General features: G+C 31.1%; 6 protein-coding genes across 8 annotated transcripts; 4 read left to right on the top strand and 2 right to left on the bottom strand.

Annotated features, from left to right (window-relative positions):
• Nucleotides 1-15406: 15406 nt before the first annotated feature.
• On the top strand, nt 15407-19309 carry LOC129311842 (LRR receptor-like serine/threonine-protein kinase HSL2). The gene is made up of 2 exons (XM_054954314.1): nt 15407-18461; nt 18553-19309. The coding sequence occupies exons 1-2, from the start codon at nt 15866-15868 to the stop codon at nt 18921-18923; spliced, it is 2967 nt and encodes a 988-aa protein (XP_054810289.1). The 5' UTR covers nt 15407-15865; the 3' UTR covers nt 18924-19309.
• Nucleotides 19310-30988: 11679 nt separating this feature from the next.
• LOC129311976 (tubulin alpha-1 chain-like) lies at nt 30989-33588 on the top strand. Its single transcript, XM_054954506.1, has 4 exons — nt 30989-31190; nt 31946-32180; nt 32266-32636; nt 32715-33588. Exons 1-4 carry the CDS (start codon nt 31098-31100, stop codon nt 33369-33371), a joined length of 1356 nt encoding a protein of 451 aa, XP_054810481.1. The 5' UTR covers nt 30989-31097; the 3' UTR covers nt 33372-33588.
• A 5936-nt stretch (nt 33589-39524) lies between these two features.
• On the top strand, nt 39525-44330 carry LOC129310332 (cytochrome c oxidase subunit 6a, mitochondrial-like). Its single transcript, XM_054952149.1, has 4 exons — nt 39525-39741; nt 41506-41612; nt 41916-41958; nt 44049-44330. Exons 1-4 carry the CDS (start codon nt 39627-39629, stop codon nt 44081-44083), a joined length of 300 nt encoding a protein of 99 aa, XP_054808124.1. The 5' UTR covers nt 39525-39626; the 3' UTR covers nt 44084-44330.
• A 1168-nt stretch (nt 44331-45498) lies between these two features.
• LOC129311081 (uncharacterized) lies at nt 45499-48725 on the bottom strand. The gene is made up of 2 exons (XM_054953056.1): nt 48462-48725; nt 45499-47934 (listed from the first exon to the last, which is right to left on the bottom strand). The coding sequence occupies exon 2, from the start codon at nt 47889-47891 to the stop codon at nt 45861-45863; it is 2031 nt and encodes a 676-aa protein (XP_054809031.1). The 5' UTR covers nt 47892-47934; nt 48462-48725; the 3' UTR covers nt 45499-45860.
• Nucleotides 48726-48901: 176 nt separating this feature from the next.
• LOC129311082 (cysteine desulfurase, mitochondrial-like) lies at nt 48902-50832 on the top strand. 2 transcript variants are annotated; one of them, XM_054953057.1, is made up of 2 exons: nt 48902-49037; nt 49131-50832. In XM_054953057.1, the coding sequence occupies exon 2, from the start codon at nt 49183-49185 to the stop codon at nt 50545-50547; it is 1365 nt and encodes a 454-aa protein (XP_054809032.1). In that variant the 5' UTR covers nt 48902-49037; nt 49131-49182; the 3' UTR covers nt 50548-50832. The 2 variants fall into 2 exon arrangements, with proteins under 2 accessions (XP_054809032.1, XP_054809033.1); XM_054953058.1 differs by having other exon boundaries at nt 48924-49029.
• A 6355-nt stretch (nt 50833-57187) lies between these two features.
• On the bottom strand, nt 57188-58669 carry LOC129310285 (EPIDERMAL PATTERNING FACTOR-like protein 2). Of its 2 annotated transcripts, none has more exons than XM_054952097.1 (3): nt 58329-58669; nt 57746-57916; nt 57188-57648 (listed from the first exon to the last, which is right to left on the bottom strand). In XM_054952097.1, exons 1-3 carry the CDS (start codon nt 58360-58362, stop codon nt 57365-57367), a joined length of 489 nt encoding a protein of 162 aa, XP_054808072.1. In that variant the 5' UTR covers nt 58363-58669; the 3' UTR covers nt 57188-57364. The 2 variants fall into 2 exon arrangements, with proteins under 2 accessions (XP_054808072.1, XP_054808073.1); XM_054952098.1 differs by lacking the exon at nt 58329-58669 and adding an exon at nt 58175-58217.
• Between the last annotated feature and the right edge of the window lie 13420 nt (nt 58670-72089).

The raw sequence follows: 72089 nt of genomic DNA, 5'->3' as shown, positions 1-72089 counted from the left end.
CATTTGATGCCTTTTCACTCATTAAAGGTGACTGGATCATTTGAGCAAGAAAAATAATTGCATTTGAAGCTTTTAATCCTGCACAGGAGTGTCATAATCCAATTAGCCTGCAGACAAAATTATGTTCCTTGTGTGGCCCTTACATGGGATTCTTCTTGTTTGATATATGCTAATTAAAATGGATTAACAATGAGTTTTCCCCCGAACCATTTTTACTAAAAGCAAAACACTCCTTCCTTTAATCATTTATTAATTTTGTCATTTTCTACTTATGTGGCACATATAAAAGGCCCATATATAATGAGAAATAGAACTTTGACTATATTTTTTTATGCTAATTTACTCTTAAATTTTTTTTTAAAAGCACTGAGTATTCTAAAATTTTTTTCTAAGAGTGTTGGATTCCTTAAAATTTTTTAAATTAAAATTTAATAAATATTATTAAAATATTAAATATTTTAATATATTTAATAATTTAAATATTATTATTTATAAATATTTATAAATTATTTTTTAAAAATTAATAGCTCAAACTAGTTTTTCAGAGATTTATGAATGACTTATAAATTTTTTCGTATGTGGATTATATTTTTTATATTGATTAAGTTCCTTAACTTTTTTAAATCCTTCTATATAATTTTTAGTTCTTTAAAAGAAGTTAAATATTTTTTAGAATACTCAAACTTTTGGCTCACAAACTTGTCTCACTTATCCATTTAATCCTTCAATTTTATTTTTATTAATTTGATCATCTATGTTTTTTTAATTATCATATGAGTTTTTTAAATTTTAAAATGCAAATTGACTTTTAAAATAATTTAATGTATAACATGTATATGTAATTAATTAATTTTAAAATTAATTTAATTTTTATTAATATAATCTCTTATATTATGTTTTGTCGTTTTGTTTTTTAAAGTTTAAAAATTTATTTTTTTCTTTTCTAAATAATTATATTTTTTTTTATTAATCTGTATGACTGTCATCAATATTTTATTATCAATATCAACATATTTAAACAATATGATTTTACTTTTAAATAATAAAAATTAAATTGATAATTGAAATAGAGCCATGGAAACAGGAAGAAGGTGATTAGTTGGTTTAATTAATTAAGAAGATAATATTAATGCTAATTTTAATTAGGAGACACCCTCGGGAACAACATTGTTTAGCAGACAGCTTGCTGTCTCATGTCCACGGTCCACCACCTGATTCTTCACGTTGACGCTGAGACACAGCTAACACCTGCTTCATCCCCTCAATGAACCCTCCTTTTATTAATAATAACAATAATATATAAAGCATTTATTTTCTCCTTTCCTGGTTTGCCCTAATGTACAATTAAATATCATGAGTAATTAATATAATCTTTATTTAATATATAATCTTTTACCATCCTATTCAAGTAAGGCGGAAAAAGTATCATAACTTTTTAACATCTTTGAGTCAACTTCCACGAGTATTTCCTCATTTTCTATGAAGATAGATAATTTGGACCTAAATTATTTAAGTATTATAAACTTACTATCCTAATCCTGATATAAGACAAAATTAATAAACTTAAAAAATATTAGTTATAACCTTTAACTTGTAAAAAAAATTGTAACCTTTTAATTTTACCTTTCTTTGTAATTAATGATCATAATAAATTATTACTTAGGAAATCAAATGACAAACAATAAATAAGATGTAAAATAAAAAAATATTGATTACTCTAATTTCATCTTATATTTAAGACCCAAAAAACTTTTAAACTTTATCTTATACACACACACTTCCTTCATACTATAATATAAGTTGTTGTTAATTAATTGGTGCTTTCAAAAAAAAAAAAGTCTGTTTAAATATTTTGATCCTTAACTTCCTCCATCACTATCATTTCCAGCATTAACGCCTGCTTCCTGCTTCAAATAATTCCACCATATCACTAGAAGATCTTGAGAAGCACCCCAAGATTAATTATGAAGCAAATAAATTATATTATTATCTCAACAAAGAAATTTCAGTCAAAAGATACGTGCTTGGAGGTGAAGTTAATTAAACAAACAAGGAGGAGTTCGCACACGTGCGATTACATTGTAAGATACAAGAGACGTGATAACATTTATAGCACATACAATTTGGTTTTCGGCAACGCCCAATAATTTACATTTGACTGATGTAATATCTATTAAATATTACAATTGGTTGTTATATCTTTAAGATTAAATGGAAAATTAGTCTTCTAAACTATACATCATGAACCATATAGGATCTTAAACTCTCTTTTGTGCAATATTTTTTGACTTTTAAAAATAATATAATATTATTTTTATTATGAATAAATATTAACTTTTATTATTAGTTGACCTATAAAATATGAAAAAGACTAAAAAAAATCACGACTAGTGAAAACAATTCTTATGGTTTTGATATCCCGTGGGAATAAAAAGAATCAAAGTTCAGGATACAGTGGGGTAGTCAGCATTTTTACTTTAGGGAACGTTATTACAAAGCATGTACATTAATTGAAGAAAAATTACACACACACAACATAAACATTTTAATATATTCACAATTAATTTTACAAAAATATAATAAAAATAAACATGTATTTTTATTTTTTAAGTTTTACCCATTGATTTATGACATAAAATTTACTCCTTCCGTTAAAAAATGTAAGGTATTTTTAACCGAATCTTACCTCTAAATAAAATAGTTATCTACTTTTAAACTAACCTTATCTTTTCATATTTATCTCTATTAAACACCCTACAATAAATATAAAGTCATTATTAATAAGGGCACTTTTGAAAAAAGGCAATAATTACACTTCAAAAGATTGAAAATGCCTTATATTTTTTTAATATCCAACTCTTTAAAAAATACCTTATATTTTTTAATGGAAGGAGTGTCAATTATCATGTTGTGTAGTAAATCTTTCAATAATTTTTTTTTCAATATAAATTATTGTTAAATTAGTGAAAATCTATCTTCTATGTCTTGTTTTTATAATTTTTGAAAGAGTTAATACAAGCCTTAGAAACTATCAATCGAAAGGTAAAAATTAGACTTTTCAACCTCTACACACTTTTGATACAATTTACCTATAATTGTTAGGTTATAAAAATTTGAATCTTTGAACACATCAAGCTCTTAATATTGTAATTCATATTCCAATCAAATCTTTCTTGATTAGATAAATTTGAAGAGTAACATTTCTCAACAAGGTTCTAGATGGTCTTAGCATTAAATCATTTAAATTCATCTTTAGAATTTCAAAACTGCGCACAATTTAAAAAGCTCTATTACTTATTCACTTAATTTATTATTTAATTCTTTCAATTGATAAATCATAACAAATTACATATACCAACACAATAACGATACTCAATTGTCACATAATCTTTGTGTCAACAAGACCAAATTATATCAAAGTAAAAAAACAATTTATATTTAGGAATCTTCATAACTTGGTTGTTATAAAAGGAAGTAACTTTTTCTACAAGACTATTCCAAATATATATATATATATATATAACACTTTTTCTATAATCTCTTAACTCTGAAATAAGTGATTATTACAATTTAATTAAAGTTAAATTTGAATAGTATCATATATTTGGAGGCTAAATATATATAACTTTGATATTTTATTAAAAAAATAAAAAAGTTAAGGGGACTGTGGCACCCCCCGGTCCCTCATTGTTTTAATCACCATTAGGTTGGATGGTGAGCTTTTTTTGTAATTTTTTTTGGAGTCATTGTTTGGAATTTGATGTTTCCTTTTTATAATTTTTTGATCATTTTATGTAATTTTTGACATTTTTTCTTGTAATTTTTTAGTCAACAAATAGTTAAAGTTAACTTTTGTAATAGTAAAAATAATATTGTATCATTTTTAAAAGTTAAAGGAAAATATTACACTAAAAATGAGTTTAAGGTCTCACACGTGTAATATCTTGATTTTTAATCTTGAAATTTAAATTGAAGAATTATTTTCTTATTGAGGTTTATTGAAGATAATTAATTGTTTAGGCTTGTAATCATGACAATGATTAGGCCTAGGGATGTTAATTTGAGTTGATAGGGGTCTAAAATGGAATATTGGGCACAGATCTTGGCCTAAACTATAGGTTAAATGACAAATTAACTTTCTAAACTATAGGTTCAAGAGTATGTGAGACCATAAACTCATTTTTAGTATAATATTTTCTTTTAAATTTTAAAAATAATACAATATTGCCTTTATTGTTAATAAATGTTAACTTTAATCGTTATTGTCTTTAATTTTTTTTATCATTATCTATAATTTTTGAGTCCTTTTTTATCATTTTTTTATAATTTTTAGGCTCTTTTCTATAATTTTCTAGTCAGCTAACATTCAAAATTAATTTTTGTCAACGATAGAGACGACATTGCATTGTTTTTAAAAGTAGAAGAGGGATATTTTATCAAAAATAAGTTTAAAATTTCGCATTTTTGAACCTATAGTTTAAGGGTGAAACTGTTATTTAACCCTTCCTTTTATTATATGTTAAGGTACTAGATGTGAATCGACTTCACTTGTGTTAAAAAAAAACAAAGAAAAAAAACCTCATGCAAATAAGATGTATATAAGTAAAAACGTTAAAGGGTATTTTTACCCAGCTAACTTAACTCCTAACTTGTTGGATGCCTTTGCTTTTATCTATAAAGTCATCAATTTGACTTAGCAATGAGGATTGTAACAAAAAAAGGAGGCATTTTTGCCTCTTAACTATCTACTCAGAAACACCTTATGTTATAAACTTTGATGTGATATAATTTTTTTCTTCAACTTTTAAATATGGAGTATTAAGCACCCTATCATTAAAAAAGTAAATTTTGACTATTATTTGATTGAAAAATTACCAAAAAAGACATTAAAAATTATAAAAAAGAACCTATAAAATTATAAATAATTACCCTATAAGAAAATTAATATTGATTAAATCTCTTAAAAAACAGTTAGTCAAAAATCATGTTTTGGCCTTTTTATGTAATGATTTCCGTCATTAATTCCAACTAAATTCAACTAATCATATAACCCTTATTTATTAAGGATCAATTATGGCCAAACGATATAAAGTTATAAAAACCAAACTTGAAGTTAGGATCACAAAAATCATTAGAAAATTTAAAATCACAAAGTCTCATTGACAACTTTTAAGAGTTAGAGTAAAAAGAGCGCGCAAAACATGGTAAATAGAAATTGCATTGAGAATAGAAAGAAAGAGGATAAAATAGTTGTACAGCACTTCTATGCACCTCCCCCACAGCTGACAATCCATTTGCCATGACTAATGCCACATGACTCTATCCATTGTGGCTAAATCTCAATTTATCATGACATGTGGTATAAAGACCACCTCGCCTTAGTCAAAAGCCCTATTCGCCATGGGTAACCTTAAAAGTTACATCCACCAAGGCCCATTATCACTTTTGCTATAAACACACAAGTGAAAATAGAATAGTTATAAGACGTAAACATTAAACTTCTAATGCATATAATTAACTGCCTAGACCTCTGATTAAGGTGACTCAAGAATCTACACAAAAGATAAATCAATAATCTTTATAATGCCATCGCTACAACTCATAACAACACTAAATGAAGATCTTAGGACACTTAATGCCAATAAGCCTTAATCCTAAGGCAACCACCAACTACCTTCCCTCGAGCTATTAACTCTACCCTTTAGTAAACATAACTTCTCAAACATAAACATACTATGGTAATAATCTATATGCAAAGTATAAACATTCATCATATCACACATTTGCAAGATCGGCCTTCTTCCTAAAACATAAAGGCCCACAACAAAAATGCTCGTGTCAACAATAAAGGCTCATGCAAATGATAAATAATCCATACACAAAATTGTAATCTTAATGTTGTCAAAACATAGTATTCATTACAATGCAAAAGCTACTAGAGGTATTACAACTCGGATCTCTAGTGCTTAGCCTTCTAAGCTTCCCCTTTATCCTTCACCTTAGCATCTCCTAGAAAGATGTAGTCAATGGGGTAAGATTAAACAATTTCAGTAATCAAGAAATCTAATCAAAACAAATTAAAGTGTGACAGTTGCAAACAAATAGGCAATTTATATTACATAGGTCAACTACATATTAACCATAATATATTACAAGATAGTATGTTGTATAATTAATGCAACTGTCTTATATCCCTCCTTACATCTTATGATTAAACCCATGATCTAATAACTTGTATAGGTCTAGTCAATGTGATAGATTAGCTACACTCTTCAATCGTGCGGGGTCACTCAGCCAAACACTTCTACACTTACTCTCGAACCATGGATTCTCCCTTACTCAAATTTTAGGGTGTCATATGTGCCCAACCCACACCGTCTAATCCAGGATTGGCGATATTGAGTATTGTGCCTGACCCATGCCACACTCATAGGTTGTTAGCAATACTAAGTATATTAGTAATAAAAATTATGATAATTATTATGCACAAACTCAATAAAAGCCATGCCATGTGGATTTACTATTTTAACTTTCTACTACTTTAGGTGAATTCCTTGTTAAATATGGCAACACACACAAAAAGGGGTGAAGTGGGTGTTTAAGAAATTTTCAATTCTTTAAAAACCTTTTCAGCAAAATTGTGTTCAAAGAAAAGTTTAAAGAAATTTAAGTTCTAAACTTTAAGCGTAGGAATGTTAAAATAATCTTCACAAGTTTAATATGTGTAAGAGTATTTAGAAACAATCTTTAAATGCAAGTTTGAATAAATGCATGTAAATATATCAAATTATATTTTGAATATTAAAACATAGCATAAGTTAAGGTTGTGGGAAATATAGAGTTAAGGAAAGAGAGAGTGAAAACTATAATTTATTCTAGTTTGGCTCTACCACTTGAGCCTACACCCAGTTTTCAAGCAACTACTTGAGATTTCTTCAATATAACACAAATTTAAGTGGGTGCTTAATACCATAATACAACCAGAAGTTTAGTTCAAACACTTGTGAGCCTTTATAGCAACTCACTTCACTAATGAGCTTCTTTTCCCAAAAGAACAACTTCTCTTGATTACAAGAAAAATCTCTTCCTTACATTTATAATGATTTAGAATATGTAAATCACTTAGTTAAAACTTTCTCTAAAAGTAATAATAAGTACAATAAAGCTCTAATACTTAAATGATATTGGCTCAAGAACAAGAGTAATAAGAGTATTAAATTTCATATAATAAGAGTAATATAAATATGAATTTCATATCTTGATGAATTCTAAGGTTAATCACTTGATAAGATAAGTTTGGAGTATTAAATTTATAGCTCATGAAGTGAAATAAGTATTAGAAATATCATATGACCGTTTATAGTCGTTGAATAGTGATTATAGCTGTTGGTGACAAATCTTGTGTGGAACCAAGGCTTATTCACACGTGTTTTGGAGTTTTCACAAGCAAAGGTGACATATCTCACTTGGAACCTAACAAATCAAGCAAGGAACATCATGTGGTATTGTCAAGATGACAAATCACACAAGGGACCAAGATGTAACCACACGTGTTTTGGACCACATAAGTTATATAATGAGAAACAAGGCTTTGGAGAATGTTTCATGTGTGTGTACAAGGTGTTTTACATGTGTTTTAGACCCTAAGAGCTGTTTAGTAAAAAATAAGGCTTCTAGGTGACATATCACGCGTTTTTGGAAATGAATCACGTGTGATTTGGACATTAATGCTTTTTAAGGAGGAATCACGCATGTGACCAGGGTGTAACCTCGCGTGCTTTGAAGGGATTACTGTACATAACTTCATAATGTTCTAACTGGCTCAATACAATTCTAAATTTGATAAATTATTTATCATTAGAAAGCTATTGAAGTCTAGTTTTTAATGAAAAAAACATTTAAATTTAACTTAAATTTTGAGATATGATCAAAAGAATAAATGAAGGTCAAGTTTGAATACTGTGCAGAATTAATATCTCAACACTCAACTTCTAAAATTCATATATTTCTCAATAGAACTCCATTTTGAATAGACAAACTATCATTAAAAAGCTGTTAGAGTTTATTTTCAAATGAGACATGTTTCATATTGAAATGATCTATATAGTGAGAGATATAACACGAAACATGACCAAAGCTCAAATCTAATTTTCTGCACAATTGCCATTTCAAAAATCTTAGACTTCAGGTGTTCATAACTTTTTTTTAACTTAACTCCATTTTGAAAAAATAGAACAACTTTGAAAACTTTATAGAGTTAGTAATCAAAACATTTATAACTTTGTGAGACATATGTGATCAAAGATAAAAAATATGATTATAGAAAAATATATCTCATTCTTTTTATTAAGAGTTAAAATGCATGTTTTGATTTAAGATATCTTGAGCCAATACTTCATATCTAAATCAATGAGTTAAACATAAAGACTTCTAGCCTAGTGATATTATACCTATCAAGTCTAAGGCTTTTAAGATGTATTCAAGCTTGTATGAATGTTTTCATTCTTCTTAAATTCTTCTTGAATCATCATTCTCTTTATGTTCTCCCATCTTGAGTGTGACATGCATGCTAATGATGACTTCAATTTCTTCTTCTTCATGCTTACTCTCATCTTTACTCTGGACAACCTTAAATGATATATTATGAATAAAATAGTCAGTCCAAATATCAATATGCATATATTCAAATTATGAAAGATAATACTATGAACACTCTTAGATATAGAATCAATTTAAAATAAGAAAAATATGATAGTATAAAATAACTTTGATACACACAAATCATTTTTTCAAATCTCATGTAATATGGAACAACATAAGTAAAAAAAAACTTTAAAGCACTTGTTCTATAATCATAATTAACTACTTTATATATATGAAATCAATTAGGGATAAACATAGTTAACTCATCTATATATATCATCATCAAAACTTAAAACTAAACATAATATCACAAGTCATTATGTCTAAAACACTTACCTTTTATAATCATGCATATTCGTTCCTCATATGTAAATCTAAACTCATGCGTATCATAACAATTAATCATCATTATAATATCTAGAACTTACATACTCATCACAAGTCATAGGATGACATAATTGTTGCAATTTCTCATATCAATATAATCAACTTATAATCAATCCAGGCCTACAAATCATGTTCAATATTACATGACACCTATATAACCATAATCATCAAGTATTTCATCACAACTAGGCATACTTAACATTTATATAATTCGTAATCCACATATTCATTAGTAAATCTATTTTACTCATTTCAAGCTATTGATAACATAGTATAAATTATGGTTGCAGACACTATGATATACAATATTAAATTCTTGATTATCTCAACTCTTGGATTTACAACCCCAAGAGTGTAACTTTGAATTTTCAAGGGAAGTTCTCGTCGACATGAGCTTCAAAACACCATGGTCTACACAAAAGTAACATAAAATGGCACTAATAATTAATTATTATTAATTAATTTTTAATCATGATTAAGGCCTAATACTCCTTATTAAGCATGACTAACTATAACTAGTCCTAAAACTCATTTTTATTGGTTTATTTAACTTCCATTAAAGCTAATAATCACTATTAACTACTCTTATTGGCTTAATCTAGTTTACTTAGCATTAGGGTTAACTTTAAAACCCTCATTAATGGTATTTAGAGATACCAACAAGCAACACCTAATGCTAGAAATAATAAATAACATACATAAACTCTATTTAAGTCATAGGAATGATTGTAACTTAAGCATAAATTTCGATAGTCCTTCTTCAAGCCAAAAATTAGCATAAAACACATCAAGAGGAAGGAGGAGACTTACCCAAGGTGACACAGGCCCTAAGAAGCCTCATTAGACCTCAAGGAGTAAGACCTAGAGCCAGCGGCGGTGAGTTTTTTTTTAGAAGAATGGTTATGCATATAATCATGTGAAGTTATATATATATATATATATTGAAATTAGATAAAAAGTTACATTATTTGTATAACTATTTAAATTATTTGAATAAATTATATACTTTATTTTTTATTTTTGATGCAGAATTTTATAAATTAATGCTGTAAAAAATTCATTTAGGTAATAATGATTACTTATTTAATGTTGAGCAAATCTTATGCATTTGCTTGAAGTTTAAAATAAGTATGTAACTTATATTTTTTTATTGATTTTGATATTAATTTTATTTCATCAATTTATTAAATCAAAATTTAAAAACATTGATCATAAGTCATGTTTAATTAATTATAAATATATAATATGACAACGTTAGGCGTATTTTTTTTTTACCTAAAATAGAACGTCATGCATTTAAAGCCATATCTTAAAAAACATATCTGCACACACATAAGAGCAATATATTGGTTTCTTTCCCTCAAAATCCTTTTAACATATAAAATAAAAATATAAAACAATATATTTGTTTTTTTATTTTTATTTTGTTTTTAGGGCCAGTTATGTTTGATTGAAATCATTATTCTAGCCCAATCTCAACATGCCACATTGCCACTCACACACTTAGGTCCTCTCTATCTTTTCCTTGGACCAAAATTCACACTTGTAGGGCACATCAAAATATGAGTGGGGTCATAGTGTAAATTAGATTGAAATATTCATGCAGTTTTCAAATCTTAAGGGTGCATCTACCCACTCTTAGATCAATGTAGCTTCACTAATGTCAAAGATGAACCTTAGCTCAGTCCTCATCATTCTCTCTCAATTGGACATCTAAAATCTCTTCTAAAATGAAAAACCAATCGTGTTTCTATGATATTTAAAATTTGATAATGAGTAACATCATTAAGGTACATTAACTTGGGCTCAAAATGGCCCAACACCAAGGTACTGAAAATCAAACCAGTCATTGAATCGGTCAAGCCAATGGATTACGAGTTAATGGTTCAATTTAGGTTGAATCGAGGGTTAACTCGGAGAGCAAATTAATTATAATTAAAATAATATAATTTAAATAAAAAGACATTAATTATGAAAAATATTCAACCAAATCCAAAATTAATCTCTAATATAATATATAAATACAACAATAATTATAAAATTACAATTACCCAAATGTCTAACAATAATAAAATACAATTTTCTAAATATTTATTCTTATAATTACAATTTACAATCCTTCAATCATTAAAAAGTCCAAAACTAATAATCAGTAACACTAAAATCATCAATAATGATAGTCATAATTCATAAATGCTAAGCAACAATCAGACGAATAAACAATAGCAAATAATAAAAGGTTAAAACAATTAAGGCATAATTAATTTAGAAGAATACTGAATCTGTTAAGTTCAAACTTACAATTAAGACCCTCTATTTAAAGTTTAAACTACAGACAGTGAAATCTAATTTAATTTCCTTACCCTCCATTTCCTCGCTTTTTTAATTTTCAAGTTGAATTTTTTTACTTTTTATTTAGTTTTTACAATTTCAAAAAAATAAAAACAAAAAAAAGGTGACCTGGCTAACCCAACAACTCGACTAGTAGGTTATCCTAGGTTGACCCCAAGTTAGCCGGGTCACACCGGGTTAGTAGCTGGTCGGTTTAGGTAGAAACTTAAATCGAAAAAGAGATTGGGTCACCAGTTCACAAGCTGAACTGACCAGTCCAGTCCAGGTTTTTATACAATGCCTAACACCATCTCTAACCCTTTTCTAAGCTTTCTAAAGGGTCCAATAAGCCTAAATGTCTACTCCAACCCTATAATTAATTCCTAATCACTCAGGTTAACTAATTAAATATCTTAATTAATTAATTAATTAATTAATCTGACCCTTGAATTAAAATTTAGGATGTTACATTTTACGTGGATAATAAATAACATTTGCATCATGTTATTTATATATAACTTAGGGACTTAATTCATATTAATTTCTTTTATAAGTACTTCTTTGTAATTTTATGAGTCTTTTTCTATAACTTTTGATGTCCTTTCTACTGATTTTCAATACCCTTTAGCCCTAAGTAAAATAACTTATACTATTTTAATAATTGTTGTGAGTCTCATGTCAAAGAGCCTTATAAGTGAAATGTGGTTTACAAGTTTAAAAGGTCTTTCACCCAATAAGCTAATTTTTAAGGATGAGTATTCCCTTTGATTGGACCTACGCTCATAATTAGCATTAGGTCTTTTATTGTGAGACTATAGCCTATTGACCAACAAGAGATTAAGTGAAGTGCTATGACATGAAGCGGTCATAAATGTCAGCTTTCAAATGGGGTGGTGGCATTTTTATGGATCTTATATCAAGGAGATTTACAAGTGAAGTGTTTGGCGCCATGTTTTATAAGTTCAAAAGAATTCTCTTGAAACTGTGGAGAAATTTGAAATAGTACAATATATTTTAATATTATGATTTTCTACATATTTTTTAATATTATAAATAGTCTAGAATTTTTAAAATAAAATGTGGGCAATTTAGTCAAAATATTTTTCTTTCTCCTCCCCTCTCCAAAAAACCACAATTTTTGAGGGAAGGATCTTTCCTCTAACTAGTAAACCAAACAAGAGCTCCCTTCCCCTCCCCTTCCTTCCATTTGTTTAAAAAAATTTATATACCTAGTTTTATATACTTATAGTATTTATTTTCAATTAAATTAAGACACATTTATCATTTATAAATTATTTATTTTATAATAAATTTTTGTTATTAATGTTATGCAATTTACCCTGTAAAAAATTTAAGAACTTTTTTGCAATTTAGCCTATAATTTAATGGACTGCTTCAACAAAAAAAAAAAAGAAAAGAAAAAAGAAAAAATCTACGACTCTCTTGCACGTGGTATACCGTGAGGGCCATGGTTTTTAATTCCTTTCATACATGATTAGTTATTAGAAGCCTCTTCCATTATAGAGTACAAGACATTTTTAATTAGTTTTAACTGTTAATCAAAATATTTAACATTATTAAACACTAGCTATTTTTTCATTCTTATCCTTATCTAATAGAATAACTTATTCACAAATTAATATAAAAATATCATTGATTTTAAATATTGATGAAGGATATTTTTAAGAAATTATTGATTACTCATAAAAAAATTAAAATGCCTCATATTTTTTAATATAATTTCTTTCTAAAAATGAGTAAACTTTTGATTATGGAGGGAGCGTTAATGTTGAAAAAAAAGAACAGAACAAAGGAAAGAAATAAAATTAGAGAGATTCTTGGATGGATTTAGTACACCATATTATTTATAGTCCATCTAATAAAAGTATAATATTCATATGATATTAAATATAAAGTAATTCTGACATTAATTATAAGAGAAAGAAAAGATAAAAAATTAAATAAGAATTATATTATAAAAATAAAATTATTTTAAATAATAACACATAATATTTTATTTAATTAAATGGGTACAATTTCGTTGAAAAAATTATAAATGATGTAGTGCATGGGTTTCTCACAAAGCTAAAGTAAAACGAGTACAAAAGAACGGATGATAATGTATTTATTACAAAATATTAAGGCATTAAGGATGAAGCTGTATTTAATGCCTTAAATTTTATATTAATTTTCATAAATTACTATAAAATATTTAAAATAAATATTTTTCAATTTTTTATATTTTCTTTATCCACAATTTTAAGGGTGATTCTATGTGTTAAAATATAAAATACTTTAATAAAAATAAATTTTTATCAAATAATTTTTTTAATATTATCCTTCACTCTTTATTATTTTCTCTCTCAAATCCTTCAAGGTTACATTAACTGAATTTTTTTTAAAATTGATATTTTATAATTTTAAAAAAATAAAATTATAAAATGCATTTAATAAACCCTACCGATATATATAATTTTATCTAAATGTACTGTGGAAGTAAGATAATATAGATTTAATGGGTAAAATATTACAAATCTAATAATCTTCTCTACATACCGCACTATTAGAGTGCTTTTGATAAAGAATTGGAAATAGGGGTGTTTAATTTGAACTCGTTCCGATTGCCCGGTATCATTTCGATCATATCGGGACGGGTCTTGTCTCGATCCGAAAATAATCGGGACGGAACTTTACGGAACGGGACAGGAAAGGGGTTCGGGACGGGACAAGACACGGGATTACCATCGGGACGTCCCGTCCCGTCCCGTCCCGAATATTATATATATTATTTTTTATTTTAAATATATTAATTATATTAATATAATTTATACTTATATTAATTATATCAATTATAATTTTAATACTTACAATTCTTATTTAAAATTAAAGTGTTTTTATATTGATAATTTTAATGACATGGAGTAAACATGGCGATATCTTTTTTATAATATATTAATTATATTAATATAATTTATTCTTATATCTATCTATTTAATAACTTTTATTTATAACATATTTCTTGCTTATTTTTAGAAAAGTAATTAGCTTAGTATATTTTCACTAAAGTAGAAGAATAATTATTTGATATTGTATTTAACTTGTCTGTTGTTGCTAATCTTATAGCATAAAGATCACTTATATTTTTTATTATAATATGTAGTTGTGATTAATATAATTTAATAATTGATTTTAAATTATTGCTATTTATGTACTTGTATTTTTTTAATTTTAAACTTAATAAATTATATAATTTAAAATTTTAATGAACATTATTATCCAGATTTTTTTTCGATATTATTTCATTTAAAAATCTTGTCCCGGTCCTGTCCCGACTCTTAACAGGACGGGATAACTTTCGGGACTGGACGGGACACGGGACGGGGGTGTCCCGGTCCCATCCCGTCCCGTGAACACTCCTAATTGAAAATTGAGATGGGAGAATTTTAATATAACGCTCTTACAACACTTATTTCAATTTAAAGCCTTTTGATTTTTGAAATTACATTATAATTTAGGAGTATTGATTTAATATTAAATTTTTTTAAAAAATAATAAAATTATATTTCATTTAAATTAATATCAAAATTATCATACTTCACTTATTAATTGCACTATTTACTTGTTCATTTTCTTAAAATAAAATTAATAAAAATATGACAATAAATAAGTGAAATAGGACAATAAATAATAATTCGTTTGTAAATGAACAATATATAATATAAAAATCATATCTGACTTAAAATGATTTAAATATATAAAATAAAAATAAATTAAATAAGGTAATGAGTAATATTTCTTAAATAAATTAATAAATGAAGTATAAAAATTTTGATATTAATTTTTATAAATTTAATATTAAATCATCTATAATAATGTAATTTTAAAAATTGAAAGATTTTTAAATTTAAACAACCGAGGTCAACAGTGCTTTATTAAAATTCTCTCAATTAAAATTGACCCATGCTGCTATTTTGCACAACGTGGATCCATTAATCTTCAGGATACGACAAACAACCCAATGAATGAAAGTAGCAGAAAGTGATCCATTCCCAACAATCTCTCCTGTTATGGAAACATAGCTTCGTCCTCAACGCTGATTGCTGCGCCCAGCGCTCTTGCCTCCCACTTTCTGCGAAACATTTTGAATTCTTAGACGGCCGACACGCTTCGTTAACCCATTTCACCTCTTCCACACCCACTCACGTTCCCCTCCCTGCAATTATATCACCCCTCATTGATTTCCCCACCCCTAACGTTTCTTTCCCTCCCTCGGTCCCTCTCTTCCTTACGCAGATCCCTGCAAAACCACTTCCCCTCTCCTTCTCTCTCTCTCTCTCCACCCCAAAAATGATGAACATTTGACTTGATATCTCTCACAAGTCACACCCTGAGCCTCGAACTCTTCGCCAACCCCATGCATGATCAACGCCTCTCTCTGGGCTTTCCTCTTTTCACTCACACCATTACCACCTGATCTCACTTTTCTCACCTACAACTGCCAGAGATGGAACTTCTTGTTGTCAGTCGTTTATCATTTTTACTAGTAGTACTATTTTCTTCTCTACTGTGCTTGTGTCATTTCTCATGGCAGGCTTCTTTAGTGGGTGATTCTGAGATTCTTCTGCGGGTTAAGACTACTCAGATCGTTGATGAGAATGGCAGCCTCAAAAATTGGGACCGAGGCCTCCATTCCTGCAACTGGACTGGCATTACCTGTGATGACCTCAATCGCTACATTGTCGCCATTGACATCTCTAGCACTGGCATTTATGGTGGATTCCCGTTTGGCTTTTGTCGTATTCGGACCCTGCGACGGCTTTCTGTTGCGCAGAATTATCTTGGTGGCGTTGTCTCTCCTCAATCTCTCCTTCTCTGTTCTCACCTTCTTGTCTTGAACCTCTCTGATAACTTATTTGTCGGCGAGTTGCCGGAATTCTTGTCGGAGTTCTCTGAACTGATACGGCTTGATTTCTCGCGTAACAACTTTACAGGCGATATTCCGGCTAGTTTTGGTCGGCTACCACGTCTCAGGGTGCTCAGTTTGTCCTCGAACCTGCTCAACGGAACCGTTCCCCCGTTCTTGGGCAATCTCAGTGAGTTAACCCGATTGGAACTCGCTTATAATCCGTTCAGGCCAGGACCTTTACCCTCCCAACTTGGAAATTTATCGAACCTCGAAGTTATGTTCCTTGCGGGTTCAAATGTCGAAGGGAGTATACCGGACTCGATAGGGAAGCTGGTCTCACTCAAGAACTTGGACTTGTCACAGAATTTCTTGTCAGGTAAGATTCCAGATAGCATTTCGGGTTTGACAAGTGCGGAACAAATTGTCCTATTTCAAAACCAATTGTCAGGGGAAATTCCTAGAGGTTTCGGAAACCTTACCAGTTTGATTAGTTTAGACCTCTCTCAAAACAATCTCTCAGGGAAATTGCCGGATTCACTCTCTGCCTTGCATCTCCATTTTCTATCCTTGAACGACAATTTCCTCGAAGGAGAAATCCCAGTGAATGTAGCTAAAAATCCAAATTTGCTGACACTAAAACTCTTCAATAACAGCTTTACTGGGAAATTACCGGAAGATCTCGGTCGAAACTCTGATTTACAGGAGCTTGATGTTTCTACCAATGACTTTGTAGGCGAGTTGCCTAAGTACCTCTGCGAAAGGAACAAGTTGCGGCGCCTTGTCACATTCCGGAATCGCTTTTCCGAATCTCTCCCTGAGCAGTATGGTGACTGTCATTCACTCGACTATGTTAGAATCCAGCACAACCAGCTCTCTGGTGAGGTGCCTCCACAATTCTGGAAACTTCCTGGCCTTGAATTTCTACAAATGAATAACAACTTGTTCGAAGGTTCAGTCTCCATCTCTGGCGCTCAGAGACTCTCCGTACTGCGTGTATCCGATAACAGGTTTTCTGGACATTTCTCGGCGGAAATTTGTGAACTCCACGATATTAACGAAATTGACGTCGGCCGAAACCGGTTTACCGGTGATGTTCCGTCATGTGTAACTGGATTAAACAAGTTACAGAAGCTCAGCGTGCAGGAGAACATGTTCACCGGCCCGATTCCTCGTAACGTGAATTCCTGGACTGACTTGACCCTATTGAACTTGTCGTATAACCAATTCTCAGGTACGATCCCACCAGAGCTTGGTAATTTGCCAGATTTGATTTCTCTTGATCTCGCCATGAATTTCCTGACTGGGGGAATTCCGCCTGAGTTAGCAAAACTCAAGCTCAGCCAGTTCAACGTGTCAGGAAACAAATTGTCCGGAAATGTGCCTTCAGGGTTCAACAATGAATTCTATTTGCCGGGTCTTGTCGGTAATCCGAACCTCTGCAGCGAAGTCACGAAATTCCTTCATCCTTGTTCAAAATCTAGACACTTATCTTCGATAGCTATTATTGTGTTATCTACCTTCGTTGTACTCCTCCTTGGGTTTCTCCTCTTGTTCCTTAAGCGCAAGAAGTCACTATTTTCAACTGGCAAATCCAAGCGCTCTTTTAAGACAACGACATTCCATATGGTGGGCTTTAAGGAAGAAGATGTTGTTCCATTGTTAACCAGCGAGAATCTCATTGGCACAGGGAGTTCGGGCCAGGTCTATAGGGTGAAGCTCAAGACCGGAGAGATAGTTGCTGTGAAGAAGCTGTGGGAAGGACGAGTAGGAAAACTGAATACAGATTCTGTTTTCAAATCGGAGATTGAGACACTCGGCCGAATTCGGCATGTTAATATAGTAAAATTACTATATAGTTGCAGTGCTGACGATTTCCAGATTCTAGTGTATGAGTATTTGGAGAACGGCAGCTTGAGTGACGTTTTGCACGGTGAGAAATGCAGGGAGTTGATGGATTGGTCCAGGCGGTTCAACATAGCAGTAGGTGCTGCTCAGGGACTGGCTTATTTACATGACGACTGTGTGCCGCCTATAGTTCACAGGGACGTCAAGAGTAGTAACATATTGCTGGATCATGATTTCAAAGCTCGCGTTGCGGACTTTGGGTTGGCTAAGATCTTGCGGTCAAAGGCAAACAAAGATGGTGGTGTGACTACATCCAGAGTGGCTGGTTCCTATGGTTACATTGCTCCAGGTCTGTTTGCGTATTTGTCTATTCTTCGAACCTTTCGGGTTTTATACTTTGATCGTATGATAATTTTGATGGGGTATTATATATCATGCAGAATATGCTTACACACTTAAAGTGACTGAGAAAAGCGATGTGTATAGCTATGGTGTGGTGCTGATGGAATTGATCACAGGCAAGAGGCCAAATGACCCATCCTTTGGTGAGAACAAGGATATAGTGAAGTGGCTCACCGAGACGGCTTTGTCAACTAATTCTCCAAGAGGGAGTGGCAATAAAGAATGTCGCCGCGGTTACCTGGTCCAGATCGTTGACCCTAGATTGAATCCCTCCACGTGTGATTATGAAGAGATTGAGAAGGTTTTGAATGTGGCTCTGCTTTGCACCTCAACGTTCCCCATTAGTAGACCCTCAATGAGAAGGGTGGTCGACTTGCTCAAGGAATATAAGACTCGTCCCAAGCCATGATGATGATCATTGATGGCTTTGAGCATCCCGTGACTTGCCATTACTTGACCCAATCTCCAATCCACAAGGATAATCAGTAGTGGCTTCAACCTTCAAGCAATTCTTATAAAACAAGTCCCTGACTTTTATCTTTTTGTTGATCTGTTTTTGGTAAAATGTGGAAACAGAGGGAAAGGTCCCTAGGCTAGGAAGCATGCTTAGTTTAATTTTTGTATGAACGAATCACTTGCTGGATAGTTGGTTCTGTCAATTATATTAATGAGGTACAAAATTATCTACTGATGTATAGGACCAGGTTTAAAATTGTCATTCGCAATCGGCCAAAACTTGTAAATTCTTGCTTATTCAGGACAGCTACTAAAAGATTGGGAGGGCAGTTTCCTAAATGAGGCTGTTTAGAAATTTAAATTTTCTATGATTCTGTGATCACAAAAGATTGTAAATAATATATTTGGAGAGCTGGCCAAAAGAGTAATCATATATTTGGGTTAGTGTATAAACAATTCAATTTTGTTGGCCAAGGGACCAGAACGAGATGAGAAAATTTTTGATTCATTGTTGGACTATCACTACGAGTACGTACCCACAAAATAAAATTGGATTTGCTCTTGTTCAAGCAGAAAACGAATTCACTTTTCTTTCTACTGTTGAGGAATGCTTGACTTAGAAGCAATGTTAACACTATCAGTTGCATAGCTGTGGAGCTTATGATGATCGCTGTGAAGTTGGAGGTGGCATTTTCACTTTATCATGTTAAAAAGCCACCCTATTTCTTACCTTAAACAATGAAGTGTCATCGTATTATGGAAGAAGTTTATTTGAGGTACTCACGAAATTTCAAAAGCCACAGAAGAACTCATGAAATTACTACCAGCAGTTGGCCTTTAGCTTCATTGTCATGTTAGATTTAGAAGTACCACCCACCAGGCCCTCATCATTAGAGCCGGTAATTCAGGTCAAGCTCGACGGGCTAACTCGAATTGGCCCGAAAAATTTTAGGACCGAGCTTAAAAAAAAGTGTTTTTTTATGTTCGGGCCTATTCGGGCCAAGCCCGATCCGGTTCGGGTTTGGCCCGAATACCTGAATAAAAAAATTATATTTTTAAAAAATATATATAATATAATAAATATTAATTAATTCTTTAAGTTTTAGATCATTTTATATTAAAATACCATATATTTGAGTCCTAGACATTATTTAAGTATTAAAAAAATATATTTTATATTTTTTATAAAATAAAATAATTAATTTTAAAGTAAAAAAATAATTAAAAATAATTTTAAAAATTAAATTCGAGTATTCGGGCCGCCCAAAGCCCGAAGGAATTCGAACCGGGCTTGATTATTCGGGCTTTTTGAAGAGTCGGACCTGTTCGGGTCGAGCCCGAATAAGCTCAGCCCGCCCGAATTTCCGGCTCTACTCATCATTTGGAAATGACAAGGGGGCATAGGTTTCGCCTATTATTATTTTATAGATTTTATATTTTATAAAAATAGTAAAATAAGGAAAAGCTCAAAAGCATATAAAAAATTTCGCAAAAATTTGTGGATATAATTTTAGAGAATTTGTTTCCGAATTATATATCTATACCATCTATAATAAAATTTCAAAATTTTAAATTTTAGAGAAGTTAATGGTTACGGCATTTCAAATTAAATTAAATAACCCAAAGATGAATGAACGGTTAATAAAGAATCAAGGAATAAGGTTTGGTTATTTTTTAAAATTACAATTGAAGTTTGAAACTCTACTGCAACTCTCTAACTAGATTTTATGCCCTGTACAATGTACAGGTATATTAATCCTCATTTTTTATTTAAAGTAAATAAAAAGGAAAGATAATATTTTTAATGAGTTCCTTTTTAAAAAAATAGATAAATATGTTATAAAATTTTATTTGAGAGATATAAAAGAAAAAAAATCAATTAAAAACTTATAATCACAATTCTCCATTTTTTTAAATTGAGATCACCAAAATTTAAAATCCCACCTCCCAATCTTTTTCTTTGATCCAAACAAATCATAAAAATTAATAGAAGTTAGATTATGAATAAATATTAATTTGATAATTTTATAAAAATAATAGTTTATAGAAAGTGTAAAATAAAATTGTATATGTGGTTATAGATAAATAATTATAATAGTAAAAATTAACTATATTTTTTTCATTTCCCTGGTACATTTGATTAAAAAATATAAATAAAAAATAAGGGTCTGTTTAGCAACTTGTTTTAGGAGTAATTTTTTTTTTCAGAATAAAAAAATAAAAAATTTATTTGATAACATGTTTTCAAAAACTATTTTGAAAAAAAAATATTTTTCTGAAAAATAGAAAAATAGAAACATCTTTTAGGTGCTCTTTGTAACATCCCAATTCAAATTTTAATAGTTAATTTGGGTTAATAAAAATTTTGAAAAAATATTTAGAGGTAATTAAATTAGTAGAAAATGATTATTAAATCTAATTTAGGATATAATTCTAAATTAAAATAAAAAAATTTAAAAAAATAATTAATTAAAAAAATAAATAAATAAAATATTATTAAATTATTATTATTATTAAAAAGAAAGAAAGAGAAAAGGTATGAGAAAGAGAAAGGAAAGAAGGAAGAAAATGTGAACGCTTTCGGTGCAATTATTGTATATTATAATAATATAAAAAAAAGGGAGAGAGAGAAAAGAAGAAATAATAATAAAAAAATGTGTGGAACCCACTGAATTTTTATAAAAACTCACTTGTTCCTTCATTTCTTCATTCCTTCTTTCATGCGTGAGCTGAGGCAGAGAGAGCATCGTGAGCCAAGTTCATCGGTGCTGGATTTTAATGTAAGAGTTTTTAATAGGATATTTAGGGTGTGATTTTAAGTTTTTCAAGACTAAGTAAGTGTTCTAAAATTTTTTCTTAGTCATCCTTCTTCTTTGGTTTCTGAGTTTGTAGTGGTAGAAAATTTAAGATCTGAAAGATGGATGAATTTATGTTGAATAAATATAATTTTTGAGGTTGTCAGTAGTATAATAAATGTTCTAGAGTATAAATTTATTGATGATCTTTGAATCTGTGGCTTATGGATCAAATTCTAAACTAGATCTAAAAATATATGTTGATTTATTGAGGTTTAGATGATTATTTGGGATGAGAAATGAATTATTATGGTTATAGGATTATGATTCTAAGCTAGAGACTCATTTTTTAATTTTTGGGTATTTTAGGTACGAATTTATGAAATAAAAAGAAAATTTTGATAATAGAAATTAGTTTAGAAGTTGATTTTTAGATTATTAATGTTTATTGATAATTAAAAGAGGAGTTAAAAATTTTACTTAATAGTATTAATTATAGATTTGTATTAAGATTGAGATTAGGAATTATGTTATATTTTTAATTCTATTATTAGAATTATTTTATCAGTTTCAAAAATTGAAACTAATATTTATAAATAATATGTTATTTGTAGATTGTATTACTGGTAAAGATTGTGGTGAGAGCGAAATTTTAAAGAATAATTTATTGAAAAAAAGCCACAAGGTAACCATGCTTTTAATTTGTGATTAGTGTTACTTCATGTTAATTGGATGATTATTGAGAAAATTATGAATTTTGTAATATTGTATAATTGTGCAATATTATTATGAATTTGTTTAATTATTGTGGAGGTGTTGGGAGACTTGTTATTATTATTGTATTTATGTGCCACGTGATACGCCCCTATTAGAGCTTAATAGGTGGCTTGTAAGGACTCGGGTTAATCTACCTTTGGCCGGGTAATTTAGCACTGAGTGAGGGTTACGGCTCGAGGTTAATGGAGGGATATAAGGATGGTTGTTTGTGTTTATTGTAATATTTCTTATATTTGTTGGAATTATATTATTTTTAATTCTCACTTAGTAAGCATACACTTAACTGTTTGTATACACTATCATAAATTGGCTTTGGTTACTGGGACTTTTGAGTCTCATTATATGGTTAACAATTTTCAGGAGAAGAGCCACGAGTGACACGTGGAGGAATCCCAAAGGCTTAGTGGTATAGATCCACTGTCTCTTTTGGGTATTTAATTTATGATTTATAATGTGTTATATTGCCAATATTAGGGCTTTTTGTTTATTGTCAATTATAAGAATATATAAATGTAATCATGTCTTTCAAACTATTTCTATTTTTGGTACAATTTGGATGACTGTAATTTTAATATTAGGTTTATTTTGAATTGATTAAAATGGCATGATTATAAGGTCAAATAACTGGCTTATGTTGAAAATTAATTAAATTGTTCATTTTACTTGTTGGGAGTATAAGGATGGACAAATGTGATTTAGCCTAATGGCATGTGGGAGGTAAAAATTTATCTGAAATGTTATAGTGTGTGAGTTGGAGCCAATTATAAAATATTTTATATTAAAATTATTGATATAAAAATGTGTTGGGTGGCTGTAACCCAACTATGGTTGAGTTAAATTATTTAAAAAAAAAATTTGGTGTGTTACACTCTTAGATTATTGTTTTAGAGAATAAGAGAGAATAAAAAAATACTTATTTTTATTTTTATTCTCAAAATATGTTTTACAAAACATCAATTTAAAAAAAATAAAACAAAAATAATTACAAACAGGCCCTAACGTGTTTTTTCATAAAATTTGTTATCCCATATATAATCAAATATAAACAATAATTTTAATCTATGAATTTTTATATCCATATAAATTAAAATTCTAAAACATATAATAATAATAAAAATTAAAACATATACGTTGTTTTAGAATATTTTTCTTTTCAATTGCATGAACATCTTATTTTATTTTAGTATTGGCTATATTTTCTCCATTAAAAAATATAAGGCATTTTTAATTGATTCTTGCCCCCTAATAAAATAGTTTCTTACTTTTAAACTAATCTTATCATTTCATATTTATCCTTATTAAACACTCTATAATAAATATAAAGTCATTATCAATAGTAGTACTTTTGAAAAAAAAGTTAATGATTACACATTGAAAGGCTATAAATGCCTTATATTTTTTAACATCTAATTACTCAAAAAATATCTTATATTTTTTAATGAAGGGAGTATACAACTAAAGAAGAATAAAAATTATTTTCTGTTGAAAAGGTATCCACGCTTAATGCTCGATTGTACCTCCAATAGAATTGCTTCTAATAGTAAAATACTTATTAGCAATAAAAAATACATAATAATTTGTTTTATTCTTACAAAAATTATTTTAAAATATGATATCATGTGCATATAAAAAACATTTTTTATATGTGATCTCCACATAAATTAAAATTTAAAAAATATATTCTAGTTAAAAAGTTATTACTTGTAAATATAAATAACCACTTATTTTATTTAAGAATTTCTTATACTTGTGCATGTAAAAAATAAAAATAACACACTTTTTTTATATGATTATTTAACTAAATCAAATTTGAGTATCATTCAGCACAATTTAAAATAGCTCTTTTAAAAATAATTTTTACATTCACAAAACTTTTTATTATATAATTGTTTAGCTTTTCATCAACTTATTTTTATATATTAAAAACATAAACAACGTTTTATAAACAAAATTTATTAACCTTACACTTTGTTATTAAAATTCAAAAATTAAAAATTAAAAATTAAATTATAATGTAAGCAAACAAACAATATGTTAAAAATAATATCATTTAATATAGATTATAACTCATTCTATTTTATAATTTATTATCTAATGCATATTTAAAAGATGATGATAAAATTTGCTTCAATAACAATTTAGTATTTTAAATCTGCCTTAGTGATAATTTAGTCTTTCAAGTTTATTGTTTGAAGAAGAGATAACATACCATTAAAATTTGCTAATATAGATAAAAAAAATATTGAATTAATAGCACCTAAATTAATGATAAAATAAAAATGACCTAAAAGCAAACTTGTTCTCATTTAACCATATATAATATGTCACGTTATCAGCATACTATACATGTCAAATTAAGTTAATGATCAATTTTTATTTCAAAACCTAAAATATTAAAGTAATAATTTAAGAAGACGTAAGGAATTAAGTTAATTAAATTTAAACTTGAGAAGATAAATTAATAATTAAGCAAATTTGAGGGATTTAAAATTTTTATTTTTCTTTTAAAATTAAATGATGTACTTTATTCTAAAATTCATTACCCATGGATATTAAATATATGAACCATTCTAGTTTAAAATTGATTGTACATGATAACAAATTAAAAATACATCTTATGCATAAAAATAAGCAATTTATTTTATAAAAAATTGTTTTGTTCTATAGTTTATTTCCCTATGCATGTAGACTTAAATTTCAATGTATGTAGACTTGAATTTTTATAATTTGTAAAAAATTAAATTTATGATTTTATTATAATTTTTCAATTTACATTTTTGTTATTATTTTTTGCAAGAAAAAAATAATTTTTAAAAAGTATTTATGAAATCTTTTCTTAATTACCCTTCATTAAATGATATTATCATTAAATTAGAAAAAATAAAATGTTAATTACAGGTATATCTTAATCCAAACTTTTTAATGTTAGACATAATTATCAGGATTAATTAATTGTCAAACTATGTGAATTGATTAAAATTTACTTATATAAAAATGAATGAGAATAAGTTGATTCATTTAAATAACAAAATATGCTATTTTGTAATTTATATTTAAATTTGTATGTTATATACAATTAATTATCAATTAAAGTATATATTTAATTCTTTAATTTTATACAATATTTTATTTTATTTTATTAATTTTATAAAATATCTTTTTAGTCCTTTATTTTATTTCCTTTTTAGGTCTCATACATATTTTTTTTATAAGTCTCATATTTACAAGTGTTTTTTACCATGGGTTCCACACTTATTTTTTAATTTGTATGTTATATACAATTAATTATCCGACATATATACAAAATACAAGCAACAAATGATAAATCTCTTACATTTGTAAAAAAAAAAAAAAGTCTCACATATTTTTTTATGAGTCTCATATTTACAAGCATTTTTTTTCCTATGGGTTTCACACTTATTTTCTTAATTTACATGTTATATACAATTAATTATCTAATACATATACACAATACAAGCAATAAATGATAGATCCCAAACATTTGGAAAAAAAATTAAATCTCATACATATTATTTTTTTATGAGTCTCATGTTTGCAAGCATTTTTTTACTATAGGTTCCACACTTATTTTTTTAATTTGTATGTTATATACAATTAATTATTTTATACATATACAAAATAAAAGAAAAAATGATAAATCTTCTACATTTATAAAAAAATATACTAGATCTCATATAAAGTAATTTTTTATGAGTCTTATATTTACAAGCAATTTTACTATGAATCTCATATCTATTTTTTTAAATTTTTATTATAGATTCTATATAAAATCTTATTGCATAAAAATCATATTTAAAAAAGTGAACAGTATCATAAATGCACTTTACAATATATTGATGATTGGGTCTGCGCTGCATTCATCCAAAAACTAAATAAAATATTTTTTTGAGAAATAAAAAAATCAAGGCTCTAACAACTAAGGGAACATCAAGACAATGGCGAAAAATGCAGGAAAACTTCTAAATTAGATAAATTTATCGGACCTGATTTGGGTCATCATCATTATGATGAGACTTAAATCATTTAAATTTAAATTTAAATGATTTAAATTTAAACTATTATTATATATATTATATTTATTAAAATAAAAATTTATAAAATAATTTTAATAAATTTTTATTTTTAATATTTTCTAGATTTAATTTAAAAAGTTCAATTTAATATTAAAATTTCATAATATATATTGGTTATTTAAATACACTCTGAACAATTTAAATTTAATTTAATATTGATATGAATTGCATAGAGTACATTTATATAATTAATATATATCAAATGAAAAAATTCTAGTATTAAATTAGACTTTTAAAATTTAATTTAAAACATATTAAAAATAAAAAATTTATTAAAATTATTTTATAATTTTTATTTTAATAAATATAAAATAATAATTTAAATTCGATACAGATCTCATCACGAAGATAAAGATCCAAACCCAGTCCCGAATTTACCTAACCATAGCAGTGGATCACGTGGGGAGCCAGAAAATGTGTTCCCATATTGAATATTGCTCAGCTCAATTTTTGCCCCTCACAACTAAATGTTAATCGTATAACTCTAAATTTTTAATTTCATGTGGGGCAATCCCTTCTTATCCCCAAAGTTCACATCATTAGAAACGTAAATGAGACAAACATTTGCTAGTCGCAGTGAAATGTGATCAGGCTAGATATATTTTTATTTACATGGGCGAAGAAAAAAAAGAGAGAGATATTATTGAAGCTCTTTCAACATAGGTGGACGCTATTAAAATGTTAAATAAAAAATTATTTAAATATTTTTAACAGAAAATCTCAAAATAAAGTTTATGATCAGCTTTTAAAGTCAAAATAATAAATCACAAAATCTCTATTTAATTTATTTTTAAAAGCCACATATTTCCATGTATATTTAAAAAAGGAAAAAATATAGTGCTTAAATTTATATAATACACTTTCTCTAATTTTTTTTTTAGCTAGTAGAAAGATAATACTAATACAGAGGCAAAGAAAATCTACATAGAAAGCGAAATAACAACAGGGCCAAACCCAAAAATAAAAAACAAAACAAAACAAACCACCGCAGAAAACGACACACCACCAAGTACCAACCCCAATCCTAGGTCAGGAAGCAAGCACGTCGTCACCAGAAACAAATAGAAACGCCAGTACTCAATTTGACAAATAAAGGATGGGGGTTCAAAGAATCACCCCATCGGTCCCATCCTTTTTAATTTTTATTAGTGTTTGAAATTTGGATCGGATATCGAATTAGAAAAAGCAAGGAGTTGTGATTTTTATAATTCAATTGGTTAAATTAATGATTAAATCTGTGACATAAAAATTAAATAAAAAATAATATTTATATGTACAAATATATAAATAAAATATTAATTTGTTGATAGTGTTTGAAATTTTGAATTCAAAAACTAGATGCCTGTACCATTGGAGCTGGAGGCAAAGGCATGTCTACACAAGCTCACGATCTCGAAGGAAGACGCTGGAGCTACTAGCTTTCGATCTCGATATCAGAGGCTGGATTGCTAGAGTTAGAGGCAAAAGTTGGAGAAAAAGTTAGAGATTGAGCTTGGGTCATAAAGGAGAGACTAGATATTAGAGAAGAGAAGACAAGAGATAATTAATGATTAGAGAAGAGGAATTGTAAATTTAAGCGACTTAATCTAAATTTTTTTTTTTAGCTTTCCTCCAATTTTCTAATCAAAATCTGTTCTCTCAAAATCAACTGAGTCAATTGAGGTCAATTCAGTTCAAATGCCAGATTGGTTCAACTAGTTGGACCAAATTGTTTGATTCAATAGGTGGCGGTTGGATTGTCCGATCTGATTTCAACAACATTGATTTCCTTACTACTACTAAGAGAGTAAAACCACTTCCTCCACATGACTTCTATTGCAAAGAGAGAATCACAAACATCAACCATGACAATGCAACAGCTCCCATAGATAGATTTAGATTGAACAAAAGAGATTTACGAGCGTGAGAATTTCCTTCAACCCAGGATCTTGCAGCCATGGAACCAAGCTTGGGTGCATTAGGGAGAAGCTTAAGAAAGCATGATTCTCCATTGGGCCTTTGAACTCCTTTTCTTCGCTTTGTCACCTTCTTCCTTCCCCCATCAACTTGACCAACAATTCCATAAAACCCATCCCATGGATAACAGTAACCTTCAACAAAAACACAAAAAAAAAAAAAAACCCAATCACCCTAGAAACTAAAGTACTAAAAATCAGACCAATTATTGAATCAGTCAAGACGTTGGGTTAAAGGATAGTGGTTCAACTGGGGGTCAGTTAGGAGTCAAACCTGTCTTAATTAAAATAAATTAATTTAATTTATATATACACAAATATTCATATTTATATATAAAAATGGATATTTAAATAAGAACCATTAGTTCTCATATAAATGGAACAATTATCCATAAAATCTTATACATGTCACCATCATCACAATAATAAGTTCAATAGTTTAGCTCAAATAACCTAAGAAAATCTAATATAAAATTATAATATTTATTTAAAAAATCATGATGATACAAATAACATCAAATAAATAGTAGCAAAAAATTAATAATAATAACATAAATACGAATTTGGAGAATGGATAACTAAAAGATAAAAAAATCAAAATATAATTGAAAATAAAAAAATATTAAAATAAATGACTTGAACTGATACACTAAATAAATGTATAATATTAAAATCTGATTAGTTACTGAGATGTATTTATCAACATATATTTGATAATATCAAATCAAAATTCAAAAATTACATCATCTAAGAAAAGTAGGGAAATCGTGCATTAATGGATAAATGTGCATTAGTGGAGATATTTGGCCAGTTTTAGTTCTTTTCTTCTCCTCCTTGTCCTTTTCTTCCGCGTCTCTCCTAAAAACTAAACCAGCTCTAGTAGCGAGATGAAGGCAATAGGCACTAACAAAGAACAAACACCAAAACTCGACGCCATGATGAGATGAACGATCAACAAGATAAGATAGAGTTCGAATCAGAAGAGTGACGGCCGATGAGGCAAGTTCAAACCAGGAGAGCGACGACACTAGAGAGGATAGTGATGATGGCCGACAATTGAGGATTCACAGACCAAGGCCAAAGAGAGCAACGATCAACTTGAGCTAGGGTTAGGGATGACTGGTGAGAATTTGAGATTGATTGCAAGTGTTCAACTTTAAAAATTAAGTTCATTTTTGCATTTTTCAATTTTTTTAAAAACCCCAAAATAAGTAACCCGGAGGGAGGGAGGGGTGTACAGAGTGGGGCAATGAAAATCCCATATAGGAGAGTCAATAGTGACTTTGTTGCCTATACTTTCTCTAATAAATTGATATTAGAGAATATTTTTAACATGATTTATCCTTTAACTAACTTTCATTTTTTTTTGGACAAAAAATTTGGGTAAGTTTAAAAGAATATTTTTAACATGATTTATTCGATTTATTCTTTAACTAACTTTTACTATCAATAATTTTAATTTATTTTGGAATTTAAGAGTCACTTGGTTTTATTTTTAAAGGCAAAAAGCATATTTAGTTTATAAGTTTAAGTATTAAATTTTATTTTTAAATATACCAACGCAATAAATAAAAAATGTATAATAATCAATATTTTTTTTGATAAATAATAACAGATTATTTTCACCTTTATATGATTCATTACTAATTAGTAATGGAAATTTTTATTACATGTTTAAAATTAAGATATTTTATTTCCACTTAATTAATTTGAATAAACTTTTTTGTACTAAATTTAAACTTTTTTTTTGGGAAAAAATACTAAGTTTAAAATTTAAAATAGTAAGATGTACTTAACTCTTTTGTTATAAATAATACAGAATTCAATAAATGTTTATCACAATTAAAATTTCTAACTCTTTGTTAATTTTATATATTTATTCAATTTTTTGACCAACATATATTTATTCATTTTAAAATTTATAGTTTATAAAATATATAAATAATAAACAAATGTATATTTATAATCAAATGAAATACAATACAGCGTGGTTTAACGTTTTTCGCCAAGAAAAGAAATACACTGTGGCCAAGAAAAGAATTGAACACACCAAATATTTCAAATCGCCCGCCCAATTTGGACAGTTAAGCTGGCTGATTTTATTTATAAATTATTTTTAATATATTTTATTAGTATTAAAAAAATTTTTAAATTTATTAACTCTGTTTTAAATATACACACTTTAATAATATATATTTTTTCTCTAACATTTAATAAAAAATAAAAAAATTTATAGTAAAATTTAATGATTTGATTTATAAATAAGATAAAAAAAATTTCCGACCTGAGGGAGTAAGAGCTTGTAGCCACGGAAAAATAACCAACGGTTAAAAGTTAAATCACCCTTATTTATTTCATTTCTATCTGTCGTCAGCATCTCCCTCCGGTCCCTATTATAAAATGCGAATCACCCAGACGTGGATCTCCGCCCCAGAAAACTTGTTCTCTGAATCTTTTTCTACGTTTGGTGCTTTTTTCTCAGCAGTTTCTATCTTCTTCTTCGAAAATGAGAGAATGCATCTCCATTCACATTGGTCAAGCCGGCATTCAGGTCGGAAATGCTTGCTGGGAGCTTTATTGCCTTGAGCACGGCATTCAGGTAATTCCATCTTGATCGGTGAAGATCTAGTACTTTGATGCTTTTTTTTTTCGATCCACATTTTCTAGCATTTGTTTGATTTGTTTTTCTATTCTTGGTTTCAAACCACTTCTGGCATTGGTTGTTCGATCGATTCGTTATATATGTATGTATGTATGTATGTATGTATGTATGTATGTCCTTTACAGGAATCTTGAAGATTGCTGTCAAATGTATCTCCGATTTTCAGAATCATGAATATGCCTTTGTTGTCTTGTTACACTACGTTCTATGGATCATTATGTCATCTATTGTACCGTTTTAGGGTGTTCTTGAAGCGATGTGATATCAGATCGCTGGCATTAGAGTTGCATTGATTTTCATTTGCATGTGACTTTAAGAATCTTTTGGGATTCGGAATTACTGTGGATATGATGTTGTTTGCAGGATTGTTTGTCATAAAGATCTCGATAAAATTCAGTTTTTCCATGCATTTGCAATTTACAATAATCCTGCAATTTCCCCCCATTAAACTTAAAACCCGATAAGTGCATTTCCAGATAACACATTTTAAATTTCTCGTCGTACAAAGTGTGGTTAAGCATTCGAGAGATTTGAAAAAAAATTTGATAACCGTTTTGATAAACTTGTTTTGATCTGAATGTCAGCTTTGAATTTTGAATTCCATGATAGATCTATATCGGCATTACGTGAATAACTGCTTTTGCTAGTTTTCTCACCTTTCATTCAGTCTAAAGTATTCTTCCATGTTTCAGGCTGATGGCATGATGCCAAGTGATAAGACTCCTGGTGGAGGTGATGATGCTTTCAACACCTTCTTCAGTGAAACCGGAGCTGGAAAGCATGTACCCCGTGCAGTTTTTGTGGATCTTGAGCCAACTGTCATCGATGAAGTGAGGACTGGAACATACCGCCAGCTATTCCATCCGGAACAACTTATCAGTGGCAAAGAGGATGCAGCAAATAACTTTGCTCGCGGCCATTATACCAGTAATTGCTCTTTCCCTTTCCACAGATTTCCTCCTCTTCACTCTCAAATTAAATGTTAACTTCTTACAATTCTCTTTTGATTCAGTTGGGAAAGAGATAGTTGATCTTTGCTTGGATCGCATCAGAAAACTCGCAGACAACTGCACCGGTCTCCAGGGTTTTCTGGTTTTCAATGCTGTGGGGGGTGGCACTGGTTCAGGTCTCGGTTCCCTGCTTCTTGAGCGTCTTTCAGTGGATTATGGCAAGAAGTCGAAACTCGGTTTCACCGTCTATCCTTCACCACAAGTTTCAACCTCTGTTGTGGAGCCTTACAACAGTGTCCTCTCCACTCATTCCCTCCTGGAGCATACCGATGTTGCTGTTCTGCTTGACAACGAAGCAATATATGACATATGCAGGCGTGCGCTTGACATTGAGCGACCAACCTACACCAACCTTAATCGCCTAGTATCTCAAGTAAGCTATTATTGATTTGAAACCCAATGTTGCTGCATTTTATCACCTGAATCTCAAATCATGTTATGATGTGTCCAGGTAATTTCGTCACTGACCGCCTCCCTGAGGTTTGATGGTGCTTTGAATGTGGATGTTACCGAATTTCAGACTAACCTGGTGCCATATCCTAGAATTCACTTTATGCTGTCATCATATGCACCTGTCATTTCGGCAGAGAAGGCATACCATGAACAACTATCAGTTTCTGAGATCACAAACACAGCATTTGAGCCATCGTCTATGATGGCCAAGTGCGATCCACGCCATGGCAAATATATGGCTTGCTGTTTGATGTACAGAGGTGATGTAGTTCCTAAGGATGTCAATGCAGCTGTGGCAACAATTAAGACAAAGCGCACCATCCAATTTGTTGATTGGTGCCCCACTGGATTTAAATGCGGTATCAACTATCAGCCTCCAACTGTTGTTCCTGGGGGTGATCTTGCAAAGGTGCAAAGGGCTGCGTGCATGATTTCAAACTCAACTAGTGTTGCTGAGGTTTTCTCGCGCATTGACCACAAGTTTGATCTTATGTATGCCAAGAGGGCATTTGTGCACTGGTACGTCGGGGAGGGGATGGAAGAAGGTGAATTCTCTGAGGCTCGAGAGGATCTCGCCGCCTTAGAGAAGGATTATGAGGAGGTCGGTGCAGAGGCCGCAGAAGATGAGGAAGGTGACGAGGGAGATGAGTATTAATTTTGCCCTACTATCCCGAAGCTTTTTTTATTTCCCATTAACTTTATGTGGTGCTTACTTGCACTTTCGTTGTCAGTTCTCCATAATACGTAGGACCTTGTATGTTTGTTCCATTAGGGTGGAGCACACACTAAACTATGATGATATTTCTCGTCTTGTCACCGAAGTTGGGAGCTCTATGTTATGAACCGGGGAATGAAATTGATGATTTTCTCCATATTGTGTTGAATCTATAATTTGCTAAAATTGATGGTTTTCTGTTCTCCATATTGCGTTAAATATTTTAGTCTATAAGAATCATTGCAATTGTGCTATTGGTTTGAATACTATGATCTGCATTTGATTAGGACATGCCCTCAATTGTGGGTAAGACAATGTTTCTAGCCTAATCAATCATGCTGTCTTGCTATCCGAGTGGTTGGTGTAACGTTAGCGATCAAATTCAGTTGACTTGCATTTGTGGATTATTGACTTTTTAATAGCATACATGACTACTGAAATAATGCATTAAAAAAAAGGTCTACCAACTGAATTATACAGCACGGAGTGACATGATCAAGGGACAAAGCTACTTCTTACAAGCCAAGTTTTTATCTCAACTTCATTTCACAAACTTCAGGGGAGCAAATAGATTCATTTTATCTCAACGTCCCCTTCCCGTCCCTCCAAAAATTAAAATGAAAAGAAAACATAGGGCGTGCAATACACATGCTGACATGCAGTACGCAATAAGAGGAGGCATGTGAAAGGGGGCGATCTTCGAATGAGCACCATGTAAACAAAAAATGATTTTTGATAATAGACTGCAGCTAGATAAAGTTATGGAAAAATTGAGATGGATGCTGCCCAATCCAGGTTGGGTTAGGTTAGATGTGGACCAGGCAGTTAATCAAGAGGGGGAAGCTTTTTGTGGTAAAATCATACATGATGATGGTAATTGGAGAGCCGGGTTCATGATGAAGTTGGACTATGACTAAGATGATGAACATAAGAGAAGGTTTAAAGTTCTGTTGGAACCTTGACTTTAAAAAGTTTAAATTGTTTTGGGATTCAATGGAAGCTATTGAGAACACGAGAAAAGAAAAAAAAAGAAAAAATTCTAGATAGGTTTCATCATGCTTGTGGAGTCTAAGATGATATTAGGAAAATGCTCATACAAGATTGGAAGGTGTTGTATGACTACCACCATGTGTTTAGAAAAGCAAATATTTATGTCGACTGATTTTCATGAAATGCCCACAGTTCAAACCAACAGTTAAGCGTGATTATGGAATCTGATGTAAAGTGTATTGTTCTCATGGGCTACGATCTTAGTCACGGTCTTATAGGTGTAGGTTGATTTATTGCAATTTTCTTTTCTAATATTTAGACATTTGCCTCTACTTATATTAAAAAGAAGAAGAAGAAGAAGAAGAAGGTCTTTGACAGCCCTCATGTGACAGACTTAGTTTGTCTTTTAATGTCTTCCTGCTAGTTTTTTTCCTACAGTCACACTAGCATGTTTTTGTTTACTTTTTCCTTTTCAAATCCACCTACCTATTACCTATGTGAGTGCAGGTGGGAGATCAAAAGAGAATTACCTGGTGGAAAACCCAATCCATATGGGTTGATTAATGCGTTGATGTTGCCATAGTGTTGCTTCTGGAACATATTGAAAAAAAGGATTAAGAGGTGAAAATGTTTATAAAATATTTTGCAAGAAGTTATAAGCATTCTAAAGCATTTGTAGATCACAACTCTTCTTTAATGGACATTTGGCTTTAGTTAGGGATTGTGAAGTTTTGCACCGTTTTTTAAAATTAAAGAGTAAAATTGCATTATTATATGATGAGAAAGCACTATTTTTTGTTTCAGTACTTTGTTCAATTTTTATTACAAATCCTTGCATTTCTTTTCAGTATTTTAAGTTTCTATATTTTTCTCTATTTATAATATTAATTCTTATAGTTTCAAAGGAATGTTGACATGGCACAAGGAATATTAAAATTGATGATATGTCTATTAACATTGTTAAATTTATGTTGACACATGTGTTGAATTGGATTTTTTAATAAACAAAATAAATTAAAAAAGCCACATCAAATAAAATAAAAAAAATGTTCAGCTTAAACATTTTGGAGGTTCTTTTTTATTGCTTATCATTATATCAAGACAGGTTATAACTTTTTTTCATTTGATGTGACTTTTTTTAATTTTTATTTTTATTAAAAAGTCCAACTCAGCACCGTTTAACATATCAATACAAATTTAATGGTGTTAGTAAACATATTAGTAATTTTAATACCATTTGTGCCATCTTAACATCCCTATGAAATTATAGGAATCAACATTGTAGACAAAAAAAAGTATAGGGACATGAAATATAAAAAAATGAATTTATAACAAAATTCTAACAAACTACATGGATCAAAAGTAGTGTTTTTCCTAGCATAATTTATGATACTTGTAGCTTTTTGTAAAATATTTTATGATTATTTTTGCCCATTGACCAAAAAAAAAAAAAAAGTATCACAATTTTTCTCTGCCTGGTAAACTTGCTCCCTTCGAGATTGAGCTAATATATTGCAATTTTCAAACCTTTAATTTGGACCAAATAAATTTCGCAAGTTCGTCTCTAAATATAATTATAGCTATTGTTTGGAGGACTTCAGATTGTGAATTATATCTCTTCCTCATTTCCTTGTGACCGATCATAATTTGGATTCTAGAATTTGCTTGAGATCGAGTACGTGGGCAGTTTCTTCTCCATATATATGCTCCCTTCTTGATTCAGGGAAAGTGTTTGTGTGAATGTAATTTGACGATTTTAGCCTCATGGTCTCAAAATGGTTTTCATATTTTCGACGACTGGTGTTATCAGAAGTTTCATCATGTTTTACTTAGTTTTCCGAATTACTGCATGCGCAGCGCTTATGTGCGTTTGCTGAAATTAGTGTTGGAATAATTTTATAAAATTATTAATGAGTGAATTGCAGTAATTAATTAAGATTATTAATGCTGTTTTTTTTGCTGTTTTGAATTGATTCCTTTCTGTGGTTTTGTTCCTTGTATTTCCTGGACTTTGGCTTCTTCATTATAATAGCAGTATCCTTTGACCAAAAAATTAAAAAAAATCTTTCAGTCTTTGTGTGCAATGCGTAATTATGGAACAACGAGCAAAATATAGGACCAATTGGCATTATTTATCATAGCAGAATGTACACACACCTCCGCAGACCATTGTTATTTATTATCATATGTTAGTCAACACAGCAAACAGAAGTGGAAGAAATTTTTTCGCGTTTCCAGACTCAGAGGTTGAAGATGACATGCGAGTCTTAAGTTATATCCCTCAGTGTGGGATAGTTTGAGTCTCATGGAGAAGCAATAGAAGGATCCAAAGCTCACTTCCATTCTCAATCTATCATCCCAGATAAATATAGCAGTATGAGACTCCCCTTTTTTCCCCATTTCTTTGAGAAGTGCTGGGCATTTGGACTTTTAAAGACTATTTTCTTTTTTCTTTTTGGTCTTTTTTACTGCTAGGACTTCAGTTTGTGTGAAAATTACATGTTATAATTTCAGTTTGGGAAGAAAAGTAACCTCTATGTTGCCATGACAGTGCACTTTCTTCAAATCAACAAGACTCACCTAATCTTCAGAGGTCCTACATCGCGCAGAACAGTTCCCTGCAATAATCATCCCCACACAAGCAACTTCACCTGGTATCTTGAATCAATGGCAGCAGGACCATCTAATTGTTCAATCAAAATAATTTCGACAAACCTAACTTACAAGGTGGTCCATTACTCGGAGGCAATGAATGGTCCTTCACAATTTCAGTCTTTCAGTCCTGTGGGGTCAACCAATGCTGGCCTGCAAACTCACCCAGTTATGGTGGCAGGACCTTCCTCAAGAGGCTATCCGCAAGTTCCTAACTTGTTTTACCATGTTGAGTACTCTTTTCCTGGTTTTTTAGCATGTGGTTTTCATCTGACAAGCATCCTGCTGTAGTTGACTAGCTCAAACAATATTTTCTGCATTATTGTCATCTGTGTATAATAAGTATTCAATTTAGTTTTTATAAAGGTTGAGGTTTTGTTCACAGGTCCTTGGGATCCCTATTCCCCTATGGTTAGGTCAAGCACTGCAATTAAAGCTGTCTTATTCTTAACAGTTTTTATTGCACGGTATAAATGACATCCCATTTTCACCATACTTCAGAGACAAAAACAGTGTTGAGTTGATAACTCCAATGAAGACGTACAAACTCTAAAGAAACTCCACAAAAAGAAGCATGGAAGAATAAACCATGAGAAAAGAATAGAAGACGAAGAAAAAGAATGAAAGAAAGATGGAAGAAGAAAGAGAAATGTACTGAACAGAGTTAAAATACAATGATAGAAGATTTGAAACAATATAAAGATAAAAGAAGACAAAAAATATTAGAAGTGAAAAAGTGGTTATTGATTTTAAAATTTAAATTTAAATTCTGAAAATATTGAAAAATGGAGACAAATTTAAATGGACACAAAGTTCAAAATGAATACAACAGAAGTCAAAACTATTCATTTGAGCTGACACTGTTCATTTTAGCCATTAGTAGTCATCCACACCGTGAAAATGATGGTGGGGCTGCACTTCTTCATCAGCTTCGAATCCACGAGATTTCTGGAGATAGAGTTGAAGAGTTTATTTACTAGCTAAAAGTTACACCAAACATGATTTGGGTGAGAGGTTGGGGAATAGGCTTTTGTTCACTTGAGCTGCCCAAGGTTGATGGTGCTTTTGAGAAAGAATGCTTCGAAATAGTTCAACTTTGACAGACAACGGGAAAACAAAGGACAAGATTTCAAATGCTGACAGAAGTAAGTGATAACTTTGGGATAAATCAGAATAACTCAAGGATGTCTACTCCCCAGTTCAAGTTCTTAGAGAAATACCAGGAAATCCAAATATGGAGTGAAACTGCTTTTTTATTCTGCTTTAGGAGTAAAACTCAACAGAGATATGATACAGAAATAAAAAGTGATAATTGGAAGTACAGATTGCTCAGAGTTATTTCAGCCAGATAGATTGACGAACAATATCATGGACATTTCAACCTAGGTGATTATGAGTAATGGTAATGGGGGTGTTGGGTGGCCATTTGACATTCCTTCTCCAGACTCTACCAGGAATGTGTCAGGGAAGCTCCTCAAAATCTCTTCAGCAGTATGTTTTGTCCAAATGCAGAGAATGCTTCAGAAGAACTAGTCCAGTGGTGAAGAAATAAAGGATCAAAAAATGACCCTAAAACATTCTATAACAGCCAGTCCTAAAGATTCCTCCTCTTAACAGCTAGTCCTATAACATGAGTCACTTGCCTTTGCAAATATATATTCATGAGTACAAAGCTTTGGATTGTACATCCAAAACAAGCAAGATTCTATCTGGAAAAAGCAAGGCAACATGCAACCTTCAGAATCTTCATTCATAATACTGGAAGGATGTTGCACCTCTTCAAGCTCAACTGCAAAGAAATTTTGCCTAGCATGAAGCTGGGAATATGGAACACTTCTTTCCAGCAGTTTACTGCTCCAAGTCTATTAGATATTGTAACTATGTCTTAACTGTACTGCTATGTAATAGTTTTGACCCTTTGATTCAAAAAATAGAATACAATGCTTTGGCTATTATCTTTGATGGTCCTTTCCAAAGCAACAAGCAACTAACTTGTCACAAACTGTGTGGATAGCTACTAGAATTTTATAGATGAAAGTTGTTTCTGTATTGTGCGGTGGATTTGGATGTAATACAATAATGTAATTAGAAGAAGTTAAAAAGAAGGATTAGACTCATCCCGGATTGGAAATTATTTTCTAAAAAGAAAATGAATTACGAATGAAAATCTTAAAAACAAGTGTTGCTTTGTTCCCCATTTAAAATAAAAATGATTTTTTAAATAATTCTTTACCATTTAATTAATATGAATTATTTCAATTTTTATTCCAAACAATAAACTACATATTTAGTTTTTTTGGTCCCAAAAAAAACTACATATTTAGTTTGTCCAAAAAAATTAAATATTTAGAATTTTTGTCAAATAATCATCATTATTTTTAAATTTAAATGTTTTCAAATTTATTTTTATTATGCATTTAATTCCTGCACATTCCTGCTATGTGTGGGAAGATCCGGTCATCCGGCTTGGTGCAATATAAGGTTGCAGGCCGTTCGGGAAGACGCAGTCCATGAACTTTGGCACACACTGAGAAACAGAACGAGTTTGAAGAAATGGCGACGGCCGTCGTGCGATCTAGTTTTCTACGAGCTGCGGTACGCGGAAGACCTCGTAGCTCGGCTCCTTCCCGTCGAAACTTCGCTTCATCTAGTCATCACGATGATGAATGTTAGTGCCCGATACTCTCCCTTTATTCAACATACGCTTCATGCTCAGCTAACGAATCCTTTTATGGCGGTTTTACCTCGTATTGAATTTTGTCAATGTATTGCTGGATTTCGATTTTGAAGTCGTTCATTTCCTAATCTTGACAGCTATATAATATTAGGGTTTTCCCCCCTTTCCGGGTTTGTGCTTCTTTTTCGCAAACCGTGTGGCTAGCTGGGAAGTTGATCACTATTAGATTAAAGTCGTTGCATTGGGATACATGAAGTAGGAAAAGGGCGAATAGATATATGAAAATGATATACCCTGCTCTGATCGATATATTTGAAATTGATTTGATATTAACAATGCGCCCCCTCTCCCCCCCCCCCCCCCCAAAAAAAAAAAAATTGCTCAAATTTGCGAAGTCTTGTTACTGCGTGAATTTGTGAATATTCTCACCACATTGATTCACGTCTCGTTATTGCTCTCAAGCGTCTCTGAATAAACTCAACAAGGTGCTTAAATTTTTAGTTTTTTTGACTACGACACTCTTGTGATTCAATTTTTGCCAACTAACCCACTAGAACTTCTATTATTTGGAAAGTAGCTTCTCAGATTCAGTAAAAAGTGAAAGAACTCAACGTGAATTTCTGGATGAAATTTTGTCAATTTATTGGGTTTTCAGTTAGGTTTGTCAAATTTTTGGTGTTTGATGGATTGCTTACACTTTTGCTATTATTTTGTTATAAATTTCTTTGGCAATCTCTTTGATTTTAAATCCCAGCATCAAATGCAATTTTCAATTTTCACTTGGATTAACTGGAATTTGTTTTGTTTTTTTTTTTTAATGAGAAAACGGGGCAGAGCTCAAACAAAACTAACTAAGAAGAAATAGGCTGTAAGCCACCCTGTACATCTCGATGAAGCCATTGCAAGAGTTCTCTAGGAGGTTCCTCCAGCACCTTACACACATAACTGATGAATTCCAAACTGCATATTCGTAATTTAAGCCCCCCTGCATTAGAAACCTCCGCCTCAAATATTCTGCCATTTCTGCAATTCCCTCCACGCAGTGACTGCAAAGATTATGTCCCAGCACGTTCCCTCAACATGAAACTGCTCCTTCAGATTCTTTAAAAACCAGTCCCGCTTATTTAATGCAAAAAATTGCCCTTCATCCTTAGTAGCTAGAAATTGAGTCCAGACATCCTTAGCGAATTGACAGTCCTTGAGCATGTGCATTACATCTTCTACTTCATTGTGACATAAATCACAGCAATTGGGAGTACCAAAAAGCTTACTTCGCCTCTGTGCTGTCATGATTCGCTCATGAATAGCTAGCCATAAAAAAGTTTGAATTCTTTGAGGTCCTTTCCAGCTCCAAACAAGTTTCCAGATTTGGTCCACGCTGCTGCCAGTGTTTACTCTTAATGCCTCATACATGGAAGACACAGTAAACGAATTTTATGTCTTGGAGGATTGATGTCCTAGAAGGATTTGAATGTCTCTCTCCTCTAGAACATTATTAATAACTGGAATTGTTGATGGTTGTTCTGTTATATATTGACACTTTATCTATGTGGTTATTTATCTGTTTAGAATTTTATGCTCCAGGCTACTATGCAATTTTCAAGTTGCATTGTGGTGGCCATGCACGTGATATTTTCCCCTCCTTCCTTACCTCTTCCTGCTACTCATCACATGACTTCTCTATTAATGTCCTTCTTTCACTGTTATTCCTCTCTATATTTTGCTGATAAACACTTCTTTCATTAATTGTATCAGATGAGACAGCCAAGTGGGAGAAGATTACCTATCTAGGCATAGCTACATGCACTGTTTTATCCATTTATAATCTATCAAAGGGTCACCCTCACCATGAAGAACCCCCTGTGAGTTCTTATACAGGCTGTTTTCTATTTGTGTTACTTAGACATGGACTAACAATGCATTTTTGTGTTTCTACATTTGTTATGACGTTTTATCTATGATAGTGTGATTCAATCACTATTTCAGGCCTAGTTGTTTGTACAGTGTGTGACTCTCCGTCTATCATAAGTGCAACCAAATTCCATTTTGAACCCAATTGAGAATAACCTTGTAGTTATATCTATCTCCAAATTACTCTAGTACAACATTTGTTCAAAATATCAGTTTTCTTCTGTTTTTGACTTTGTCCTTATACTTTTATGCAGTCATACCCATATCTGCACATCCGCAATAAGGAATTTCCATGGGGTATGTATCTTTCACATCCATTATGGCCTTGATCTTTTTATTTCCTTCCCCAACAACTTGAAAGTTCCAGAAATTTATTTTCATTAATTTTTAAATTTTGTTAAATTTATATTTGACTTTGCTCATAGCCTTCCTGTTTTACTTATTAACACGATCCTATGTTTTAGTATTGTACCTATTTCTGTGAGTATTGAGTAATCTCATATTCAGTGAGAGCAGCTCTCATAAGAAGTAGATTAGTCTATTGGAGGAAACTGCTTTTACTTTTGTATTGAGATATCGTTATCATACATCTGATAAGATGGGAATGGCATCTCTAGCATGAGAGTTGTGGCCAATGTGTTTCATTTTTCATGGGCTTGCATACTTAAATGATAATGCAAACCTAACATTTACTTTCTTTTCTATATTTTTCTAAATTTAGTCTTAAATCTGAGGAAAAGATTATTCTGTTTGGCTTGGTTGCGCAAAAAGTTTTGGTTGGATTGAGAGCCTATGATACTATTGGGTGTGTATCATAATCGAGATTTGATTTTGGATCCATTTCCAAATATGCCTTTTAGCCTTTGGTGCCTTTGGTGCTGTTTATCAGAGCTGTGGTAGCTCTCCTTGTGCTTGTTGAGTTTACTGTACCTGATTGTTGATTCTGCCGTTGGGAAATTGACCTTAACAGCTTCCTTTTAGTAAATATTAACATAGATTTAGTTTCACATAACAATATGAGGTTATTAAGCCAGTGATCAAAATCAGTTCTGGCAAGGGTTTTTCTTGGTCAATTATCAATAGTATTATGGTGAAAACTTAGTTTGTGTTTAAAATTAAAAGTGGGCAAGTAGTTTGGGTTTGTTTAGCAAGCTGTGTTCCAGTAGTGTGCAAGTATTTATTTTTTGTAGTTAAGTCTTGAATTAAGTTTTTTTTTTAATGGGAATTCCTTGATGTTCTGTGGTTTTTGGGCTAAGCTTTAACTGGCTTGGCTTTAGGACAAGACTCTTGAACTTGTTTTGCTTTTTTTATGTTCTCGCTTTTCATGGAATTGCTGCTTGGGTTGAGTGGGAATGTGTAGATGAAAAGACACTTCACATGCTTGAAACAATTAAAAAAATTGGATTTGGAAGAAAGGGCAAGCTTTAAAAGTTATGAGGTGCTGTGAAGTAATTGTGGCTTTTCTACTGTTTTTTTTTTTTTTCATGTTTGTTTAATTGGTTTATTATTTGAAGTATTAAGTAATTCAGAAATGGTCTATGTTGTTATTTGGTGCTTATTGGTAAAATAGGAATACACATCTATTCAATTTCGATTGAGGGGGAGTGGGTATATTGATAATATCCTTCTCAGTTTGTTAAAGAGCAATCATATGATCAATTCTAGCTAGAACTCCAGCTAGATAAAATTAACTCATCAAACAAGAGAGGGATACTGACAATACTTCCAATTTTTTTACGTTGTAAAGGATTGCATCCTTTCTGGTTACCCCAGTAGTGATGTAAGATGTATAGGTGGAATTAGTTTCATGGTATAGTTCTGCATTAGTTCATATGCAAGCTGTTCCATGCATATCATCTGTATTTTGAGTAGTTCGGTTGGACTATCGAGAGTTACATGTGTTCACGTTATCATCTGTATGCTTTTTTAAGTAGATTTATGATAAAGAAATAAATATGCATCTTCTGGTAGATTGTAGCCGCTTTCATCTTTCAGGACCATAAAGAAGAATCTTCTAGTAGTTGCTGCTTGTCCTTAAAATTTAATTTTTATGTCACCATATGTGGTTGGGATCCCCCCTCCCCCAATCATTCCCACGGTATATTGCAACTTAACAATAATTGTTCTTTTTTTATTCACAGGTACAAAAGACATTTCCAAACTATCAAATCATCTTCTCTATTCTGTTCTAAACTACCCAAAGCAGTCATTTGTTTGATCATATGCATGTTATGTTAGCTAGTGCTGTGTTTCTTATACAACCACAAATTTGGCATTGCACTGCTGCTGCTCGTAGTCTTTGTTAATAGTAATACTGCTTATATTTTCAAGTAATATGTGAGGCATGAAATTTCCATCGTATGACTGGATTCTGTTGTGGTAAACAGGTCCAGATGGCCTTTTCGAGAAAAAGCATCACTAGGAACATCTGGTGGTTAAGTCGGAGGAGGTATCGTGTGGCTGTTTGTTTTGCTTATTTCTTACCCCATGTCGAAGTTTGATAAAACATTTTCGTATTATTTCATAAATTGTGATGTGGAATTTGTAATTGGCAAGGCAGTCTTATTTTGTCATGCTTCGTTCTCTTGAATTTAAAATAATTGAATACTTGGTTCTGCTTTATCCAGTTTGGTGCAAGTACTAGCATCAGAAAGAATGTTATTTCTGCACTAATTGTTCCACCCCTTCCTCACACCTCATTCATTTGAAGGCAAATGGGCTGAACTAAAAACGATGAGAATATTTTCTCAACGATTATTTTTTTAAGGCGCACACACTCACGGTGGGGGTGAATTTTGAATTGCATTCGCACCGCGTGCTCATCAAGATTAGGAGCAATCTTGGTTCTTTATTTCAGTTCAAATTAATATTTTCTGTTCATTTAAATTAATTTTTAAATATTTTTAATATTAAATTTATTAATATAAACATATAAAAAATTTTAAAATGTTATTACATTTGTTCATTATCAATCTGGTTAGTATAAATTTAATTTAATAGTTTAATTTAATATTAAATTTTTTTTATAATTTTAAAATTTGACTATCCAGCTAGATTTTGTATAGTTTATATATAATTTAAATAATTTAATTTAATATTAAAAAATATATAAATTTTACAGATTAATTATTTAAATATATTCTATATAGACCAAATTTAATATTGATTTTTTTTATATTTTTTATTTTAATAAATACAATATTAAAAATATTTAAAAATTAATTTAAATGGACTGCATGGGTTAAAGAAGGCTTAAATGAGAGGTTAACATTACTTTTAGTCTTAATAAGCATTCGGTGCTCATCACGAATGCGGATGTGGTGAAATCTCCTAAAGATACCATTATATAGAAGTACTTCCTCCGTCCCAAATAGAGACAAATAACTATTTATCTCAATGATACAAAAAATGTAGTTTTGCTAGTTAAATGCTTAAAATATGTCGCCATTTATTTTTTTTTCCTTTTAAAAAATGTCCCTAATAAAGTCATTAAGTAGAGTTATATCTTAATTAATTCATGACAAAATAAAAGTCCAACAATATTCTTATAAACAGGAATAGGGGGCATAATTACTAAAATTACACCCAGAAAATTCCCGTTAAATAATGAGCTAAATTAAAATAATAACGATTAAAACGATTTTCTTTTGAAAGGCTAAGATGACGGTTAAGCCATTACTATAGTATTTAGCTTGATGCAACTTATAGGGTATTGTACGTCTGCATGCCAAAATTCGAAATAGAATACAAGCTTAAACTAGAGTGTAATTTTATGTAGTGACGGAAGAAATCATACCAATAAAAAAGGACTGGAGTAGAAAAGAGTGAACAAACGAATTTACTCAGGACACTCGAGAGTCGAGCATCTAATATCGCAACTCTATGATGAGGTGAAAGAAACGTGAGAGTTATAAATGCCGCAACTTCTAAGAACATCAAATGCTTTATACATATGAAAACTCTATCGCTGCAGCAAATAACAAGAAGCCAAAGTTAGCCAAAAAAAAAAAAATAATAATAATAATAGCAAGCCAAACAAACTATATAGCACATTGGCCACGTAAAGAGCAATACATATCTCAATAATATGTAAGTTAGGACCCTAAGGAGAGGATGCTTCATGCAGTTGATTTATTTGAAATGTTGCTCCGTGGCAGTAACATCACTGTGATTGCTTTCAGTATTGGTCTCTGAAAAATTCAAGACTCAGACTTGACTTGATCCTGCGAGTTGGAATCAGATGATTCTTCTTTCTGGTTTCCTGAAGCAAATGATTCTTTTTGAGCCCCTTCATTTTCACTTGTCTGGCTTTGAACATTGTTGTGGATCTCATTCTGCACTGCATCAGCATTATTCTTGACGGACACATCTTTCTCTTCAGAAACTGAAGAATCAGAAGAAACGCCTGGCATTGTCACGTCTTTATTTTCATTCTTATTGTCATTAGCATTTTCATTGCCATTTGAGTTATTCTGGCTGGTATTGTTCCTGATTTCGGAGTTTGATGATTCTTCTTTGTTTTGTTCCGATGGAGTGCCAGAGGAATGGACTTGTGCTTGGCTGGCATCTATGCCATTATTAACACTTCCATCACTGTCTGCTTTGCTCTGAGCAGAGTTTACATTGCCATTTTGCCCAGAATTATTAATGTTTTCTGAGTTTGAGGAATCATCTCTCTTCTGTTCGGATGAAGCATCAGAGGAAGTTTGTTGCACCTCTTGGCTAGCATGTTTGTTGTCACTTGTACTGGATGGTAGGACATTATCTTGCACTCCTTTGTCAGAATTGCTGTTGAGGTTTTGCTTGTTAGCAGAATCAGTAGTTGGATCCTTGGACTCTCCATTAGCTGCATTGATGATATTGTTCTCTGAGGAAGATGTTGGAGTGGAATCAGCATGCTCCCCCTCCCTTTTATTCACATCACTCTCCGTCAATGCCTGGTTCTCATTGCTGTTTCCTTCATTAGTTGTTGAATCAGTCTTCTCAGCCTTTTCTGATTCTTCAGTACCATTAGTATTAGACTCATCCTTGAACCCATTATTTTCCTTGTTTTCATCTTGTTCTGTCTTCTTATGACTTTCATCTGAGATATCTTGTGTTCTATTTTCCACAGCACTGGAGGCATTATCTCCAGCATAATTCTCCTCTCTAGCCTCCGCACTGTTCCTTTCTCCATCCTTGACTTGATCTTCAGATGAAGTCACTTCCTGAATCTTCTCACTCTCTTCTTTCTCTTTTTCTGATGAGCTACTGTCCTCTTTCTCTTTGTTATTATCACCTTGCTCTTTACCGCCCTCCTGTTCCTTCACTTCAGTTCTGTTTTCTTCATTTTCCTTATTCTCTGTCTCTTTTGCTTCTCCATGTTCTTGCTGACTCCCGTTCTCCGTAGTCTCTCCAGCCTCTTTGTTCTCCACTTCATTCTTGTTCTCTTCATTCTTCTCTTGTTCCTTCACCTCAGTTCTGTTTTCTTCATCTTCCTTATTCTCTGTCTCTTTAGCCTCTCCCTTCTCTTGCTGACTTTCATTTTCTCTAGTCTCTCCTGTCTCCTTGTTCTCCACCTCATTTTTGTTCTCTTCATTCTTCTCTTGTTCCTTCACCTCAGTTCTGTTTTCTTCATTTTCCTCATTCTCTGTCTTTTTTGCCTCTTCCTTCTCTTGCTGACTTTCATTCTCCCTAGCCTCTCCTGTCTCTTTGTTCTCCACTTCATCTTTGTTCTCTTCATTCTTCTTCTCTTCATTATCATTTCCCTGGCTATCATTAACACCATTCTCGTCGCCAAATTTCTTGTGATGCGCCTCACCTTCCTCCTCTGTCCCCACATTTTCGGAGCTCAGTTCAGTCACTTTCTCTTGTTCTTCTGAATCCACTTTACGCTCAGAATCCCCTTCTGTGTTTTCTTGCTCATCTTTTTGGGATGAATTCTCATTGTCCACACCATTAGTATCATCCATCCTGGTTTGCTCTTCATGCTTGCTTTCTTCATCCTCCTCCTCCCTGTGCCTTGCATCTATGACTGAGGTTTCCTCTGCGTGAGGATGGAGATACTTCCTCCCTAACTTCACAGCTTCACTGCTAGCTCGTGTGCTTTCACCATATGATGCTTTCTTGTCATAAGATTGTTTGATTTGGTAACCCAGCCAGACACAGAGGCCAAGCACAACGCATAATTGCAGTGCATGCTTCACCTTGAAGCCTTTGGATCTCTGGCTCCTCTGAGATGACTTGAGCATGATGAAGATTCCTCTCCCTCAATTTTACTTTTTACCCAGATACCTGCGCATATTGAGCAATCTCTATAACAGGCCATTAATAACATCTACTCATCATAAATCAGATCGGGGGGAAAAAAAAAGACACGCTTTGTTGTTTCCTCGAGCAAGTGGATGTTCTAGATTGAGATATAATACTCAAAAGTTTATACAATTTACAGATTTCAGTTAAAACAAGGAAATATTTGTACATCTGAGAACTAGTGAAGTCAGGATTTTTCTCATCGCAGGAATCCGCAATCAGTAAAACTATTGATCCCCTCGCGGACCATTTACTCTGGCAAAGTTAACTATATTTGTTGTTTAGTTCCTATTGATTCAATCTTATCGCAGAATACAAGAAAATGCATATTGATTCTGCAACCAACCCAATAATGTTTTGAGCTGGTACGAAACTGGTTCAAAGTAACTCACAGATCCACGCAGATCTTGACCAGATATCTAAACAATGTAACTGAATTCCGATATCACCGAAACTTTAAAAGACTTTTCTGATAACAATGGAACTGATAAAAAACAGAAATAACGTACCCGAAAGAAGCAGACTGCTGATTTCGAAATGAACAGTGTACACCAAAGAAACAATCCCTTTCTTCTAGTAGAAATGGAAGAGGAAGCCGAGAAGGAACAATACCACGACGCTGCACAGAACAAGATTTGATCTCTCGCTACCTTATTAAAAGTTTGAGAAACAAGTGGATCGATTTCTTACAGATCTGAGACCACGGGTGGAATAGAACGTGCTGTAGGCTTGTTTACGTGTGAACAGAATTTTTTACTCGCGAGTATGGGTTGAGTGGACTGATTTGAAAGCCTAACTTTTGAAATTTGGTTTAATTAATTGTTTTCTTCATTAGTTAATTGTACAATAACGACGTCGTTTCTAAGGAAATTAGGAGCACCGTCATGCATCAATGAATAGAAAGAGGACACGTGGCATCTAGAGATCCCCAAACCTCTAGGGTTGTCGGTTACACTAATGAGCTACACTGTGACACGCGAAGCAAAGACCTGGAGTTAATATCTCACCATCTCACAAAGAAAGGATCTTTCTTTCTCATCGTCAAGATAGAGCCGAGGGTCCATATTCCACGCGAAGGTGGGTGGGTGGGTAACCTCTATCCTTATTTTCGTATTACAGTGATTTGTGCACTCAGATCGAGAATTGAGAAAGTCGTCTGTTGTTTCTTCACCAAACAGCAACGCCTGAACTGGGAAGCTACCGAATCTTTCTCCCTCAGAGCCCAATCCAATGACGTCGAAGCTGATTGCTTCCAATCTCCGCCAACAACTCGCTAAATCCACCCATCAATTTCGCCGTCAACTGCTGTCCACTGCGGCGGTGGCGGCGGAGCCTCAACACCATGAGGATTCAACTGGAATCACGATGAAAGGTGTGAAAATTTCTGGAAGGCCTCTTTATCTGGATATGCAAGCAACTTCTCCCGTAGACCCACGGGTGCTCGATGCGATGCTTCCCTACTACATGTCCCGTTTCGGTAATCCTCACTCTCGTACACATATGTACGGCTGGGAATCCGATTTGGCGGTCGAAAATGCTCGCGCTCAAGTAGCATCTCTGATTGGCGCCTCCCCAAAGGAAATTGTCTTCACTTCCGGTGCAACGGAGTCCAATAACATTTCCATAAAGGGTGTCATGCATTTCTATAAGGACAAGAAAAGGCACGTGATAACGACGCAGACAGAGCACAAGTGTGTTCTTGATTCGTGTCGCCACCTCCAGCAGGAGGGATTCGATGTCACGTACCTTCCAGTTGGGTCCGACGGGATCATTGACCTAGAGAAGCTTAGGTCGGCTATTAGGCCTGATACAGGTCTTGTATCTGTCATGGCGGTAAATAACGAGATTGGGGTGGTTCAGCCGGTCGAGGAAATTGGGAAAATCTGCAAGGAGTTTAATGTCCCGTTTCATACCGACGCGGCTCAGGCGTTTGGAAAGATTCCAGTTGACGTAGAGAAATGGAACGTGAGTTTGATGTCATTGAGTGGGCATAAAATTTATGGGCCGAAAGGCGTTGGGGCGTTGTATCTCAGGAGAAGACCGAGGATTCGAGTTGAGCCCCAAATGAATGGTGGTGGACAAGAGAGGGGAATTCGAAGCGGGACAGTACCTACGCCTTTGGTTGTGGGGATGGGCGCTGCATGCGAGCTGGCGATGAAGGAAATGGAGTATGATGATAAGAGAATTTCTGCTTTGCAAGAACGATTATTGAATGGGATTAGAGAAAAACTGGAAGGGGTGGTGGTGAATGGGAGCATGGAGAGGCGCTATGCTGGAAATTTGAATTTGTCATTTGCATATGTTGAAGGTGAGAGTTTACTGATGGGGCTGAAGGAGGTCGCCGTCTCGAGTGGCAGTGCTTGCACTAGTGCGAGTTTGGAGCCCTCCTATGTTTTGCGGGCATTGGGAGTAGATGAAGACATGGCTCATACTTCTATTAGGTTTGGTATTGGCAGGTTCACTACAGAGGCAGAGATTGACAGGGCAATTGAGCTCACGGTTCGACAAGTGCAGAAGTTGAGAGAAATGAGCCCACTTTATGAAATGGTGAAGGAAGGGATCAACATTAAGCAGATTCAGTGGGCGCAACACTGATAATCTTGCCAATGGTCACATAGAAAGCTCAGGCATTATGTGAGGTGGATTACGTCCCTTGGAGATAGTCAAATAGATTGTCTATTCAGCCAAATAAATAGCTATTGTTTATCCAGGTAGCCTTGTAGAATCGACTTAGAAGGTGCTGTCGGTGTAATACTTTTAATCTTAGCTTACGCGTGGCTGTGGGTAATGTCTTCTTAGTGAGTGTATTTTGTTGGCTGATACTGAAATTAGAGGATTATGACATGATATGGACAACAGATGATCAAACTTTGACCTTCTTTTCTTGTCCTGTTCATAACTGAAAAATACATCTTTGTATGCATGCCATATTCTATTTGGAGTTTGAAATTTATTTTATATCTCAATTGAAGAGAATTTGGTACCCAATAAATTTAGCATTAGGCTGAGAGCTTGTCCTCTGTTTATTTCAAAATTCAAACCTAGTTGTTGCCTGTGTTTCTGTCTTTTAGAAGTTTTGATTATCTTCCTCTACATCAAGTCACTAATTGATTCGTCTTTTCCCAAGTTGACAATTCTTTTTCAAAATTCAAATTTCATTATGTTGTCACTCGGTTCGTTATTATGGAGTGGGGAGGTGGTATTAGATCATGTGCTGTCGTTATTTATTGGATGCTTCAGACTGAGGTCATATAAGCAGGGAATGGATTTAGTCATAAGAAACAAGGATCTTGCGATTACATCCTGGCTGGGGTAGCCTCCTGTTGGTTGAACTTTTTAGTTGAGTTTCGTGTTAGCCTACATGATCGGTGATCAAACATGATAAAATGATAGCGATAGAAGTGTATATTGTTGAACTTGAGTCAAATGTGCTCTTGATGATAATTGTCACTGCATGCTGATATGGAGTTGGAATTGAAATTTGTGTATTTTTTCTTGTGGGTTAGAAAGTGAAATAGCTTAAATCTAGAACTTGCACAATCATATAGAGGTTTTCTTAAACTGATGTGTGTTCCAGAAATATCACTTTTACAAGCCTCGAGGGTCCAGCATGCCCTGCCTTTAGACTCGTAAGGGCGTGTGTGAATTTCAGTCTAGTATAATTAATTATGAAAAAAATTAATTAATATAATTGATTTTGAATATAATTAATTATGTTACGTGATATATATATATATATATATATATTGCTTAAAATAATTGATAAGATTAATTTTAATTGAAATTGAACGGTAGAATTAAAAAGTAAAATTAAAAAGTAAGATTGAAAATAAGGTAAAACTATGGTTCTGTGAAAATATATCGAAACATTTATGTTATATGTTAAAATTATGTTTTTAAAAGAATATTCAAACACATATTATACATGTCAAAATTAATTATAAATTTAAAATTATAATTTTTTTAAATATTTAAATATTTTCATACATGTCAAAATTTATTATGAACTTAAAATCTAATTTATCGCATAAGCTACTATTATTTGTTTTTCAATTATACTTTTTTAAAAATTTATTTAAAAATTATATAAATTATTTTAGAAATCATATTTTTAGGTTTATAATTAATTTTGAGATATATAGAGTGCTTATTTGGATAATGTATATAATCAATTTTAGATGTCAAAACTATGGTTTTGCGAGAATATAACTAAACACTCATATTATATATTAAAATCAATTACGAATTTAAAATTATATTTTTTAAAAAATATCCAAACACACATTATACATGTTAAAGTTAATTTTGAACTCAAAATTGTGTTTTTTTAACATCCAAATACTTCTATATATGTCAAAATTAACTATAAATTTAAAAATATGATTTGTAAAATAATTTATATTATTTTTGAATAATTTTTTTAAAAAATATAATTAAAAATATGAATTGAAAAGTAGGTAATAATAAATTATGAGATAATTATGATTTTAAAATTATAATTGATTTTGGCATGTATGAAAATGTTTGGATATTTTTTAAAAAAATTATGATTTTAAATTCATAATTAATTTTAATATATATAGTGGGTGTTTTGATATTTTTTAAAAAATATAATTTTAGATTCATAATTAATTTAAACATGTAATAAAGATGTTTTTATATATTTTTATAAATCCATGATTTTACTTAATTTTTAATTCTGCTTTTTAATTTTACTTTTCAACTTTGATTAAAATCAATTTTATAAGTCAGTTATATACCTCATAATATAATTAATTATATTCAAAATCAATCACATTAATTATTTTTTTTATAATTAACTATACCCAACTAAAATCTAAATACATCTAGGGGTGTTTAGATATTTTAAAAAAATATAGTTTTGAGTTTAAAATTAATTTTGGCATGTATAATATATGTTTGGATATTTTAAAAAAATATGATTAATATGATTTTATGTTTATAATTGATTTCAACATGTAATAAGGTGTTTGAATATATTCTTATAAAATTATGATTTGACTATTAAAATTGGTTATAGAGACTATCCAAATAGACACTAAGCCTTCGGGGTAACTTCGCCTGTGTTTACTTTATTTTGATTTAAATGATTAAATTGTGATTTTAGCCTTCTGCCAGTACCATTTACTGTCAAAAACTACTATTTTTGACGAAAATATTTTTATTTGGGTTGAATAATTGTGTTTGCTATAAACCACTCTTCAATGATTTATACTGGTATTCATTTTTCTGTCAAAATGGTTGACAGCAAGGTTATCAAGCTTGTAAGTTTAAGTTAAGTTGTAATAAAAAATGTAAGTTTAAATCATAAACTCATAAATGTTTACCTCTATTAATAAATAATTATTAAAAATATATGATTAAATAATTAAAATAAAAATATGAACATAATTTGATTTAACTATATTTCAAATATATATTATTGAAATTAAATTTATCTACATTAATAGACTATCATACTAAAAATAAAAAATTTAAAATAGGGCAACAAGTTCAAAAAATTTTAGTATTTCTTATTTTTATTAATATTAGTTTTTCCTTTTTGGCTTTTTATTTTTCTTTGAAGTAGGTCCTGCTGTTTCTATAACCAAATTCTAAATAATATATACTTTATACTATGTAAAAAAATTGACAAGTTTATTAAGTTTAATTGAGTTTGTATTTAATTTAAATTTATGAGTGAGATGACATAATTTTGTATGCTATTTATAAATGTAAAAATGGTAAACTCAGAAAGTAAACTTGCGAGTTAATTGAGTTTGCATCTAGTTTAATTTTATAAGCTAGTTTGCACAATTTTATAAGTTAAAAATATAAATATGATAAATTCAGAAAGTTAACTCAAGGATTTGACAATAATAGTTGAGAAGCAACCGGCATTAGCAAATTCATGTACATTGATGTGACATTTTGATTTATGGGTAATGCCTAGAATCGTTAATTAGGGCTGTACCTGTACAGCCGGCCCTTGTAAGCCCAAAATAAAAGGGCCGGCCCTTTAGGGTTAGGGCCGGCCTTTTTAAGCCCTAATATATTTAAAAAGAAATAACATAAAAAAATAAAAAAAAAGATATTACATTACTCAAACTCGGCATTTACTCTCTAATCTAGATAATAAACATACACATTATTATTTGCTTACTTTGAATATTTTTACATTCTTTAAATACCTTGATATTATGATTTTGGCATATTATTTATTACAAATAATGAGGATGAAGAAGGAAGATATGAAAAGCTTAATATATTTGCCATAGATGAGGATCCACAAGGAGAAGAATCAAATGATATTGATGTTGATGATGATGAAAATCATCAAAATTTTGCTAATGATGCTATCAATGTGTAATTGATGTCGGAGTTGATTTTGATATGTTATTTTTTTATCAGACTTAAAATTTTTGTTATGTGAATTGATTTTATTTTATTTTCTTATACTTAATGTGATGTGTAATAACTTTGTTAGAATTTTAAATATATTTTTTTAATTTTTAAATTGAAAAATTTTAAAAATAATTAGGGCCGGCCCTCTTTCAACCCTGAGGGCCAGGGTCGGGCTGCTAAAAATAGAGCCCTGAAGTATAATCAGGTTTAAAAGGGCTAACCCGTTTAGACTCTAAACCTTGAAGGGTCGACCTTTTAAGGTTGGGTTGACTCTAATTGATACCTCTAATAATGCCATGTGAATGATAGTCAAACTGATATGCTAGATAGGTAATTTAGAATGGAAATTTTCCTTAAACATGCCTATTATGTATTCCTGGTATTCAATACACTTTGTTGGCAAATTGCGATGTTAAATGATGGTGACAGTTTAAGGGACAAGAAGGGTGGGTCTTGTTTTCGCTTTTACAATTTGTGATTGAATTAACAATTTCAATCACTCTACCGAGTTAACAATTTCACCTAATTTTTCAGTATTATGCTGAATGATAATACATGGCATTAAATTATGAATGAAACTAATAGCTTAATTTTTTGTCGTGTGAGGTGTTCACTTTTACTACCACACGCATTGGCTTCCTTTTTCTGGGACACTTTTTTGATAGCTATAACTTGTTGGTTTTGTTTGTCAGTTACTTCGCGAATCGTGATTCTGTAATGCAGAGTTGGTGCAAATAGTATCATGATGAATTTTTATTGGCTATTTCTTTGGATGGTTCAGATTCAAGTAATGCAAATTTGGAAATGGTATTTGAAATTTGACAAATGATTTCATGCGAGAATGCTGTTAACTTCAATGTGTCTTATCCGCCTAATTAGCTTGATTTTTTTATTTTTTGAAAAATTCGTGCGAGGGTTGGCTGTCATCTTATTGGACCATATGCTTTGAGTTTAATAATGCGTTCATGTGCCCAAAGACCTTGAAGTCAAAGTCTTAATAAAGACGAGAGTTCTGATACATCAGCAAACTGAATTAAAATAATAATAGGAATAATAATCGTCAACTTTCTTATGTCAAAGAGTAAGGATGATGTGCTGGGGCATTAAATTGAGAAATGTAGCTTATAAAATACGGGCCCTTACTCAAACAAACTATATATGACGCTGTATAAACTTGTATAAATATACTTTTCTCTAGTGAATATCAACTGCAATACTTCTGTGTGAACATAAAATGAGCACATCTTTGCTTCCCCAATCTTCAAGATGGCACAGCCCTCTGTGCAAACGCGTCCCATTCCCAAAACCTCGATGCGCCATTACCAATGACCACGAAACATAAGTCAGCCCATCCTTCTTGATCCATTCAAGTGAATGACCTGACTTTCGCCTTTGAAGGCGTGCGCCCTTTCAAGTTTCAAGACGAGATTCCTCTAAAAGCTAAAAGGTGTGGGAGAAGTAAATTTTCATGAAAAGTTTCAAGCAACCTCATGGCTTACAATTGGAAAGCAAACTCCTGATATCTCCTTGTATCTTGCACATTGATATTTTTTGAACCAAAAATAAATTCACAGATTGTGACGGCTGTCATTCTGTACTGTAAAAAACATTTGCATTTTCAAATCATAGCTCTATCACTCTGGTGATCGCTGTTGTTCCATCAGCATCAGATCAGTTGAGAAGTGGAATTCAGGGCAGGACTATTTGTATTACGCCACAGGGATGGGCCAACTCCAGCAGGATCGTGTTGTTGATAATTACAGCACAAAGAAAACTTGGGATGGCTTCAGAATCTCCTTTAATTTTTTTTCCCATGTGGTCCGGAAGCTTTTCTGTTGTATCTGTCCTGACCTTTGTACCAACATTCTTTTTTATCTTCTTCAATCTCGGACTGCATTGTTCTCACATGTCTGTAATATTATTCTTCCCCTTGGCTTGCTTGCTTTGTCATTTAACTGTATACCATTATTATCTTGCACATAATGCAGCAAAGATGCTTGACCCCTTGATGATGTGCATCAGATCAATGAATGTTCTCTTTCAAGAAGCAAAGGGAACTTGCACAATGCGGCTTTTATTTTCAGGCAAAAGATTGTAACTTAATATCACAGAATGAAAAACGATTAATGGCCTGTATATTCCAGGAATATTTTGGATATTAAGTTAAAGTACTGTCAGTTCCCTCTGGCTCCATCCCTGTGGAAGTGGTGGTGACGTGCTGCGTTATGATCTTTTCGGCTATCGACGTGCTGTGTCATTCATGTAAGCTTTTTAGCAAAAGCAAAGTTGATATGATACATGAGCCACGCAAAAACTCTTTGTTGAATTGTTTCTACTGAAAAGATTATGAATCTGTACGGCGGTAACTAGGACTGAACACAAGCTTGTAATCAGACCTACAAATATATTTATATATATAACCTTGAAATGGAAATCTGTGCAACACTCTTAAGATTTTACGATACACTGCAGTCTGCAATACCATTCACAATTAAAAAAAAAAATCGCGTGTGTGTGTAACACCTTATCATATCCAGATGTACGAACAATGTCTTGTTAAGGCTAGCACATATATCTCTCAACTTTAAGCCAAATCTTTAAAAATCAAGCGTCTCATCTAAGTTGACCAGTCATCTCAACTTTTAACCGAATCTTGCGTCTACTTTTTCTCGTCAATCTCTATCTAGCTATGCGCATTATATTTTCTCCAGTGGTCATGAAAGAAGAAATCATTTTTTTTTTTTTTCAAGAACTGGGTTTTCAATCCGCAAAGGAAAGCTTTAAGCAGACAACAATTTGTTTAAATCCAGATATATAGAGAGGCAGCACATCGGAAAGCACACTGTTAATGATTACTATATGGCGTATGCCTATACAGAAATGGAGAAAAGGATCCATACAAAGAGAAAAGAATATCTGGAAATGTCTATTCATATACAGAATGGACTAATAATCGATTGGTGTATATATATAGATATATGGAACTAAGAACTGGTAAGGATTGAAATCAGGGGTTGAAAATGAGATTCCCACACTTGCATTTCCAACTCATTGGCTTGTAGTTTGAAGTTGTACTCTCATCTCCTCTTCCATAAGCAGAAATTGCGGTGTTCATCTCCTCCTTCTGTACTTGGGGATTCGTAGGTACTTGGATAGCCTCACAGTGACCACACCAGCTACACCTTCCCTCACATTTTGGTGGCCTCGAACCTATCCTTGCTCTCACACTCGTAGCATCATCCTCACTTACTACCACCTGCTCAAAACCATTCTGTTTCAGAGTTTTCCTACCTGTTACAACATGGAGAACAAAACAACATATATATTATCATTCTTTGTTTTCAAGCTGTTTTCAATGCAGTATCAGTATTGAAACTTGAGAATTTACTTTCAATAAGAAATCCCTGCTGGGTCCAGCTTGAAACTAGTAGAAACAACAGAGAAAAGATAATAAAGCTGAGTCTGTGACCACAAATGAGCTGATGATCATGCCCCATTTCACAGAAACCAGTGGAGTGGAATAATTGGGAAGGAGAGAGTCTCGAGCAAAACCTGGGAACTAGACAGAAGTAAGAGCAAGAGAGTTAGGAGGGAGAAGAGGAAATGGATGATAAATGAAGATATAGTAATTGAGGGAATGGTCAAAATGGGAGGTGGCAGCAAACGACACAGTAACTGAATGACGCCATAATAATAATAATAATCATCATCATCATCAATAAATTGTTAAAATTGTATTGAAGTGATGGAACATGGAAAGACAAAAGAGAAAGCCGCAGAGGGGCAAGAAAAGGAGGGTCCACAAAAAAGGAAACACCTATCCTTCGGCTTACGAGCCCTCTCCCTCAAACATAAAAACCAAGATTCATATAATAACTCAAGGAAAGGAGAAGCAACACGAGAGATTATATATATATATATGTATATAAGGCGAGTAGCACCCAGAAAGAGCAAAAAGCCACAAGTTTTACCCGATTTGAGGGACAAGCTCCCAGTAACAGACATGCTTTTACAGCTGTTGATTTGGGTTGGGGTGTGTAATAATTTTCACATTCAAAAGAAAAGTAATTGGTAGAGTGGGAAACTGGAAATGGGGTTTCTTGCAGTTTGTGAAGTGAGCAGTCCCAGGTTATCACGCCATATCCCTTTCACACTCTGGGAGAAAGAGAAACAACATTAAGTGATTCTGTTGTTATCCTTTCAATCTATCATTCTGTAATCAAATGAGTTGATGTTGTTTAGTGTGATTGCATGATCAGCTTCAGCTTTCAGACATATATTCACATCCCCTTCACTTAGCTTCTGCTCTGATATTTACTGCTACGATGAAGGCATACGGATGCTTACATAACACAACAATGATAACTACTTCGCTTTGGCCCCCACCCTTTTTTTCCTGTCATTTTCTCCAGTTCTGGTGTCACAAGAAAGAATAAAGATTACTTCAAAGCTCAAACTCGTCGCATCACGTTATACCATGCGTTTACTTTTATGAAAAAGAGTTCCTTATGAGATTTAAAATACCATGTATTTACTTTTATTAATACAAAACAATAAGGAATATCTGTATCAAAAAAACTACAAGGAATATCTGTATAAAAAAACACTATAGCATTACTTTGTATATATTAAATATAAGTAGAAGGTAAAAAAACAAGACATTAAATTAAATTAGAATCTTTTAAACACCCGATGGGCAAAACTTTAGAAAGAAAATGTGACAAACTAGAGTTGCATATGAACAAGATCGACCAATGAATCACCCATACCAAGTGCCCAGCCTGATATGCTCAAATGGCTTAGGCAGGGCTTAGCTAATTGAGCTTTCAAGTGACATGAATAATTTTACAACAAACGTCTATGATAGAAAGGAAAAATGGTTAATTAAAAGCAATTTTTCTTATACAATGTTCAATTCATCATAATTTTATCAATTCAACAATAAAATTAATTGAGTTATGTTAACATCAATATATTTAATTTTGTCATGATAAGAACTAACGTTGCAAATAGATACAATTTAAGGGACTAGGAGTTAAAGAAAAAGGTATAGGAACTAGTACGAAAATATTCTAAAAATACAAGGATTAATAATTGTATTTTTACATAAAAATTAATAAGGAATATCTGTGTTAAAAAAAAACTATAAAGAAAACATGCAGACCTAAAACACCAGCCCATAATGAAAATGGACTAAAAAGGACTTAACTTTAGACACAGCCCTTTTACTTCAGTAAGTCTAGAAACCCAAATCTGTTTTAAGTAGTGGTCTAATACAAAAAGCCCAGCTGGTGCAGCTGGCCTGCTTGTGGTCAAGAAGAATCAGAGTTTTCAAATCATACGGCCATGTCAAAAATTAAGAATTGTCTTTTCTATTATATAAATTAGAAGAAAAATGATGTACAACATCATTTAAATGCTTATGTTTATATAATCTAAGCATAAGAATTGTCAAAGGGCAAATGAATGATTTTTTCTTTGGGACCCAAAATCAATTTTTCTTATGTTTATACATATCTTTCAAATTCCTTAGAATTTTTTTTGGGGGTTGCTTTAATCTTCAATATAAATCCAAATGTACAAGAGTATTAGTTTAATGTACAAGGTTGATAGATATTAATATATGAAAAAAAAAACTTAATCCAAAAGGTTGGCCACAATGAAACGCCTAAGCATTTTTGTTTTTGCTTTGTGCCAGCCTAAGCTCTTCGGAATTAGTTATTCTAGCTGTGCACTCCCAAAAAAAAAAAAACCGCTATATTTATATGTCTATGGCTCCTATTGATGTGAGTTTATATTAATAACCTTTAATTATGTCAATAATAACTTTCTAATGTACAAGTAAGGTTTAATTAACTTGTATATTTCCATTTAATATTTTCATAATTATCAAATTTTGATAGTTTTGATTTGAAGTAAACAAATAACAAAAATTTTGGCAAGAAAATCTAATACAAACTCTCAAATAGAGATAGAAAGAGAGATGCAAAACTTCTTCATTTCTTTATCATCATCTTTTTTTTCTTCACTTCCCTAATCATAACCATTCATTAAATTTATGGCTAAAACAAATTCACTTGATGCAATGATGTCAATGGTTATTATTAGAAAGTAGAGAAAAATGGTGATAATAAAATGGATAGGGTTGGTAACTTATGCGGGCTAAGCTCGATCCTAAAACTTCTAGATTTTGAGCTTATTTAAACCAATCCAAATTCTCGAGTTGTCAATTTTTTATTTCTATATTTTTAAACAAATTTCAATTTTTACTTTTAAACTAATCATTTTATTATATAAAATATATTTTTTGCAATACTTGAAAAATGTAAAAGAGTCAACTTATTTTTTAAAAAACATTTTGTGGGTCTTAAAATCTAAAAATTAAGATTAAAATATATTTTGAATATTATTTTAAGATATTTTATAGACTAAAAATAATAAAAATATAAAAATTTTAATATTTTAAAATGATTTAAGAAAATATCTATGATGATGTATTTAAATATATGGTCTCTTGGTATAAGATAAATTAAAATTTAAAAGGTTAATTAATATTTAATATGTTTTATATGTTTTTTAAGAAATTAAAATAGCATTTGGGTATTTTGGCCAAGCCCAAACTAAATTGTTCTTGGCTTGAAATTTTTCGTGCTTATTTGAGCTGTCCTGAATAAGTCCAAACATGAAAAATATAACATTTTGTAAAGCCCAAATTAGGCTCATGTTAGTTCATTGAGTTTAACCTGAATTACCAACTCTAAAAATAAAAAGGTTGTGAGTAAGAGGGAGAGAAATAAATTTTAAATAAACTTAATGTCATTTTTTCTTTATTTGAAAAATATTTCAAGAAAAATTATAATTTTGATCTTTTAATTTTATAAAAGATTTTTTATGCACACAAATATATTTTATCGCAAGTGTACGGTTTGTAAATTACTAAGTGGCAAATCAAGGTCAATCCCGCAAGGAATCAAGTCAATTGATAATTAGGCAATGTCTCATATTCACCCAAATAAGCATAAGTAAGATGTGGTAGTAAGGGTTTAAGCTCTAAAGTTAGTACTTGTTCAATTGAAGGTTTTAAAGAAGGAGCTTACCTAGATTCCAACTCTAGAGATTCAAATATCCTTCTTCAATTGAGAAATTTTGAAATTGCTTGAAGTAATTTCTTGCATTCAATAATACCATTCTTTTCAATCACATCACTTCCCAACAATATAGGATGTAATGAGTCTTTTACAACAAATGACTTTAAAGTTCCTCAAACTACCTCATCTAGAATATCTATAAACAAATTTCAAATTCTCTAGGATACTTCATCGCTTTATGCATGTTGAAGCTAACTTCTTCATCATTTACTCTAAGTTTGATTTCTCCTCTCTCAACATCAATGAAAGCTCATGTTGTAGCTGAAAATGGCCTACCCATAATAAGTGAAAGATTTCTATTTTCATCACAATCTAAAACAATGAAATTAACAAGGAAAATAAATTTATCAATCTTGACCAAAACATCCTCAATTTTATCTTTAGAAAATGCCAAACTTCTATTAGCTAATTGAAGATATACTAAAGTGGGACTAGCTTCACTAACTTGTAATTTTCTAAACACAAAAGGTGACATCAAGTTGATACTTGAGTCTAAATTACATAATGCCCTACCTTGAAATTTATCTCCAATCACATATTATTTGATAAACAACCTAAATCATGGCATGAGGTAATTTGTTCAAGAGAATAGCACTACACTCTTCAGTAAGTGCAATCATTTCACATTCACTCCTCTTTTTACTCAACATCTCCTTTAAGAATTTAGCATATTAAGGCATTTGTTTCCAAAGCCTCGATGAGAGGAATGTTGATGTGCAATTGCTTGACAATTTCTAAGAATTTTTTATATTGCTCTTCTAATGCATTTTTTTGAAATTTTTGAGAAAATGGTCATAGTGGCGCCTAAGTAAGATGATCACTAGTCGATCCCTTTTTCTTATATGTTATCACTGCCTCCTTTGGAGACTCCTTCTCAATGTCATCTTCAACAATCATAAGATTAGTCTTACTCAGTTTAATCAACCTTTGACTTAAGTGTAGACTCAAATGTAAGAGGGAAAATTTCAGATAATTGATTTCCACTTCTTAAGGAAATTGCCTTGCACTCCTCATTTCCTTCTCTATGAAGATTAGTCTCTATATTGCTTGGCAATCCCCCTTTATGAAGTAAAGTCACTGTAGTTGCAATTTTCTCTACTTGAACCTTTAGATTCTTCAAGGATGAATCAATTCTCGCATTACTGGTAGCTTATTCTTGATTGCCCTTAATTTTAGAACCCATCAACTTAGCCATCATATCTTCTAAGTCAAATTTTGGCTCTTGAATAAGAATAGATCACTTTTTAACTTAAGGAAAACTTGGAGGAGCAGTTGCTTTACATCAGAAGATAAAGCTTGACTAAAGGTAGCATTATTTTTCTAAGAAAAGTTGGAATTCTGATACTACTAAAGATTGTAAGTGTTTAAAAATGGGTTGACTTAATTATTACTATGATAATTCCCAGCCTAATTTACCTTCTTAGTTTGTTAAGAAACATGGCGTTATTTAGTGGCATGTGTGTCTCCATAATAATCACACTGAGCCTATATGGTGTGAGCTCCCATGGGCCTACTATTGTTTTGATCAACACCTGCTTCTAGACAATCAAATCTTTTACTCAAATTCTGAAGCATAACTACCACTTATGAAGACGAAGAGTCATTAGCAACTCTTTTTAATGGTCTTTTAGGTCTTGTCTCATTGTTATTTTAGATGTAGGTAACACTAAGATCATCCAAATAGTTCCAAACATAGTTCACCAGTTGCTTCGTAATCCTATCATTAGTGATTGAATTCATTTCAAACTTGGATTTAGGTGTCAACCAACTACCAAAGCCTTGAATCAAAACCCATTTCTCTAGATCTTATAAGTCTTATGTTGAGGAATCTACTTCAGTAATTGCTTAAACTTTTCTTAAGCTTCATATAAATATTCACCAAACTGTTGATTAGAATTTAAAATGTTAGCTCAAGCATCGACCATCTTGTTATGTGGGAAGAATCTAGACCTGAACTTACTTTCCATTTCTTCTTATGATGAGACATTACCCTTGTCCAAATTGTTAAGCCAATCCTTAGCTTTCTCTTATAAAGAATAAGAAGAATTGGAGATGGATGACATCTTGAGAAACTCCATTTTGCTTGAATGAGTTACATAGATCAAGAAAGTTGACTAAATGTCTATTAGGGTCCTCATATTGATTTCCTATAAATTGCCTATTCATTTCAATCATCTTAAGCATAGTATGCTTAATTTTGAAATTGTTCACTTAAAAGTCAAGTACTTTAATTGCAAACTAGTATCATCTAGCTTTTCTGCCCAAGAAATTAGTGACACACAGCCTATCATTCTCATCCTCAGCCATCTCTTCTTGTGTAACCTTTTCACCAGTTAGAGGTTGTGTTTGAGGTGAAACAGCTTACAAAATTTCTTTAAGACTCCTTATTTTCATAGATGTCTTTTTTGACTTAGCCTTGCATGTCATACAAAATAGTCCTACAAGAACAAAGAAGATCAAGGATTTAATTGAACAAACAGGGAATAAAAAATGACAAAATAAATGCTCAAGCTAAAGCTACTCAAAGTCCTCTATTTTTTTATCACCAATTGCCTAGATTTCTTGACAACGGCACCAAAAACTTGATGCATACAAATATATTTTACCACAAGTGTATGGTTTGTAAATTAATAAGTGGCAAGTTAAGGTCGATTCCATAAGGAATCAAATTAATTGATAATTAGGTAATAAAGTACCCATTTTCATTTAAGTTGAGCAAGGAAAAATTTGAATTTAATATTGCAAAATAAAAATAAAAATTATATAAATACATTAAAATTAAGATTCCAACAACTATAAATAATTAAGGCAACCTAAGGTGGCTAATCCTTACTTCAATTCATAAAGCATATAATTACTTAAATAAATTCACTTAATATTAATTTGTTAATTTAGAGTATTAATAGGAATTTATCTTCTAATTAATTACACTTCTGTCTTAAATTAATATACTATTCCTAACACAATTATCCAATAGGTAAAAAGATACAAACTCACTCTAATGTGATTATGTGAGTCCAATAAGTATATTCTTATCCTATTGGCAAATTAAAAATAATTATAATCCCATATTACTCAATCTCATGATCAAATTCAGATTCTCCTCTTTTAGGGCAAAACTTAGACCCCCAATTTCACGCTCAATGATAGCCAAGCATTAAATAGATAAATAAGTATAAGATTAAGTAAACGAAACTAATATTAAGCTCAAATAAATGGTTCAAACATGCTCTAATTTAAGAATCAATTCATAGCTATCATAGATTAAGAGAAAATGAGCCTCACATTGCTCTATGACAGCAAAAATCAGTAATATATACAGTAAAGTAAAGAGAAGAAGGAGAAGAAAAGCTTAATTGGAGCAATCTTGAGCAAAATCCTTGATTTTTCACTAAACCCAAGCTTCTCCAACCTTTATTTGGCTTCTTTTACTCTCTTTGGATGTTCTACAACTGCTAGAAGTCAGGAGTAATTGAAAATGAGTCCTTTAACCTTAAAAGTTCGCTAAAGATCAAAACTGTGTTTTACTAAAATCATGCTAGTAGTGAACATGACTTATTTAATTTACTTCCTTTGTCTTGGATTTCAAAATTTTCATCTTTGAGCTCATAAATTGGGCCTCTCTACATGTATAGAACCTAGAATGATTGATAGAATTGATCCATTAACTTTTAATCACATTTCTATGCCCATTTTAAAACATAATCATTCACTTAATTATATTTTTGCTAAAAAATTTACATAAATGACTTTCGATTATATTAGAAACACCAATACATTCAGTAAAATATTGAAAGTCATCAATTTTAATTTGATCTTTTAATTTTATAAAATGTTTTATTTTTCTAATTTAAACATGCTCCATCTCATAAATGGAAAATACTAGCTTTGCAATTTTAAATTCTGACAAAGGTTACGCTGATATAATCGATGTTACATTTTAAAATTAAAATAAGCCTACTAAAAACTCAATCCAAAAAGGAAAAAAATGAAAACCTAAAGAAATGAGTAGTTTATCAAAAGAAATTTTTTCTAAGAAATTATTGCTTTTTGATAAGGATAACTTTTTGGGTTTATTTAAAGAAAACCTTCGAATTGCATTTATTTTTTTCATGTCCCGCTGGAAATTTTATCTCTTTTTACCAAAGTTTTAGTGGCATTCTTTTAACTAGAGTTCTTTCCCAAACCATGCACCAAAAAAATTTTATCATGTATAATTTAAAACATTATAGTTTTGAAAACATTAGCCTATTGCATATTAATATAATGAATTTTTGAAATTGTTAAACAAAATCGTTAACCTAGACTCATACACTATATATTCATATTAATATAATGATTTTTTGAGTATGTTTATAAGTTGTTAAAAAATTAATAACTAATTTTAGTCATGTATAAATTAAAAAACTAAAACATACTCCCTCTATTCAAAAATGTAAAGTATTTTTAACTAAATCTCACCCTTCAATAAAATAGTTACCTACTTTACAACTAACTCTATCTTTTTATATTTATTCCTAGTAAATACCTACAATAAATATAAAGTTATTACTAATAGGGGTACTTTTGAAAAGATAACAATAATTACACATCAAAAGATTAAAAATATTTTATATTTTTAAACAACCAACTCCTCAAAAAATACCTTATATTTTTAAACAAAGGAAGTAATTTCTAACATTTAAAAATAAAAAATCAAAATCAAAATCAAATATTATTTCAAAAATTTGATATGAAAATTCTTTTTTATATTACTATTTTTTTGAAAAGATATGATTTTAAAAATATTAATTTGAAAAACAGTACAATGGTTATTGTTGTTGAGCTACAGTGAAATTTTTTTAACTATGTACAATAATAACCATTCTACTTTACTATATAAATAGATGGATTACGGATAGATAGATTTTAAAATATAAAATGATATCAGTACTCAAGCAGGTTTTATTCGCATTTAAAATTTTCATAAAAAAAAATATAGTATTGCATTTAATTATATAAATAATTTATAAATTTGAGGGATTAAATTAATTTTATATAAATTAGATGACAAAAATATACTTTTGTCAATATTTTACTATCCTTTTTTCAATTGAAAGGATTGAGGTTATATATTTTAAATAAATTGTGAACGCAATAATATATTTTTATTAATCGTGTCATAAACCTTAATTTCATGGCTAGCCAAAGAAATTAATTTCATAATATCCATCTTAAAATCACGGTATGCTTCATGGGTTAAAAAAAAGCTGTTAGCGTCTGTTCATATAATAAAACCATCTTTTGAGATGGTTTTGAAATTGAACTTTTCAAGTGAACACGCATGTTTGCAATAATATAAATAAATATATATCCAATTGAAGAATTGAAAAAAAAAACAGGATAATATAATTTCCAAAAGGATAATATAGAGGTTTTCTTAAACTGATGTGTGTTCCAGAAATATCACTTTTACAAGCCTCGAGGGACCAGCATGCCCTGCCTTTAGACTTGTAAGGGCGTGTGTGAATTTCAGTCTAGTATAATTAATTATGAAAAAAATTAATTAATATAATTGATTCTGAATATAATTAATTATGTTATGTGATATATATATATATATTGCTTAAAATAATTAATAAGATTAATTTTAATTGAAATTAAAAGGTAGAATTAAAAAGTAAAATTAAAAAGTAAGATTGAAAATAAGGTAAAATTGTGGTTCTGTGAAAATATATCGAAACACTCATGTTATATGTTAAAATCATGTTTTTAAAAGAATATTCAAACACATATTATACATGTCAAAATTAATTATAAATTTAAAATTATGATTTTTTTAAATATTCAAATATTTTCATACATGTCAAAATTTATTATGAACTTAAAATCTAATTTATCGCATAAGCTACTATTATTTTTTTTCAATTATACTTTTTTAAAAATTTATTTAAAAATTATATAAATTATTTTAGAAATCATAGTTTTAGGTTTATAATTGATTTTGAGATATATAGAGTGCTTATTTGGATAATGTATATAATCAATTTTAGATGTCAAAACTATGGTTTTGCGAAAATATAACTAAACACTCATATTATATATTAAAATCAATTATGAACTTAAAATTATATTTTTAAAAAAATATCCAAACACACATTATACATGTTAAAGTTAATTTTGAACTCAAAATTATGTTTTTTTAATATCCAAATACTTCAATATATGTCAAAATTAATTATAAATTTAAAAATATGATTTGTAAAATAATTTATATTATTTTTGAATAATTTTTTTAAAAAATATAATTGAAAATATGAATTGAAAAGTAGGTAATAATAAATTATGAGATAATTATGATTTTGAAATTATAATTAATTTTGGCATGTATGAAAATGTTTGGATATTTTTTAAAAAAATTATGATTTTAGATTCATAATTAATTTTAATATATATAGTGGGTGTTTTGATATTTTTTAAAAAATACAATTTTAGATTCATAATTAATTTAAACATGTAATAAAGATGTTTTGATATATTTTTATAAATCCATGATTTTACTTAATTTTTAATTCTGCTTTTAATTTTACTTTTCAACTTTGATTAAAATCAATTTTATAAGTCAGTTATATACCTCATAATATAATCAATTATATTCAAAATCAATCACATTAATTATTTTTTTATAATTAACTATACCCAACTAAAATCCAAATACATCTAGGGGTGTTTAGATATTTTAAAAAAATATAATTTTGAGTTTAAAATTAATTTTGGCATGTATAATATATGTTTGGATATTTTAAAAAAATATGATTAATATGATTTTATGTTTATAATTGATTTCAACATGTAATAGGGTGTTTGAATATATTCTTATAAAATTATGATTTGACTATTAAAATTGGTTATAGAGACTATCCAAATAGACACTAAGCCTTCGGGGTAACTTCGCCTGTGTTTACTTTATTTTGATTTAAATGATTAAATTGTGATTTTTGCCTTCTGCTAGTATCATTTACTGTCAAAAACTACTATTTTCGACGAAAATATTTTTATTTGGGTTGAATAATTGTGTTTGCTATAAACCACTCTTCAATGATTTATACTGGTAGTATTCATTTTTCTGTCAAAATGGTTGACAGCAAGGTTATCAAGTTTGTAAGTTTAAGTTAACTTGTAATAAAAAATGTAAACTCAAATCATAAATTCACAAATATTCACCTCTATTAATAAATAATTATTAAAAGTATATGATTAAATAATTAAAATAAAAAATATGAACATAATTTGATTTAACTATATTTCAAATATATATTATTGAAATTAAATTCATCTACCTTAATAGACTATCATACTAAAAATAAAAAATTTAAAATAGGGCAACAAGTTCAAAAAATTTTAGTATTTCTTATTTTTATTAATATTAGTTTTTCCTTTTTGGCTTTTTATTTTTCTTTGAAGTAGGTCCTGCTGTTTCTATAACCGAATTCTACATAATATATACTTTATACTATGTAAAAAAATTGACAAGTTTATTAAGTTTAATCGAGTTTATATTTAATTTAAATTTATGAGTGAGATGACATAATTTTGTATGCTATTTATAAATGTAAAAATAGTAAACTCAGAAAGTAAACTTGCAAGTTAATTGAGTTTGCATCTAGTCTAATTTTATAAGCTAGTTTGCACAATTTTATAAGTTAAAAATATAAATATGATAAATTCAAAAAGTTAACTCAAGGATTTGACAATAATAGTTGAGAAGCAACCGGCATTAGCAAATTCATGTACATTGATGTGACATTTTAATTTATGGGTAATGCCTAGAATCGTCAGTTAGGGCTGAACCTGTACAGCCAGCCCTTTTAAGCCCAAAATAAAAGGGCCGGCCCTTTAGGGTTAGGGCCGGCCTTTTTAAGCCCTAATATATTTAAAAAGAAATAACATAAAAAAATAAAAAAAAAGACATTACATTACTCAAACTCGGCATTTACTCTCTAATCTAGATAATAAACATACACATTATTATTTGCTTACTTTGAATATTTTTACGTTCTTTAAATACCTTGATATTATGATTTTGGCATATTATTTATTACAAATAATGAGGATGAAGAAGGAAGATATGAAAAGCTTAACATATTTGCCATAGATGAGGATCTACAAGGAGAAGAATCAAATCATATTGATGTTGATGATGATGAAAATCATCAAAATTTTGCTAATGATGCTACCAATGTGTAATTGATGTTGGAGTCAATTTTGATATGTTATTTTTTTATCAGACTTAAAATTTTTGTTATGTGAATTGATTTTATTTTATTTTCTTAGACTTAATGTGATGTGTAATAACTTTGTTAGGATTTTAAATATATTTTTTTAATTTTTAAATTGAAAAATTTAAAAAATAATTAGGGCCGGCCCTCTTTCAACCCTGAGGGCCAGGGTCGGGCTGCTAAAAATAGAGCCCTGAAGTATAATTAGATTTAAAAGGGTTAACCCGTTTAGACTTTAAACCTTGAAGGGTCGATTCTTTAAGGTTGGGCTGACTCTAATTGATACCTCTAATAATGCCATATGAATGATAGTCAAACTGATATGCTAGATAGGTAATTTAGAATGGAAATTTTCCTTAAACATGCCTATTATGTATTCCTGGTATTCAATACACTTTGTTGGCAAATTGCGATGTTAAATGATGGTGACAGTTTAAGGGACAAGAAGGGTGGGTCTTGTTTTCGCTTTTACAATTTGTGATTGAATTAACAATTTCAATCACTCTACCGAATTAACAATTTCACCTAATTTTTCAGTATTATGCTGAATGATAATACATGGCATTAAATTATGAATGAAAATAATAGCTTAATTTTTTGTCGTGTGAGGTGTTCACTTTTACTACTACACGCATTGGCTTCCTTTTTCTGGGACACTTTTTTGATAGCTATAGCTTGTTGGTTTTGTTTGTCAGTTACTTCGCGAATCGTGATTCTGTAATGCAGAGTTGGTGCAAATAGTATCGTGATGAATTTTTATTGGCTATTTCTTTGGATGGTTCAGATTCAAGTAATGCAAATTTGGAAATGGTATTTGAAGTTTGACACAAGATTTCATGCGAGAATGCTGTTAACTTCAATGTGTCTTATCCGCATAATTAGCTTGATTTTTTTTTTTTGAAAAATTCGTGCGAGGGTTGGCTGTCATCTTGTTGGACCATATGCTTTGAGTTTAATAATGCGTTCATGTGCCCAAAGGCCTTGAAGTCAAAATCTTAATGAAGACGAGAGTTCTGATACATCAGCAAACTGAGTTAAAATAATAATAGGAATAATATAATCGTCAACTTTCTTATGTCAAAGAGTAAGGATGATGTGCTGGGGCATTAAATTGAGAAATGTAGCTTATAAAATACGGGCCCTTGCTCAAACAAACTATATATGACACCGTATAAACTTGTACAAGTATACTTTTCTCTAGTGAATATCAACTGCAATACTTCTGTGTGAACATAAAATGAGCACATCTTTGCTTCCCCAATCTTCAAGATGGCACAGCCCTCTGTACAAACGCGTCCCATTCCCAAAACCTCGATGCGCCATTACCAATGACCATGAAACATAAGTCAGCCCATCCTTCTTGATACATTCAAGTGAATGACCTGACTTTCGCCTTTGAAGGCGTGCGCCCTTTCAAGTTTCAAGACGAGATTCCTCTAAAAGCTAAAAGGTGTGGTGGAAGTAAATTTTCATGAAAAGTTTCAAGCAACCTCATGGCTTACAATTGGAAAGCAAACTCCTGATATCTCCTTGTATCTTGCACATTGATATTTTTTGAACCAAAAATAAATTCACAGATTGTGACGGCTGTCATTCTGTACTGTAAAAAACATTTGCATTTTCAAATCATATGGCTCTATCACTCTGGTGATCGCTGTTGTTCCATCAGCATCAGATCAGTTGAGAAGTGGAATTCAGGGCAGGACTATTTGTATTACGCCACAGGGATGGGCCAACTCCAGCAGGATCGTGTTGTTGATAATCACAGCACAAAGAAAACTTGGGATGGATTCAGAATCTCCTTTAATTTTTTTTCCCATGTGGTCCGGAAGCTTTTCTGTTGTGTCTGTCTTGACCTTTGTACCAACATTCTTTTTTATCTTCTTCAATCTCGGACTGCATTGTTCTCACATGTCTGTAATATTATTCTTCCCCTTGGCTTGCTTACTTTGTCATTTAACTGTATACCATTATTATCTTTCACATAATGCAGCAAAGATGCTTGACCCCTTGATGATGTGCATCAGATCAATGAATGTTCTCTTTCAAGAAGCAAAGGGAACTTGCACAATGCGGCTTTTATTTTCAGGCAAAAGATTGTAACTTAATATCACAGAATGAAAAACGATCAATGGCCTGTATATTCCAGGAATATTTTGGATATTAAGTTAAAGTACTGTCAGTTCCCTCTGGCTCCATCCCTGTGGAAGTGGTGGTGACGTGCTGCGTTATGATCTTTTCGGCTATCGACGTGCTGTGTCATTCATGTAAGCTTTTTAGCAAAAGCAAAGTTGATATGATACATGAGCCACGCAAAAACTCTTTG

This window comes from Prosopis cineraria, unplaced genomic scaffold, assembly GCF_029017545.1.
Source record: "Prosopis cineraria cultivar Desert tree isolate PC_DT_omini unplaced genomic scaffold, ASM2901754v1 PC5, whole genome shotgun sequence".
NCBI classification, from domain to species: domain Eukaryota; kingdom Viridiplantae; phylum Streptophyta; class Magnoliopsida; order Fabales; family Fabaceae; genus Prosopis; species Prosopis cineraria.
The sequence above is the reverse complement of the archived record's forward strand: the minus strand, read 5'-3'. Positions and strand labels throughout refer to the sequence as shown.

What these genes read in the sequence shown, in the direction of transcription:
- LOC129311842 (XM_054954314.1), top strand. Translation starts at nt 15,866, where the DNA reads ATGGAACTTCTTGTTGTCAGTCGTTTATCATTTTTACTAGTAGTACTA. An exon ending in CTATGGTTACATTGCTCCAG is followed by an intron (nt 18,462 to 18,552) that starts GTCTGTTTGCGT and finishes TATATCATGCAG; the next exon opens with AATATGCTTACACACTTAAA.
- LOC129311976 (XM_054954506.1), top strand. Translation starts at nt 31,098, where the DNA reads ATGAGAGAATGCATCTCCATTCACATTGGTCAAGCCGGCATTCAGGTC. An exon ending in TGCTCGCGGCCATTATACCA is followed by an intron (nt 32,181 to 32,265) that starts GTAATTGCTCTT and finishes CTTTTGATTCAG; the next exon opens with TTGGGAAAGAGATAGTTGAT. An exon ending in TTAATCGCCTAGTATCTCAA is followed by an intron (nt 32,637 to 32,714) that starts GTAAGCTATTAT and finishes TGATGTGTCCAG; the next exon opens with GTAATTTCGTCACTGACCGC.
- LOC129310332 (XM_054952149.1), top strand. Translation starts at nt 39,627, where the DNA reads ATGGCGACGGCCGTCGTGCGATCTAGTTTTCTACGAGCTGCGGTACGC. An exon ending in TAGTCATCACGATGATGAAT is followed by an intron (nt 39,742 to 41,505) that starts GTTAGTGCCCGA and finishes TAATTGTATCAG; the next exon opens with ATGAGACAGCCAAGTGGGAG. An exon ending in CTCACCATGAAGAACCCCCT is followed by an intron (nt 41,613 to 41,915) that starts GTGAGTTCTTAT and finishes ACTTTTATGCAG; the next exon opens with TCATACCCATATCTGCACAT.
- LOC129311081 (XM_054953056.1), bottom strand. Translation starts at nt 47,891, where the DNA reads ATGCTCAAGTCATCTCAGAGGAGCCAGAGATCCAAAGGCTTCAAGGTG.
- LOC129311082 (XM_054953057.1), top strand. Translation starts at nt 49,183, where the DNA reads ATGACGTCGAAGCTGATTGCTTCCAATCTCCGCCAACAACTCGCTAAA.
- LOC129310285 (XM_054952097.1), bottom strand. Translation starts at nt 58,362, where the DNA reads ATGTCTGTTACTGGGAGCTTGTCCCTCAAATCGG. An exon ending in GAGCTTGTCCCTCAAATCGG is followed by an intron (nt 57,917 to 58,328) that starts GTAAAACTTGTG and finishes ACTTCTGTCTAG; the next exon opens with TTCCCAGGTTTTGCTCGAGA. An exon ending in GCAGGGATTTCTTATTGAAA is followed by an intron (nt 57,649 to 57,745) that starts GTAAATTCTCAA and finishes ATGTTGTAACAG; the next exon opens with GTAGGAAAACTCTGAAACAG.